General features: G+C 39.0%; 3 protein-coding genes and 1 long non-coding RNA gene across 8 annotated transcripts; all 4 read right to left on the bottom strand.

The window, feature by feature from the left end:
- Positions 1–26,216: 26,216 nt before the first annotated feature.
- LOC136699057 (uncharacterized) lies at positions 26,217–30,104 on the bottom strand. 2 transcript variants are annotated; one of them, XR_010803593.1, is made up of 4 exons: positions 29,717–30,104; positions 29,330–29,378; positions 27,340–27,463; positions 26,217–26,653 (listed from the first exon to the last, which is right to left on the bottom strand). It is a non-coding gene; the product is annotated as an uncharacterized lncRNA (long non-coding RNA). The 2 variants fall into 2 exon arrangements; XR_010803594.1 differs by lacking the exon at positions 29,330–29,378.
- An 8,739-nt stretch (positions 30,105–38,843) lies between these two features.
- Positions 38,844–46,331, bottom strand: snx10a (sorting nexin 10a). Of its 3 annotated transcripts, none has more exons than XM_066675389.1 (7): positions 45,867–45,933; positions 43,452–43,497; positions 42,071–42,157; positions 41,674–41,774; positions 40,971–41,069; positions 40,047–40,247; positions 38,844–39,422 (listed from the first exon to the last, which is right to left on the bottom strand). In XM_066675389.1, exons 2-7 carry the CDS (start codon positions 43,482–43,484, stop codon positions 39,257–39,259), a joined length of 687 nt encoding a protein of 228 aa, XP_066531486.1. In that variant the 5' UTR covers positions 43,485–43,497; positions 45,867–45,933; the 3' UTR covers positions 38,844–39,256. The 3 variants fall into 3 exon arrangements, with proteins under 3 accessions (XP_066531486.1, XP_066531485.1, XP_066531484.1); XM_066675388.1 differs by lacking the exon at positions 45,867–45,933 and adding an exon at positions 46,187–46,331 and having other exon boundaries at positions 38,846–39,422; XM_066675387.1 differs by lacking the exon at positions 45,867–45,933 and adding an exon at positions 45,976–46,328 and having other exon boundaries at positions 38,847–39,422.
- Positions 46,332–51,055: 4,724 nt separating this feature from the next.
- On the bottom strand, positions 51,056–54,937 carry cbx3a (chromobox homolog 3a (HP1 gamma homolog, Drosophila)). Of its 2 annotated transcripts, none has more exons than XM_066674422.1 (5): positions 54,933–54,937; positions 53,719–53,858; positions 52,236–52,404; positions 52,067–52,161; positions 51,056–51,651 (listed from the first exon to the last, which is right to left on the bottom strand). In XM_066674422.1, the coding sequence occupies exons 2-5, from the start codon at positions 53,850–53,852 to the stop codon at positions 51,525–51,527; spliced, it is 525 nt and encodes a 174-aa protein (XP_066530519.1). In that variant the 5' UTR covers positions 53,853–53,858; positions 54,933–54,937; the 3' UTR covers positions 51,056–51,524. The 2 variants fall into 2 exon arrangements, with proteins under 2 accessions (XP_066530519.1, XP_066530518.1); XM_066674421.1 differs by lacking the exon at positions 54,933–54,937 and adding an exon at positions 54,712–54,883.
- Positions 54,938–58,074: 3,137 nt separating this feature from the next.
- nfe2l3 (nfe2 like bZIP transcription factor 3) lies at positions 58,075–67,510 on the bottom strand. The gene is made up of 4 exons (XM_066675713.1): positions 66,656–67,510; positions 64,044–64,148; positions 63,826–63,912; positions 58,075–61,013 (listed from the first exon to the last, which is right to left on the bottom strand). The coding sequence occupies exons 1-4, from the start codon at positions 67,067–67,069 to the stop codon at positions 59,763–59,765; spliced, it is 1,857 nt and encodes a 618-aa protein (XP_066531810.1). The 5' UTR covers positions 67,070–67,510; the 3' UTR covers positions 58,075–59,762.
- Positions 67,511–72,089: the final 4,579 nt, after the last annotated feature.

Below are 72,089 nucleotides of genomic sequence, written 5' to 3'. Positions count from 1 at the left end.
AATAGCCTTCACCAATTCAGCCTTTAGTGACACCACTTTTTTGTTATCTTTTAGTGCTGCACTATACCATCTACCTAAACTCTTCACTGGTCTCTCCACTGCCATAGGGATCATTTCTTTTTCCAATGCAAAATTTCCTTGCACAATGATTCCTTTGACAATTCAGACTTCTAGACTTGTTTGGTTTAACTTTCAGCCTAGAGAACCTTGGACTATCATTTATAGCCACAAAAACAACAGGTTCCATTTGTTTTGGCAGAGTGGCTTTCAGTTTTCCAATACTTAGAAGTCATAGAAGTTGGTCTATTCTTCTGAAGTATTCTCTCACACATTCAGTGATATCATCTCTGGGGGCACCCAGGTGACAACTCTGGTGCTCAAACAAAGATAGGGGTTAAGAATGTCATTTTCCATTCATCTATTATTAACTTTCAAATATGGGATCTGGACTGATGTAATAGTCAAGAGTTGGGCCTATCACTGGGAGATTAATTCATTCGTTCATTGTCTGTAACTGCTAATCTAGTTCAGGGTTGTGGTGGGTCTGGAGCCTACCCAGAATCACTGGGTGCAAGGCAGGATTCACAACCTGGAGGGGGAGTTTTTGAACATTTTGAACATTTCTAAAACCAACCACCTTAACATTGTATCAAACAAGTAATCTATACTTGATAAAGGAACAGGGCATCGCTGGGAACTAGATATTTATTACTGATTTATATTTCTATAAGGGTCTGACGGATAAAAGAGTGCTGTAACAGATTCACAGCCTCATTTATTTTAAGGAACACCTCGCTCTGGTGTTCTGGCTTTAATAATCAGAGATTTTGTCATTTTTTTGTGTAAAGTTAAATAAAAAGCTGGGTCAAAGAAACATTCTCCAAACATAAAGAAGAGACTAAAATATCACCTCAACACCATTCAACATATTTCTGTTTGAGCTGCTAGTAAACCACTGAGCTGCTCACCACGGTGGACCTACAGCACTGAAGCAGCTCAGTGCTTTGACCCCTCTGACCCCTTTCAATAATGTCATCAAATGGCACTTTTCCACCATATGTGTCCGGCTCTACACGACTCGACTCGACACGACTCAAAATGCTTGAAGCTTGTTGCTTTTCCACTGGCAGGGCGTTACAAAACCCCGTCTGAATCGCTGGCTTTTTTTTGAAAACCACAACAAGGGCAGCAGTAAAGTTAGGCACTGTTTACTCATTGTGTATTCACATGTTGTTTTGTTTTTTGGACTGAACATGGCTCCGTGCTCAGTTCACAAAGATCAGTATTCCTTGTGACATGTTCGGCTTTCACTGGAAATTTCATCGGCCACCGACCCAAGGAGCTTTTAAACCTGTTCAAAACACCTCGAGGTAAAGTAACGAGCTGCTGTTGTGAGTCCGATAAAAATAAATGTGAAAGCTCCTGTAACATAAGATATTTTATAAGTGGCGAGTTTGTGCTGGATTTGAATAAGCTCTGCATTTCATGGTGAATGACATGGCTCTGGCCAATCAGTGCTCTGCAGGGTTTACACATCACCATTTAGTACTTACTTAGTACGGTTGGAAAAAACTCAAGTGAGCTGGGACTGGAACTTACCTGGTTACAGGGACCAGGTACCAGATTTGGCAAGTGGAAAAGCCAAAGAGCTGTGCCAAGTAGGGTGGTGTAGGTTCCATGCAGTGGAAAAGCACCAAAAGTGAAGACTTCGATAAATGATTTAGGACTTATGGCAAGGAATGGGACGGGGAACGCCTGCAGACAGCAAAATCTCAGACATTTTTGGCAATTTAGAAATCCCAGCCAGACTCCTATTTTAGGTTGCAAAAAGGGGGCTTGTCTGGAGAAAAGAGGACGTCTAGTCATGCTACTTAACAGGATGCTAACCAAGGTGGGCATCCTTTAACAGAGCTGGGGAATAAGTGTTCTCCCCTGAGTGTGTTGTGTTGTCCAGTAGGACTGTGTCAGCAACAGCTCATACATAAAACACTGGATGAATTCACATGTCTCAGAGGAAGGATGTTACATTTCAGCTTCACAGCTTGGTTTCATGGTGTAACTGGGGGAGTTCTAGCTAACAGGTAGACTTGGCAATGATTAAATATGGGGGGAAATTAGGTCAGAATAAATTGGGAACTCAAGTTTTGGAAACTCAAGTATGGAAGTAGAGAAATATCCCAGAAAAATATATTTCTGACTGAAAATATATGAATGAAGGGTAATCTCTGAGAGTACAGTTTATTTTGGACATCGGCATGAAAGGTCAAAACAAAATGGCTAGACATTAGAATATGAGTTAGGTCTGAATGTGCTTTCTGTATGTGTGCGTGTGTGTGTGTATCTCCAGTATCCGGTCTTCTAATTAGAGCCTGAGGCTCTGTCACTAATGAACACTGGAGTAATTAACGAGCCTCCTGACTGTGCTGCAATGTGGCCTCTGTGTGAGCCTGAGTGTATGTGTGTGTGTTCTATTGCCCTAATTAAACCCAGGGGCTCTAATTAGCTGATTAGCTAACAGCCGTCTTGTCCATTAGGAAATATTTCACAGGGAAAACATGCGCGAAGCGGACGCTCTTTGTTGTCATCGTAGCAGTATGTTTCAGTTCCTGAAGCGCTGATCCTTACAGTGCTCAGCACTTCCTCAGGTCGGTAAGAATATACAAACTGACAGATGAGGCCTGTGTGCAACAGGGCAGCACCAGCCAGTTTAATACTACAGATATTAATAAATGTACAGGCCTAGGTCATTAGAGGACCATTCCTGAAAATAAAACATATTTCTAGAGTAGTAATATAGTAAATCTGACTTAAAGCAGCAATCAGTCACTTTTTAAAGTGCACGTTGCCTCACAAAAGGATACGCAGTTGATCAGTCCTTGCAACACACAAATGCGTTCATTCATAGCAGCTGTTGGCAGAAATCTCATTTAAACAAAATACATACATCTTCAAAAAACACCATTAGAGACTTTGGCAATACTGACTTTGTTTTAAAGGCAGTCATCATAACGCTCTGCGTGCATGTAGTCCTGCATCGTGTAGCCATCTGCCAATGGCACTGGCACTAACAGGACAGTACGCGGAGGGCATCACTGCTCGCCAAATGTCCACAATCATAGCTAATGGACACTCCGCAGATGTCAGACAACCCAACAGCTCTCCCTCCGCATGGTTCATGTAGCTCTCATAGATCCAGGCATGTGCACAAATAGACCTTTAGTGGTGCTCAAGCAATTACCCTCTCTGTCATCAATTCTCCCCAAAAGTGTTTTGATATCTTATTTGAGTTATTGTGACAATTCTGCCCCGATCTGATCTGCTGCGTGCACAGGTTCCCGTCATGCCCCTCCCTCTGCCTCCTCCTCCCCCTCCTCCAGTTAGCACTCACGCAGTGCTGAACATCAGGCCAAATCACTGCTACACACTTCTCCTCTGACCTGCAGCATCAAACAGACAGGTAATGACAGGGTTTGTGCAATCCCTGATGTTGCTTGGTTCAAAATTAACTACAACACTTAACATTACAGTGCTGCTGAAAATATTACATGACTACTGGCCCAACGTTTCCTTTAAAATAAGTGGGGGCATCACACCCGCTGAAAGAGCATGAAAAGCATGCATGCATAATGCATATCCTACACATTTAGTACTCATACAGGATTTGAAAGCCGTGTCCAGCTGTTTGTTGACGTATAGAGTATACTGAATTCTTTATTTTTATTTTATTTATTCAGAGCAGAGTTTTGAAGTTAAACTATTTTTGGATGATTATTTAATATATTGTTTGTTTATTAAAAAGTGTGCACAATATGGCCTTGTTTTTGCCTTTTTTCATTTATTTATGGAATTTGACCGTTTTAGTTATTTTATTTGATGTGTATTTATTGTGTTAACAAAAATATGTATATATTTTTTTCTTTTTCATGAATAATTTTGGGTGTCCTATTTTTGGGCTTGAGCACCTGCCCCCAAAAATGTCTGTGCACGTGCCTACACAGATCCTTAATGTCAGAGACATTAAGACAGGAGACATAAGACCATCCCTCTTCCCGGGGCCCTTTGGTGTGACCTCTCTCAAAATCTTGCAGCTGCACACATTGCTTTTGAACTCTTCTCTGTAGACTACATCACATTTTAAGGATGCTACCAACACAACAGCACATGTCAGGAAGAAACGCGAAATGGGACGACCTTATACAGTCAGACAGACACAGAGATAAAGCCCGTCCTTGTTTACCTCATATATGCACATCTGAGCGTGAAACTTGAATCATTGACATATCTCAAGAAATCAAACTTACCCAACAAGTTTAATTTCTGTCTGTTGATTCCTGGTGATACTTTTGGTTTTTATGTTTTTTGTTTAAAATCTGCAGCACATTTTAAGTAAAGGAACTCACCCCTGATTCTCTACATTTTAAAGGTTCAATATTTTCAATTATAATCTATTTGGATTTAAGTTCATAGACAGAACAGCGGCTGAACAGAATGGATTTAATGTGCTTATTAAAAGCTGGTATTACCTATAATGCATGTTTCTACTCTATTTCATGAAGCTTATAAAGAATACACTGAAATGAGTACAAAAACACTGCATTTGGTAAACAGTATACGACTTTGTGTCAGTTCCTATTGGGTACAGTATCTGACAAGAGGATCCATAATTGACTTTCATTCAACGTACTGCTCCCAGTGTCAAATGAAGATGCAAGTCATGGTCCTTGGAATCTAATACAAACTTCAGAATGAGAATAATACAAAGGAATATCAGAAATCTCTTTTTATGGTAGTGAAATCATCAAATCATCAAAAATACTTGTTTGTGAAGCTGCAGTTTGTTACATTTTATCACAGGGTATTAAATCAGAAGTCTTAGTTATCACTGCTTATCCCACGCAGATGAGCCACAGTAACATCCCCCTCTTCTCTCTCTCTGCAGAGTATTTGATTAGTGGACATGAACAGATGTGGTCAGGGATGCAGAGACGAGGGCGTAGTTATTAAGTGATTAAATCCCATCTCTGACAGTCTTGTCAGCACAGAGATGAAATCACACACTGGGGTAATTTGAGCAGTTTCGCGTCTTGTCGCCTCTGATAGTCACTTGACAGGACATTGAATATGTAGAAGAGCAGAAGCCAATGGGAGCCAGCAGGTTGCCATGGCAACCATCAACGTACGCTACCTACATAATACACACTGTTCTGGGCTGAAGCTACCTTTGGCTTTTTTTCATTAAGGATCAAAAAGCATTACACCTATAATGGTCACCAGCACCTGTGTCCAGTTACTTTCACTGTATCTGCAGACACCAGCATGAATATGGGGGCAGTAGAATTACCTTAGCCTTTAATTTAAAACCTAAGGTAGCTAAAGTCATGAATATGTTACGCCATACATATCCCATTACAGACAGAAATGCATAGGCCAACTTACATGTTCAAGTTCTATTCATTCATTAATTATCTGTAACCGTTTATCCAGTTCAGGGTTGCCATGGGTCCAGAGCCTACCTGGAATCATTTGGCAGAAGGCGGGAATACACCCTAAAGGGGGCGCCAGTCCTTCACAGGGCAACACTAACACTCACACCTACGGACACTTTGAAGTCGCCAATCCACCTACCAATGTGTGTTTTTGGAGCGTGGGAGGAAACCGGAGCACCCGACGGAAACCCACGTGGACACGGGGAGAAATTAATAAAATTCAGAGAATGTTTCCTCACCATCGCTCCTCTGGTTGCACCCTGGAAAAATGTCCATTTTCTATATGCTTTAGTGGCCAGTGGCTCAGTAACTGGTATTAAAATGTATGCCACACTCAAGAAACTGCATCTGGAAGTGTTTGGACAGTGGAGAGCCCTCCAAACTGTGAAAAGCTGGAAAAGGGTTGGGGATGTTTCTCTGTTTCTGCGCCATAGGTGGGTAATATTGACTTTTTTTTTGCTGTTTCATATGTATTAATTTAGGTGGAACTGTCTCTGACCACAAACTTTCTATGAAAGTAAATGCATACAGAATGTAATACAATACTAAAGAGCTTGAGTCCCTCTGATAATTCAAACAGTGACTATAAACTTACAAATTAAAGTTCAACCAAGAACAAGGTACCATTAGCTTCTTACTCAAACATGTTGTTCCACCTTAAAAGATGTTATGAATGAAAACAAACAGGGGGGTTGTTTTACAGAGAGAACCAAAGTGCTCTAGAATCGTCAATGTTGCTTCTAATATGGAGCTGATTCCCATTTGCAGATATAACCACTGCCACTCTTTTGAGGGAGGCTTTTCGCACGATTTTGGAGTTTGTTTGTGGGACTTTTTTCCAATTCATCCAGAAGAGCATTTTTGAGCTCACTCACTGATGTTGTAAGAGAGAGCCTGGCTCGCAATCTCCATTTCAGTTCATCCGAAAAGTGTTTGTTAGGGTTGTGATTAGGGCTCTGTCTGGGCCTGTCAAGTTCTTACATTTTTGAAAAACTGTTGTCTGTAACCAGAGTTTGGCATTGCATCCACAAATGCAAATTAAAACTCTATCATGCAAAGATAATATAAACAGGATCCAGAAATACTGCCACCTTTTTTGGGCCAGGGCTCATTTAAGATAGACTGAGGCAAAGTGAAAAATTGTCGATTGTAGAAATCATTTATGCTCCAGCTTGATAAAGAACTGGACCGTCTTTCTTCTCTTTCATCTGAAGGACTATCCAGCTTTTTATCAGCACATATCTCAAAAGTTGACAGATCTTTGAAGGCACTGTTAATGCTGAACACTATCTGGGTTTGGAGCATCATGCAGACCTTGTGTTATTCAGGGAAGGCCTGGCTTATTTTAACAAGACAATGCCTATCCATGTGCTGCATGATTACAATGTATTGTCCTGTAGTAAATATTGCACAGCGTCCCAACATTTCTGGAATTTGTATTTTGGAGTTGTGCATTTTGGGTTTCTTTTGGTTTGATTCTTGAAGACAGCGGTGAGCTTTGTCTTATTAATTTCAGAAAGACCATATCCTTTATCCAACAAATTAACCTATTTCCTGTCCATAGTTGTGATGTTAACTCTGCAGGGTGTTCTTTTAGAGCAATTGGTTACATAAATCAAGGGATTGCTCTCAGCTGTAACTCTCTTTGCTGTGGTGTTCTCCACACATCCTCAAAATAATTTTTAAATGAACATCAGTCATGAGCCTAAATTTTTGTCAACTGAGACAGGTGATGACATTTTAAAACTTATTACAGTTTTGATGCTGCTACAATACACACTGGGAAAAGCTAAAGTGTGTTATAGCCCCCAAACAATGGACTTCTGGAGTATATTTGCCTCTGTCAGGGACACAGTTTTATTATTACTATATAACAATATACTATACTATATATTACTATATACTATATAAAATAAAATAAAAAGCAACCATGTCATTATGACCACCTCCATTTCTACAAAATGAAATTCATCTATGCTCTAATTTTTCACCTTGCTGTTCAATGATCAGGACTCTCACAGAACGCACACAGAGCAGAGCATTCTCGGCGCTGCAGTGAGATTAACATGGTGGTGGTGTGTTAGTGTGTGTTGCTCTGGTATACAAGTAGATTTTGGTCTGATATGGTAGGCTCTCTCTCTTTTGCTCTTTCTCTTGCTCACGACAGAGGAACATCATCTGGAGGTGCTTAAACAATTCAGAGGTCTCCAGAACTAAAGAACTTGAGATACAATTGAGCTTCTGTGGTAATTCAAAGCGGAAATAAAAACTACAGAGAAGCTTAACTTCAGGCATGTACAAACAACAGTTATTTACTTCCTTAAAGGAGCAATCTGTAGGATATTTACTGTACTTAGTCATAAAATATCCAGGGTGTGTGATCATAGATTAAGGAAACAGTCAAAGCTGAAACACTGCTGCTTCTCACGGCATTGCTAAAGCAGTATATTCTTTGTGAGAAGTGCCCAGTCCGGAGCGGAGCTCACAGATCTCACCCTCCGAGGTCCTGCCTGTGATAACGCGCTTTGTCCAATCATTTTACAGTGTACCATGTGGCCAGGTCTACAAACAGTGTCTCACAGCCATGAAATGACCAAGTGAACATAGTTAATGTTATATTTCACCAGACGCAAAAAGCCCCACTCGGGTGGCACGGCGGCGACCCACCGCCACCCTGAAGTGAATAAGCGGTTACAGATAATGAATGAATGAATGAAAAAGCCACACTGCCCTTCTAAAAATCTCCATGACCAGAGACGGAGTAAAATGAGAGGAAATATTGGGCTTGTGTTTGAAAAATTGGGGCAGTTTACAAGCAACAACAATACAGAACAGAGCCAGAGCTGACTAATTTCCTCCTGAACGGGTAACAATCATTTCTAAAAAATATATATATAGAAGTATAGACACCTATGAAAACATTTAATGAAGTAAATGTCATAGCTTGTGTGTTTTATTTAAAGAAAGTGAGGCATAGCGACGTTTGAAAGGTGACTGTGTTTTGTGTTTTATATGAAGAAGGTGAATAACAACATGATTGAAAAGTGTAAGTACCATTGTTTGTTTTAAAGAAATTGAGGCAGATTCGTGTGTGTTTCTCCGTGGTGTGTGTGTGTGTTAAACAAATTAAGTAGTAAGAATTGTGTTTGAAAAGCCTCACATATTCACCTATTTAAGATGGAATAGAGAAATCAAGCTTGGTCGTACACAGCAAATATAAGCATTTCACTAGTAGGTAGATGTTTTAGTGACATGATGTGCACTTGGTCGTGTGTTTTAAATGGATAAAGTGGGAAATAAGAAATGTTTCAACACGAGTTTTGTTTATAATTCCTAGCGCTAGCTTTAGCTTCACAAAGCTGTTTAAGGTGAAAATGAGTATTCAATACGAAATTAGAGAACAAAGCAAATAGGACTCTTAAACAGACCTATTTAATGTGGAACTAAATGCTTCAATATGAAAATTGTGAATAATTGTTTGAATAATACAATTTACAAAATTACAAAACAGTTTGTTTTATATGGATAAAGCGGAATAACAGCTGCTCCAAAAAGTTTCAAAAGCTATATCACCAGCCTCAGCTCTTAAGGTGGAACAGAGAATTCAAGAACCTGGTGAATAACGCCATTAGGACGCGTGAACTGACACATGGAAGGTGGAACAGAATGTTTGAGTATAAAAATTGTGGATAAGATCTTCCTCCTGAACGACATTTATAGTGGAAGGGAAAAAAGATAAGTAACACCAGCCTTGTCTCGTCTAAATATATCAGGTGGATTTTGGACAGTAAATGCTTGTAAATGCAGGGAAATGGCAGCCTCGTTCACTTTTTTGCGTATGTAGATGCTTTAGTGAAATGGGAACACTTTTCTGTGTAAATATGTTGATTAAGGCACATTCGTCTTAGCTGTTACGACTCAGGTTTTTAACCTCGTCTCTTGCTTGTTCAGTTTTCCTCAAACTGGCAACCTGCTCGAACTTCACATCTGAGGAGGACAGGGAGGAGGCAGACAGCACTGTTTTATGGTTCTGATTTTAAACGCTTGGTGTCAAAATTACAAGAGAACAAGAGAACAGCAGTGTCCCAGAATCATAGATGTTGCCTTTAAATGACAATGTGAAAGCCACTGAAATATATACGAAAGTCATATATTAAAAAATATTAATACAGACAGAGTTTATGGAGCAATGTTCTGGTCTCTAAATGTCACATTTTCACACCCACTGACTGACTGCTGAGACTGGGCTTTTAATCTAAATAGATAGTTGTCTGTAGATAGCATATCTAAATAGCCTCATCACCTGCCTCGCTATCATTTATTGACACACTCTTAACACACTCAGAACATGATGTGAAAGAATACTGTACACTCAGTATATATACATATTCAGTACGAATATAACACTCCAGGTAATTTTGAACAATGTATTTGCTTTAATATTTCACACAATGTAGATCGTATTTGCTATGTTCTAAAATATCTCAAAAGTTGACAAATATAGAGAATGAACGTTTTGTCCAGAAAGTAAAAAATGTTTCACCTGAGCTATTATGTGACACAGTTCTTATCATTCCTCTGTACTTTTTTGTTCTCTCCTCTCCACATGCTGTCCAGAAATCATGACCAAATATTGCAGTGTCACAAGTGAGCCTTTCTAAATCAGAGGTTTAATAACCCATCACTGTGCTGATAGAAGCAGGTCACAGGCTCAGTCCCGTCCTACCTGACAATTACAAAAAGCACACATCTGGAACCAATCACTGTGATCACTAACAACACAAACTACAGGGAGTCACTGCTGTCATGGCAGAGCACTGACCCTATTGAAACTTTGAAAAACACACCATATATTCATTCATTAGGTGAGTGATTTCAGCTCCTTTAAATGTGACCCACTGATAAGTTAACACAGCTCCTTTAATGAAATGGCTGTCACGTGCATTGGTCAAAATACCACAAGGACCATACTATACAGCACCATTTCCACCCAAACAGCCTTGATCAGAATGAATGGTTTCAGCACACGTCCTTTAAATAATAATGAGTTCCTATTTATCACAACACTAACACAACACAGTTAGAAAAAAACCGACAGAAGCTCACGTTTTTAGCCATTTTTACTAAGTTCTCTTTATTTGCCATACTTTTTTACTGTTGTTATGAATAACACTTATTTAGCTGCGATGGTGTTTGTTTTGCTCTGTTTATCCTCATCTTTTCACTCTCACACATTCTCAGAAATAAGGTACAGTAGAGGTACATTATATTGAGCACAAATCAATATCACGATTAATTGTACATTTTACCACGATTAGGATTAATGAATGATTATTTTGTTTTTGTATTTTTGACCCTCATAGTACATTGATGAGGCTTGTACTGTAAATATGCTCCAGTATTAAATATGGGATCTTTTTTCTAATGTTGCTGGGAGCATGTCCCTCTCATTTTTGAGCACTGTTTATATTTGGTGTGTGATTGTGCTTTGGTCGCTGAAACGCAGTTTTTTTCAGTGTTTACATTTTACAGTGTCATCTTAATTATAGTGAAAACACAGCATGTCCAAACCACAGAGGCAGTGATTTTCCTTGATATGAGCTGCTCGAGTCCCTTGGTCAGCCTCTGCATTTAGGTTGCTTCCATGTGGCAGCATGTATATATAAATATATATGCTACCACATGGAAGCAACCTAAATACATATATATATATATTTTTATTTTTTTTTTTTTTTTTACTGGGAATCATGTTTACTGCTATAAAGATTTGTTAGAAAAGTATAAAGAGTTGTAAATAATTTCCTTGGCTGCCTGAAACCCAGGTTTAAATATAGCACTGTGTCCATTGGTTAATGGCAGATGATGTTATGACCATGCATTTTCTAGACAATAATGGGTACTTTCATAGTTCCTTCTGTGTTACATCCACATTTACTGCATTGAGAGAAAAAAAGGAGAAGAAGAGAAATCACTGTGTTTATTCCCAGCAGAAACCGCAAAAGACCAGAAACGGACAATTTTACTCTACCAAGACTTACAGAAGCACCTAGATCATTACACCCAATCACAGCAGAAACCACAAGTGACTGAAAAAAGCAGTGACTGTTGTTTATTTCCTACTCAACACACTGCTTTTACACACATACATGTATCTGTGCAATATGGGGACATTATATAGACCTCCATTCATTTTTCCCTAAGTACTTGTAGCCTTGCTTAACCCTATCATTAACCCAACCTTAAAACATGTCTCCACCTTAATAACGTATGATTTACACAGCAGGGTACCAACTAGTTGTCCCCACAAGGAAGACAAGTCCTCGCAATATTCGTGTGTATACAGGTCCCCACAATGTGATACATCTCTGGTACACACATACACAAACACACACACAGAGAAAGAGACAGAGCGAGAGAGGGAAAGAGAGACAGAGAGAGACGGAGAGGGAGTTTCAGGTGCCCACTGGTTGTTATAGTGATTGCAGTGGAAGCATTAGCCATGCAGGAAACATCTTAATTAATCTTGGTGATGACAGTGTGGCTGTCCTTCCGGAAAAGTCCACATTGATTCATAAACAGGCCATTGAGCTGCATGACGAATGAGGCCACAGATCAGAAATTAGCCAGAGCATAGTTAACTGATTAATTATTCTGGTAATTTGCAAAATGAATTGAGAAGGTTGTAAATTCTCAGAAAGTTGCCTTGTGGGTTGGGTTGTTTTGACAGATAAGTGGTCCTTCAGGCTTACAGTATTACATTTCAGATTGTTGACATGCTTAGCTCTCTCTCTCTTTAATGACTCTCTCTACATTAAAAATGAGCACAGATCCATCAGTTTGATCAGTGACTGTTTCGTAAGCACCCTTCAGTGGGATCAAAGTCAATATAAACAAATATTAATGTCATAATTGCAAGTGTCACAGCAGTTCCCCTGCATCATTACAATCTGGGAAAGAGATGTGCACTCAGGCAATGACTACACATAAAACCGGTCTTAACCTTATCCCTAGTATACAAAACAAAGCCAGTTACATCATGCATCATTTTGTGTAAATAAGCATTTTCCCTTGTATTTCCTTACTGCTGTGGGGACATTCAGCCCACATAAAATGAGCAAAAACACATAACCACATATGTTCAGTTGACAGTCGCCTTCAGGTCAAGAACTGAGCAAAGATGAAGAGCGAGAGCATGGTCTCACAAACCGTAGGTAATGACAGCATCTGTGGAGAACCATGAAAAAAAATGGTTGAGCTAAAAGCAAGTGTGATCATAGACATTTTACTGTGGAAGGAAAACTGTCCAATCTATGTATGAAGGCAGAGTTTAAAGAAGGAGACAAAAGTCCACTCATCAATATTGTCCAATGGATATCAAGCCTATACTGATGTAACACAGATCATCCTAGCTAAGGAAATCCAATTAAGTATGTACAAAGAATTCATTCATTCAATCATTTTCTGCTTTATCCCATTCAGGGTCTCTGTGGGTCCAGAGAATAGCCAGAATTATGGAGCACAAGGCCAGAACACACCCTGGACAAGGTGTCAGTCCATTACAGGCACAAACTATTATTATTATTATTATTATTACATACATACAGTGACTCACACCTATAGGCAGTTTTGCACGGCCAATCACATAGAACATAGTACCATAAAAATGAACATTAGCTTTAGCCAAGAAAACCATTAGCCAATGGCAGCACATTACTAGCAAGATATTTTTGCTAGTGAACAAAATTGTTAATTACTTAAGACATGAAACGACCACATGCTAGACGACTTTGAAAGTGGGTTTAGAGAGAATGTACTTTTGTTGTGGTGGATTTTGTCCACAGATGTGTATTCTCACAAGATTAGACTCACACCAACTATACATTAAATAAGAGGATTATATATAAAGAACATCAACAGGGCAGTGCAATAAATTAGATGTGTCTGTTACAGTGACCAGTAAGTGTACAGTCTACAAAATCCCAGCAGCACCACTGTGACTGATACACTTGTACCATCACAGCATAATCTAGTTTCATTGCTGTTCTGAATGTAATCCATCATCCGTACAAGGACATGTGGTTTCATAGGTGTGAAGCACTGAATATCACCCCTTCTGGAGCATTTTGATAAAGGTGTGTGTGTGTGAGTGAGTGAGTGAATGAAGATGCATGTTAGTAATAAACTAGTCTCAGCCACAGACCCTCCATCCAGTTGACAGAGAGTCTGATACTTTCAGTGCACAAATCTGGCCTCACTGTCGGGATTCTTCCAGTTGTATCCTGATTGGCTCTCTGTACATCCAGATATACACACTTCTTACGGGATCTGGTATTGGTCCGACATGAATCGCCTCCTTCAATACGACATGCTATAATAGCAAACATGTGATTGGTCCTTTTGAGTGAGTCAAATTTATTTTCTTGCACTAGTAGGTGGTTCTTGGAGACTAGTGAAAATCCTACCCACTGTCTACTTATAACTATAAATTATACGTAAAATCAGTGGGGAAATAGAACAGGTGTTTCCAGTGTGATGTTTACTGTATTATGAAATGTACATAAATTATGAATGAACCCAGAACTAAATTTTGGATCAACACCTGAAAAGGAAAATATCTTTGATTTTTAAAAGTGGGCTCTGATCTGGGGAATGAAAGACAGGAGCTTTTGACTAGCATTTCAGTAAGAGCAGGGACCAACATAAATTCCATTTAAAGACATAAGTAGAATAAAAATTGTGATTAAACCAGTGACTGTTTGAACATTTACACTGTGACCCAATTGCCTTCCGTTCTGCTGTAATGAAATTAAATTGTCCGCCATGATGTCAGATTTAATACCAGGCAATGTGCAGTTGAAACTGAGTCTAGACAGACACGCCTCCTCATTTTGGATAAACCCGCCCCTCTGTTCCAGAAACGCCTCCTCATTTGGGTAGCGCAGGAAAATAGTAGCGTAAGAAAAGAACAGATTTTGACAGATTGCAAACAACTCTAACTTATTTTTAAATTATTGTTATTAATTAATTAATTTTTTAAATCGCATCCCCAGTCTGTGGGAATTTCTCAATTCCACATTAAACAGAGCCCCATTCAATGAGAATGGATCATTACAACTGGGCAACCCAATTATTTTGTATTCTCTCTGTATCCATATTAACAATGTAATGAAACTTGGGCGCACTACAACCTGATGGAGCTGCTGCTGTTACTGCATGTCCATATGACGCCGTTGGCTATCGGTCTGTATTGCTTTCTTGAGAGAATACCCACACGTAGTGTTGCCTACCATCCAATAAAATATGGAATCGTCTCGTATTCGGACACTAAATATGTGCTCCGTTTTGAACCGATACGGGACACGTTTTTTCCGTTTTTTTGAGGTCACACTGTTATGGCGATGGTTTGAGACGGAAACACGCAGCTCTCTCTCTCCATGGCTCCGAAACAAAGAACGCGCATTTCATTGGTCGTCACCTTTATTTAACCAATCAGCGGTATCTTGCCATTCATTACTGCAGCCAATGGAGTCACAGCCCCTCCGACACAGGTTTGTTTTGCAGCAGGTCAGAGCTGAAACACTGGGAACTGCAGCTCTGCTTTTAGATAGAACTAATGTTAACACCAGAGGCGATTGCTCTAAGACTGCAAGGGAAGCTCAGCTTCCCCTAAAATGTCAAAAAATAAGTGATCAAATATATACTGTTGTGTGTACATGTCGTTGAATAAATATGCACTACAACGCGATTAACTTTTGTTCAGTATCAGCTTCTTACCACTGGTAAAGACGCGGCTTTCCTCTCAATCATTCCCGCAGATTCACAGTGATTTAAACAGTGCGGACGCTGAGCGTCCACAGAGTTCAATGGAGAAGCAGCGAAGTGCAGGGAAATGAGACGAGCCATTGGATAAATGCTGGGCTTTGTCCCTCCCATCGGACGCTCAGCGTCTCTGGGGGTCTGTGGGGCAGTGGGCTGGCCTCGGCTGGCCCGGACGCTCAGCTTCTGCATGATGATTGGATGATCTGTTTGAGGCTGAATCCCTTTTTGATTGACAGCGAAATGAGCGAATCAGCGATCCTTTGGTGTAAAGCTCCGAGGGAGCATTACATTTTCATTCTGTTCTGCGCTGAACCAGACACTTTTTTAAACCTCGTAGCGGAATTTTCTTTGTTAAAAACGACTAGCGACAAAACGAGCTTCTATTTCTGGTGGGTTTTTTTGTAGCTGCTTGTGTTTGGAGACTGACTTCTATCACTCTTTCTGACTTCTATCGCAGTTTCTGTCCAGCGGGTGCTGCTGAGCCCCTCCACCGTCACAAAGCACTCACAGGCGGACACACTTCACATGGGCCAAGGCCGTTTAAGCAGCCTAGCCCTGCTGGCCATTGAGAGGACACTAGTCAAGTCCCTGGAAAAGACGGCTTGTTGGTACGACAGGGTCACAGATCATTTTCTTGAAAAGGAACGGAGGGTAGAATTTACGTATAAATAAACCGACACATTTTATGATGTAGGCCGAAATTTAGCTTCCCCTCCTTGAAAGACCAGCATCCGCCACTGGTTAGCACCGTGTCCTGGAGAAACTACATTTCATTCTCCCTCAACACAACAGACGAATTATATAAAAACCACATTAGATCATTTCCTATAGATTAACAATAACTTTAACAAACTATTACTAGAGTGTAAGACAAATCATCATCTTCTTTGCCGCTTAATCCATTTCAGGGTTGCGGTTGTTAGATAAATATGAGTCCTAAATAAGCAATTCATTCAATGACATTTTGACTGGACATCTGATAATGTAATGAGGACGAGATCTTTTACACTCTTAAACCAATAAGATTCTTTCACTTCAGATCTTATTGTAATTAATGAACAATTTTAAATAATACAGCTATTTTATTTTTAACTGGTAATACAGTATTTGCAAAATACATGGACAGATTCTGCTTTGCCATTGTTCAAAAAGGCTACTGACAGACATTGACAGTCCTGATGGCAGTTGTAACAAAAATGTTTTATCTGATTGACTACAGTCGGAAAGGATTTACACGTGCAGACTGGTCCCCAGGCCCCTATGTTACTTATTTTGAATTCAGAAAGTTGGCAACCCTACTCACATGGTGCATGCAGGGAGAAGGTGTAGTGAGTTCCATGACGTTAAAAGTCATTTCAAGTCAAAAATAAAGAAAAATCATCAATTAAATGCCTGTTACAATCTTTAATTAACCAAATTGAAAAGCCACTAATGCACTAGTTGAAGTAGGATTATGCAGCAGAGGAAACCTGATTATTGGTGAAGGTAAAGTAAACCTGCTGGAAAAGCCAGTTAAAATGTTCATGCCATAAACACTGCAGTATTTAGATGTTTAAGTTCTTTCCTGAAGTTTTGACTGTGTATTTTACAGATACCTGTAAATAATGAGCTGATATTCAATTTTTTTGTAAAGACAGCTGCTTCTTGTGGCTTTGACAATCTGTACCTTGTCAAAGATATTTGCTGCTATAAGGCAATTACCCCAGACCTTAAAGCTTAGCCCTCCCTAATGATTCATCTCTAGTAGCAGCCCAATTTAACAGTTATAAGAAATAAATAATTGTACAATTTAACACTATAGTTAGGTACCTTACAGCTCCACTACAGCGATGCTGTTCTGTGTAATTAACAGGTCTGTGAGAAGGGGGCGTGTCCTGCAGACAGAGAGTATCGATATATGGTGTGATCAGACTGGGTCAGCTAGAACTATCCATTCCCGAACTACACAGAGTGGTATATTACAGTAGGGCTGCGGGGCAACCCCATAATACAAAGACAAATGCACACTTCAAAAACCATAGGCACTGGTCTACAGAGATGTGGAAAAGAATGACAAGAGGTGAGTCATCCTTCAACATGTTCTCAAGTGCAGGTTTGCTGTACACCAAGAAAATGGTACAACGCCTGACACCTGTAGTGAATGGGTCTGTGAGTTTATACCACGAGTGATATTTGTCCTCTCAGAAGACAAAATCCTACCAACTAATCACCTTTATCCAATAATAAAACCTTTCTATCCTGAACAGAATGATGAAATGGTGACAGTTTCCATCCACAGGTCACAAGGTGTCACTAAATGATTTTGATGATCATGTTTTATTACTATCAAGTCACCTGACCTCAATCAAATCGAAAATGTATGGGATATTAAAGCCCTAACTGAGGATATGATAATAAGACGCATTAAAGCTGTGGCTTGTGTTTAGCCATCACTTAAGTCTATGCTGTTTCCTTCCTTTAAATTGTCATCTGTCTGCATATGTGCAGCTGATAAAATGAAATGGTAATAAAATGAACTGGTAGTTTAGAGCAGATCAAAGACAAACATGCAGAGAAGAGTGTTCATGTGGTGATCAGAGTAGGAGAAAAGAGTGGGCTCATAGAGATTATCCAGGGATAGCAAGTAGAAAGAAGGCCTAAGCCAAGAGATTTAAGCTATCCTGGCCTGAATTAGTGGGTAATGACTCAATTAGCTTTTATTTTTGCACCGAGGAGATTTGGCTGCATAAATTAGCTGCCGCTCATTGGCGAAGTGTCATGGGCAAAGGACAGCTTACAAATACAGCGTCCACTCTCTGTCAGCATGGCGACAGCACAATATAGACATCCAGCCAGACTTTGTGTTTGAGCGGAACGGACCGGTGTCGCTCAGGGAGTGACAGGGGAGCGGCCAGAAGCCCAGGGGACGGCCTGCTGCCGACGCCCTGAAAAGGTCAACTTGACACGGGCAGCGTCCCATCGACCTGGCCTCCGTCGGGCCATCGGAAAATCAGATAAAACTTAAGACCACTCATCGATCCCCAGACATGCAGCTCAAATGTTGGCCCAGCTCAAATCTCTCCACAGCACGCATACCATTAGCAAAGTACGCAAATGAAGGGGAAGGGAGAGAGAGAGAGGAGAGAGAGAGAGAGAGAGAGAGAGAGAGAGAGAGAGAGAGAGAGAGAGAGAGAGAGAGAGAGAGGGGAGGGTGAATGGGGAGAGTGGGGTACAACAAAGACAAACTTTGAGAAAGAAATGAACACAAACAATGAAAACACCAGCAAAAGAAACATTTATATTTCACCCTTTTATTTTCCATAGAGCTTAAAGAAAAGGGCAGGAGACAAGAGACAGACAGGGAAACAGGGAAGAGTTTCCTTGACAGCAAGAGAAAGATGTTGATATGACAGGAAGTGTGTAGTCCAGCGACGGGATGTTAACTGTCTGGCTAGCCATTGCTCTGTCCATGCGTTATCAGCACACACACCTTTGTTCCCAGATGCATGTGTATGTGTGTGCGCATGTTTTCTTTTGCATGGAGATAAACTGAGCTCATTTGTGATGTTCTAGGTTAGAGGTGTTCTTAGATAAGGTCCTATCGCATGAGTGCCATTGAAAACTAATTGCAGGGATCTATATTTGATTATCTATATTTCTCCAGATATGTTAGAATTGAACTGATGAAGCAATGTGTGTGTGTGTGTGTGTGTGTGTGTGTGTAGAGGGGTGGGTGTGTAGAGATAGTGAGTGGGGCAGGGGGGAGAGATAGTTAAAGATAGAGAGAGAGAGACATTTTCAATATAAGGGGCTTTTATATAAACATAATTTGGCAGAAAATGTTGACAGGCAAAATATAACTACAAAAATGATAAAATCACAATATTAGGTGAAGTTATTTAATACATAAACAAACAGGATTTATTTAAAAAAAAAAACACGAAAAAAAGGATTCCACTAAGCTTTTAACAGTTTCAGCGCATCCGTGTCTTGATGTCTTGTCTTTCAAACTACAACTTGGAGCGCTTTCATGTGATCAGGATTGCCTGTGCTACTTGACCAAGCAAAGACACATTAAGAGCCCTTGGTCTTCTGCTAAATACAACTAAAGATAAAAAAGTTATGACTGAATGAATAGAGAGGAACTAGAACAAAGGAAGCACTACAAACGTAAAAATAATGGCAAGAGATGTCAAATAAAAACAGAAAAAGGGGAGATGGAAAGAGGCAGACAGCAGAAAGAAAAAGAAATTTGTGTTCAGACATCTCCTGAGTGTCTACATAAGAGGAAGTGCAGTGTGGGTCAAACTGATGACATGGAGACTTGACCAACAAAGTGAGTGTTATCCACCTCCATTGTGCTTTGTTTTCACAGTTTGGTGTTTTTTTCATGATATGTTCTCAGTCATCTCTCTTTGAGACAGATGAACGGAAAAATAACTACACTCAGTGACAGGAGGTCAAAAAGGTCATGGTCACCTCCACTGTACTCTTGCTCTCTTTCCTCTCTGTTGGTCACCTGATAATCGCAACCTGTCACATGACTGTCCCCCAGCAGCTGGTAGCGCAGTAATTTAATCAGGCAGTCATCATTCTGAAATTACCGCAATTAAACTGGAGTTATGGACATTTGGCCACATCTCCAAGCTTCCAGCCTGCTGAATTTTCCAGGGGGAAGTGCAAAAACCTATTAACAATTCCTGTCACATGTATAGTCCATATGTGTTGGGCGGGAGGACTTGGGGGGTCTCTTGCTCCCAAACACACAAAAAAAGGCACACTGGTTGCTGATGAGCTTCACGACCTTCAGTAGATCAAGGGCTTTCTCTATTTCTTTAAATAAATGACAGCATAAAATACTTCATATAGGCCTATTTAATCTTTCAGGATAGGATTTGGGTCTCTTTACATATCTAATATTCGAGAGAGGGATTGTATTAAATGCATTTATTAATCATTCAGAGTCAAACGACTGTGAGAAATGCAAATGGAATTTATTTATTGTACATTTCAGAGCGGTAATATCTGCATTCACTATGAAACTCTGAAGTTAATGGGGGCAGATTTATTCCGTCCATAAGGTTAAGTGTTCGTAATGGTTACAAATGGCGTTGCGTACATTGCGTTTGTTTATTGGTGTGCCTTGATACAAAGGCCCTTTTTCAGATAGCTTTAGCCTAGTGGTAATATACCACGCATTTACTGCCTCTTGGCAAATTGAATTATAGTTTGACTCCATTCTCAAAGTGGTGATTTTTTCGCGCCCGTTTTCCGACAAGCCCCGACTCCTTCCGCTACGATTGGTCAGTTCACACACAATGGGCAATGTCACCACAGCAACGCTTCCCAGCTTTTCAGGTAAGGTCCGCCTAGGTGCGCTAGGACTGGCTGGTATTATTTCTCCCTACCAATAGCCCGCTGGCCTGAATACGGGTGTGTAAAAATAAGTAGGTTTCCTCAGATTAGGCCCAGTTGTTGTGGTGGTGTCCTTTCTGTGTTGTTGTACGACACCTAGCGGTGAGGGAGGAAAACAACCAAATACAGGTTACTAACTAAACCAAAGGGGTCTCCTACCGGGGAAGATCTGTAGTCCTAGCGACCAGGTTTACATTTATGAGCTGATTCACTTCACTAACTAAGTAAGACCCCCCCCCACCCCCCGAGGTCTGCAGAATAGGAAAAAAAAATAAAATGGAATCAGTTACTGGGGGCAACCGCTGGCCTTAAGGTTAGAGAAGCGAACTTGAGGCCGGAGGACCGACAAGGAAAATTTCATTCACGGCTGAAGTGCCCTTGAGCAAGGCACCCCCAAACTGAAGAATTTCTTACTAGTGTGTGTTCACTACCACGGATGGGTCAAATGCAGAGAAGTATTTTCACTAAGGGGATCAATAAAGGTGTTTCTTCTTCTTACATTTTATGTCAAGTAAGACACTGCAGTCCTCCACCATGTTACAGATGTAGGTTAAGGTATTAGGAGTCTTGCCCAAGCACTGCATAAATAGTGTGCATGCCCAAACAGGGAACTAAACCCATTTCTGTTTTATTGATAGCACTGGTGTTCTACACTGCACCAAGCAGGGCAGACTGAGGGTATTAAAACCATTAGCCCTGTCCAAATTTCTGTAGCGTGTCAGAAAATCTATATCTGCACTCCATCCACTGCTATGCCAGGCTTTGATTTAGTTCACTTTTAAAAATAAAAAAACACCACTCTACATCTGGCAAAGGGTCATATACTTAGTATTTGCTTGTTAACAGAAATCTCATATTTAAGTCTCACTCTCAGGCCTAATACAGGATCATCAGATATGTCTGATTGGCTGTTTATATCCTTCACATTTGTATGTATTTTCTTATATTCTTTCACTTCATGTCATGAGTTTCACAGTTCAAAATAACATAAGAAGGTGACCCATCCCAGTAAACAAGGAACGTCCCTGGACGTTCAAAATAGGTCCAAAAGTAGTCTGCCCGTCAAAGACATATTTTAAACGTCAATGGACGTCCAAAATCCATCTTAATAAGTTAGTTAAGTGGTGACCAATCGATAACGTCAGTGGACGTCCAAAACGCGTTTTATACAAGTAATGTATTTCGGGACCAATTAATAACGTCATTATACGTCTAAAATACGTCTAATATTCGTCTTTTCAATGTCTGTGTTTGGACGTCTATTCAACTTTCATTTTCAACCTTAAGAGAACGTTGATTAGACGGCCGTCATTACGGTATTTCAACGTTGAATCAACGGCTAATTGTTTACTGGCATGCTAGACTTATGTCATGTACAGAATAGATTAGCACATTTTAAATTGCCCTCTAGGTGGCACCAGAGACCATCACATCTGTGGATGGGTTTCTGTTATATTTTAACGGAGAACAGACGACGGAACGGACTATTGTCACAAGATGAACTGTGATTTAGATGTGTTGGGCCACTCACAAAACACTTACGTATAGATTACCTAAGCATAAAGCACCGAAAAGCTCCTAAACTCCCGTAGAGGCAAACAGAAGGATAATAAAGACGGCAGGCAAATAACACTTTACTAACACTAACACTACTTTGAACACCTTACTGACTACCTAGTTGAACCTGGGAGGATTTTTGCTGTAACTATCACATAAACTCTTACATTTTTAGTTGAGTGATATTACATGGTCCAGCTTTACATAACAGAACTATATAAGCAAGCTGATTTAAAATTTCTTAAATGAGAATTCCACTTAATTATCAAAAATAATCTGCAATATTAAATTCATTCATTCATTAACTGTAACCGCGTTTCCAGTTCAGGGTCGCGGTGGGTCCTGCAGTATTAAATTGTTAAACAGAAAACTTGTCACTCAGAATGGTTTTAATAGTAAATGCTCTGTTGTCTAGACACATCACAGAAGCAATGAAATGATGTGGTTACATATTGTTTTAGGCCTAAGGTCTAGGCTAACACTGTGACATCACTTCCCCTAGCAACGGCTCGTCACCCAGTTGTGGCCTGGTGGTTAGGGAACTGGGATTATTTCCCAGATATCAACAGAACGGCCGGCTCGATCCCCATAGCCGGCGGAACATCTAACCCCCAGCTGCTCCCAGGGCACCGTGGCTCATTTGTGCTCACTGCCCCCTACTGTTCACTAGTGTGTACATATATATATATATGTGTGTGTGTGTGTGTGTGTGTGTGTGTGTGTGTGTGTGTGTGTGTTTTACTGCACGGATAGGGTTAAATGCGAATTCATGTGTGTGCACAGTGGTCAATAAAGTGATTCTAATTCTAGTGTTAATGGGAGATCTAAGCCACAATAATTTTACTATCTAGGAAAGATTCACTTGTTGGTTGGAGAGTAGCCTAAATAAAATATCAATGCAAGCATTGTCATTGCAACTCCTTGTTCACATTCCCAATGTTCTAGGAGGATTTGAAAGTAAGTTTTAAGTAAGAGTAAGTTTTTCTAAAATGCCCCTTTTCACATCAGAATACGTTGTGTTTTTGTTTAGATATTAACAATAAAATTCCAGAGACTTTAAAAACAGTGAGAACTATTGAAGGGAAAATCTGTAAATAGAACTGTGAGCAGAAAAGTGCTACAATGTGACTAAAATGCTGTTCAACAGCCAGCAGTCTGCCTAGAAAATGCTATGCAAAATGCTAATGGACCTCCAGCTTTGCCCTCAGTGGACCAGCCGTGGTCAGCTCTCTTCTCTATCAGAGCCAAACCTTTTGTGCTTGGGGTGGGCCAAGGAAAGTAAGGTAGAGTAGTAAATAGAGAAAATTGACATTTTTACATTTATTTACTTTATAAAATAATACCTTATTATGTTACAAACATTGCACTGAAGACACCACCTTAAAAGAAAAACTAAATATCAAAATAAGAGTGAAAGTATAAAGGTTTATTATTAGAAATGAATTATCACAGTAGGTATTTGGGGTGTGTTCTAATGGGCAAATCAACTAATTTTGCAGGACAGTTTTTCCCCACGGTTTGGGCGGGCAGCAGCAAACAGTCACAGCAGTAGCAGCTGTCCACTGGAATTTTGGGGGTTTGAGTCTTAAGCCATGTGTTCTGTAACTAAGGAGTGAAACACAGTATGCAGGAATGAAATCAGCCCAAGGCACCAGATTTCATTCACTTGCTGTTCACATACTTTCTGCCACACACTCAATCACTCAAGCAGATGTCATTTTTCCACCTTCTGTACACACACAAGCATACCACATGCTACACTCACCACACACACACACAGACCTACACTCATACTTGTGTACTCCTTATATTACTGGAAATATCCAATGACAAGTGCATTGTTCCTGACAGCTCATTTAATTATTGAGAGAGAGAGAGAGAGAGAGAGAGAGCTCTAATAGAATAAGCTTGATGACTTTCTACACCCCTGTGTTGTCGAGGTAATTACAAAGTGCTCATCTGTAGCACATTATCATAATACATTTACAATGAGCAGGCAATGTCATCCAGAGGACAGCCATTAACACACACATACACACACACACACACACACACACACACACACACACACACAAAGAGGCAAAGCTTATTTAAAACTGCCTTGTCAGCACTGAAGTCTGCACTGCAATGTAGGGAGGCTTCTCCACTAAATGACTGATGTGGTGTAGCTTTGCTAAGGTAGCACCTCCTACTACGCTGACAATTGTCTTTTTGTGTGCAAATCAAACAAATTCCAGTCCATTGAAGGTCATGTTTCTCTTTTTTATATTACTGCGCGCGTGTGTGTGTGCACGCACCTCAATGATTATGCTTACAGCTGTACACTGTGTGAGTGTGTGTGTGTGTGTGTGTGTCTGTGTGATAGATAGACGACGTGCTACATGGCAGCTCATTTCCTCCTGACTGACAGAGAAAGATGTTACTGGGTTGCTACAGCAACTGCAGCCTGTCCATGTGACAGACAGATATTCTCTCTCTGATTCTCTCTCTCTCTCTCTCTCTCTCTCTCACACACACACACACACACACACACAGAAAAAAAACTCTCATTTTCCCTTTCACATTCTCTCACATTTTCTCCCCTCTCGTTTTCTCCTTTCTTATTCTTATTTCCTCACTTTCTCATTCTCCCTCACTTTCTTGTCTTTCCATTCCTCCATTTCTGTCCCTGAGCTTTGCCTCTCCTTCATCCTCTGTGCTTTTCAGTCTCTCACTCACTCTCGCCCTTTCCCCCTCTCTCCGTCTCTCACTCACTCTCTGATCTGTTGTAAATCAGAGAGTGACAGGCTGATGGGAGATTTAAAGGCCGCTGTAGAGCCTGAAATTCCTATTTAAACTGAGCCCTGAATAATTTACACACAGAGACACACTCACACCCCCTTTGACTCTTGAAGCGGTCATAATGTCTCAGTATCCTGATGCAGCCTCTCATGAGCGTTATTAAGCTATTTAAAGTGTAACATTCCGAACTGTATTATTAAGCCAGACTCAAAGAATATCTTATTGGCTTTTTCATTTCAAAGCCAATAAGAGCTCTCTACATATTTATGTGGAATTAGGTTTTAATATCAGAGGGTGGACGTGATTAACTCATTTGCTCTGAAAAGTCAATTGTGCCTAGAGAGGATTACGTATGGAGGAAAAATGGAAATCATTAAATGGCTTAGTTTCCAGCTTCATGTAGGATTTGTCCAAATTTACTTGCAGCCAACAGAACTCCTGTACTTTCAAAGAGATTTGTACATTTAATTGACAGAAAATATAAATGACTCATACAACAGTATGAGTTCTGTGGCCACTTTTGTAGGTACATATTCCTTGTATCTACACTTAATGTCAATTTTAACAGCTCCACCTACCATATAGGAGTGACGTTTCTACAATTACAGATTTGAAGCTCCAAGCTGCATCTGCATATATCTTTAGCTGGTTTTTCAGGTGTCAGGACCACCACAGGTCTGGAATGTTTTGGGGGGTGGATCATACTGAGCACTAATGACACCGATATGGTAGTGATTGTTGTTGTGTGATTGTGCATGCCATTATGAGTGGATGAAACAGCAGAAATCCTTTATTGTTTTGTCCATTATCACCCACTCTATTAAACACTCCTAGCTTTTTGCTTCACGCTTCATGCCAATGTAAAAATTATGGCTCAGCCGAACCTGCACAGTTTAGTCTTTTTCAGTATATGCTCACAGGACACTCTTATCTGGATATTTTTGGTTAGTGGACTAACGTCAGCAGGTACTTTGAGTTGTAATTGCCCACTGATAGCCATATTAAAGCTTTTAATATGTTCTTGTAAAGACTGAGATTAGAAACACATAGTTAATGACTACAATTCAAATTTATACTGAAATATTTTTCATGATGGTTTTCCATTAAAAACCTGTTCACGCCACTATGCCCATTTGTAGTGCGCCATCTACATGAAATTCTTGGTATCGCTGTTTGAACATACTACCTTTAGCTTATCTAGTATTTTGGTGTCCACCTTAGGATTTCTCTTGAATCCCTGTGTGAAATACATCAGCATAGCAGGTGTTCCTGATAAAATGGAACAAGGAGCGGTACAAGGACCATACCATTTTACATTTCCACCCCCAAGAGAAGTCAGTTTAAGAAAAAAAAAGGCATGCCAGGTCATAGAGGAGTGTAGTATTGCTGTTTACTGAACAGTGACTTTCTAGCCTTGTATCAAGTATTGGACAGCAATAAAGACCTTGAGGGACAATGCTCTTTTACTGGTTGGTATTAGGGGAGACCGGGTATGGCTGTAACATGTGGAGAGTTGTAACGCCACCAATAAGATAGGTGTCAAATGATCAATTCAGTGTTCACCCATTTCCTCCCCGATCCCACATGGTGGTTGTCAATCCAGGTGCATGCAGATTCTATAGAGAGAAAAGAAAGTAATTTTTCAAGACTCCATTTTGCTTAGTACTTATACTACCGCAGATAAAACCATATGACTTATATTAGATTAAATTGTAGTCTCTCAGGCACAATATGATGCATTTTTCCCCTGCTAATTTCAAACCTCTATGCTAACACAGCTAGCTAAACAATGGCTAACGGGTGGGGTGGATTGTAACACATCTTTAAAAAACAACTGGCAGGATCAGGAAGAAGAGGCAGTCTGAAATCCTCACAGATACCAGTGAAGCAAGCACTGAAGCAAAAGGAGAGAAAGCCTACCAAGAAACTGTTGAAAGCCAATGTTGAGGATTCAGAGACCTCAGACGATGAAAACTTTTGTGTATATCACATGGTGTAGCCTGTTTTTGCTTCTTTTGTCTAATTGCTACAACTAGAATGCCCTGTATTTGACATCAACTCACACGGTCTGTGATATTCCTGCAGTGGTTTGAATTGGTGCCATATGTAGTAAACAAATGAGGGTACTTTGTATAAACGTTTGAGAACTCTAGCTCAAAAATTCATTGAGTTACAGGTGCTGAAGCAAAAAGTGTTACAACCATACCCTGTCTCCACTATGTGTGTAACGCCACTGCCCTCCACACTGCAGACTACAGTTCAATCCCTACCTGGAATCACTGGGCAAAAGGCAAGAACTTACCGTAGACATGCGGCCAGTCCCTTGCAGGGCCACACACACTCACCCAATGTCTCACACCTGTGGAAAATTGTGTGGAGTCAGTCAGCAACATCTGTTCTTTGATTGTGGGAGTAAACCAGAGAACCTAATGGAAACACATGCAGAAATGGGGTTAACACACCCCACAGAGCTCAATGACAGCGACCCAGGGCTGGGATTGATCCCAGAATCCCAAGTCCCTGGAGCAGTGTGGAAGTGATATTCATCGCTTTACACATCAGCACTTTGAGACAAGCTATCTCTAACATTACTCAGGTAACTAGCCCATCAACCCGTACATATGATACTGAGAGGTAAATATGCCTGAAATGGCCCCAAAACCCCCCACCAAACTTTCACAACAGCTCTAAGTGTTGGATGAAATATGAAAGATTCTGTATTAATCCTATTTTAATTGTGAACACCCCCCGTGTGAGGGACCCACTCTATGGAGTATGATCCGGTAGAATTATAGACCACTACGCAGCTAGATTTTGCTTAAATACTGCACCTTATTACATATTACAAAACATTTTTTTCTTATGTTTAATGACTGGTCACTGTTAATTTCAGGATGCTAACAGTGAGGAAATAGCATAGTCTAAGATATTTAAAGCCTCCATATCTTGTGAGGTCCTGCAGGGTCCAGGGCAGGAGTGTGTGTAGGTAGGTCATGTTGCCATACTCTTAGAGCATAATGCACTATGATATTAAAAGCCATTTTAATTAGTCTCTTATACACATGTAGCAGTGCTCCGCCCGGCTCTCCCCTGTTGGTCGTAAAGGCGACGTCGATGAATTGATAAATTTCACATGAGCACACCGAGACAATTAAAGCTCATCTGCCGCTTCGCCCATCTCCGCCCCTGGCACACGGGCCTTCATTTAACACACATTTATCTCAGTGATGGATTCCCTATTTTTACCCACAGCACCCAGTCAAGGGACGCCTGAATTATAGATGCAGCCAAGCTGGCAGTGAAATACTGTCACTCTGAGAGGGGGGGGATAGAGAGAGAGAGAGAGAGAGAGAGAGAGAGAGAGAGAGAGAGAAAGTTAAAAGAAAGAATAAATGCACAGAGGGAAAGGAAAAACAGAATAGAGATAGAGAGGGATATATATATATAAAAAGATCAAGGGGAGGGATACTACAGAAAAGACAGGAAAAAAGAAGAGTGAGAGAAAGAGATAAGAGGAAGAGAGCAGGAAAGAAACAAGGAAGGAAAACATGAGCAAATATAGAACAATAAAAATTGTGTCTAAAGAGAAAGGGTAAGAAGGAAATGCAAAAACAGAAAAGTAAAGGGGGAAAACTGATAAGAGAAGAGATGTGAAGAGTTGTGAAGAACAAGAATGACAGAGAGAGGACAGAGACAGAGAGAAGGGAAAAGGCATGGGACAGAAGCAGTAAGATGAAGAGGGGAGGGATATAGAAAGAGGGAAGGACAAGATGTATAGATGAGAAAGAAGAGTGCAAATGAAAGAGGCAAGAAGGCAGAGAGAGAAAGCAGAGGGGAGAAGTAGAAAGGTGGAGAGGAGTGCGACAGAGACATGGAGAGGGAGAAAAATAGGAGAAAAAGAATTGTAGAGGTGGAGAGAGAGAGAGGTTTTTGCCAGCGGTTTTGGGTCATGCGTCTATGGAGACGGGCGGTTATGGCGGGCTGATGATGTATCGTCATGGTGACCAGAGGAAGAATAGCTCTGTAATTATGGCGTTCAAAGGGAGGCCGGCCACAAAGCGGAAGAGACGTAATTTAAATTGTTTTGTTTCCCTAGAGCTGGAACCTGGCCTTGAGTGACATGCCGAAATTGGAAGCAGTTATTTATGTCTTCCAGCTAATTGGAGAATTTAATAAGGTTTCTGAAGCAGGCAGTCTCAATTTCAGCTCTTCTGTAATAGATTGCATGTCCTGGTCTTTCTCATTCATTTTCTTCCTTTTTTCCCTTCATCATCGTCCTTCTTTTTTCTTGCCTGTACGCTTTTCTTATCCTCTCGTCTTTTACTGTCTTCTGGAGATCTCCTAGAAAGAGAGGAAGGCTTGTATAAAAGGCAACATTTTTCTTGCTGTGCTTTTTGAAGTACATTTCAAACATGGTTGTGGTGCAGTACGTAAGTGCTGTTCAAGCTTCAAATCTGATACAGGGAAAAAAGGGACAAAATAGACATGGTCCACATCTGAAAAACATTTTAAATGTGTTGTCATTAATAAAATAAGAATGGAGCTGGGATGCAGAATCCACTTTGATTTCTAAACTGAGTTCATGCAGATGTGGGCTAGTGAAAGAACTGACTGAAGGTCAGTGTAAACACAGGAAGGCGCAGACATACTCTAGGGACTTACTAGAACTAGGGATTTACCTTTTAAAGCAGGGCTTCTCGGCCACGTTAAGTGTGGATGCCTATAGCCCAGTTTATACTTCTCTGCAGGCACCTCTGCAGACGGGTCGGGTCGACGCAACAACCGTGGTTGATCAGAAGGCGGACGGACATTGTTTATGAATAACCGAAGAAGTACAGGACCATGAACTCCTCTCCTCCACACACAGAGGCGGAGATTCATATCGAGATATTTCTTCAGACATGGTGTGGGCTTCAAGGATTGATAAAAATATTGAACAAAGGAGAAATATGGAGGTCTCCTGGACAATTAACTCAAAGAGAAGCGATACCACGCGGAAAACCTGCCGGCTTTGTATTAGCTACTTTCCTGGTACCTCGTGTAAACTATGCTCTGTCCCAAACAACCACCTACTCCATAAATAGTGCACTTTTTAAATTTATAAAAGCAGTCCTACTACCACACTACATTGTGTACTACGTAGTGCAGAGGAAGATGTTTGAGATTCAGACCTAGTGGTGTGGCGGTGTAATTGCAGTGACGCCAACACCAACGCAAAAGTAGAGCTTTTGCGTAGCCTACGGCGTAGGCTCTGCGTCGAGTCACCGCAGAAGTATGGAAGGCCGCAGGTGTATAACCCCCTCAATGCAAAGATGACCACAGAACTTATGTAGGGTTTGTGTTGACACTGTGTTGTTTGGGCAGCATGCCATTAAAACAATTCACATAATTTATCAATGTGAATGAATTATGCCTCAAGGTGTGTCATACACATAGTGAGAGAGAATAGTGATGCTTGTTTGAGTTTTTATTGTGAAAAATGAACTTCCAGTTGCCATGGGTATACTTGCTAGTGTTGCTGTCCTCTCACTGCTCACATAGGACTTGACGTAGCCATAGGTCAGTGCTTAGCTAAATATGTTATGAATAATTAAGTTATAATTTATGTTCTGTAGTCTGCTACGATGTGTGATGTAATTCCTATTATGCATATGTAAATATGGCTGGATATGAGGCCTACCATTGGCGAAAACCTTAAGCGTCATTTTTGGCCACATTATTACAATTACCTTTTATGTGTTAACATGTTTGTGTGTACATGTTTTGAACCCAACGGCCTTCCATACATAAGTAAAACTCCTTTAACTCCTTGGCTTGTGAGGTCCTTTTTCAGTCTAGTCTCTTCTAGTATTTTGGGCGGTTGCTTTGCAGAAACCAAATATTTCTTCACAAACCATTCATTTTTTTTTTTCGCTGCAGCATTTACTCATTAAACACAGGGCCTACCACTAGTTGACAGCAACCCACAGCGCCAACTAGTGAATATATTAGTCTATGAGTTATCCATTGTGTGTGGGTTCTGGCTGCTTATGATTCAGAGCTGTAGGAAGGGTGAAAAAAACAACAGATGGGCTCTTCATTCCCAGTCAAGCAATCTTTCCTTTTCTACTCCTTCCTCCCCATGAACTGCCCTCTCTTTTCTTCTGTCTTCCTGTGTTTTGAACCAATTTAAATATGTGTCACTGCTGTGGAGTTACGGACCGCAGACTGTCTGCTTCACAAACTACTTCCCGTCCTGTTTACTGTAATCACTATGAGGTATCCACCAGACTGAGGTTGCCTTCAAGTATGGGACACGTAGCCAGACAAGCGCAACGTTCATCATGCTTGGTGACAGGACATATGAATAAACAATCACACACTATCTTTGTGGGGTGCCTTTGTGCTCATTCTTTTGGAAAAACAAAAGAGACAGACAAAAATTAGGGCTAGCTAATTGGAACTGGCTCAAGTCTCAGACTGTTTTAAAAAGACTTGGCCTTAAAGGCTTAGCATTTAAGATTTAAAGGAACAGTCCAGCTGTCAGAACTATTGTGACTGTGGTGGTCCCCTCAAGGGTATATATTCTGTACATTTAATTAGGGAACACAATCATACAATATTCTATTAAAATTGTAGATTTTAAAATTGTGTTGATTTCACACATCCCATTTCAACTCCAGGACGCATATTATGGTCTTTTATTTTACACAGTTCTATAAAGAAACATCACAAATATTCACCTCTCCTTCTGAACCACTGAATACTGGCTTGGGGACTGGTTCTATTCACCAATGGAGGGCCAATAGGTAGTTTGTTGCAGTAAAAAATTGTACATATTTGAAAAGGTTTTAGATTTGACTTTGGAAACTTTTATTTGTTTTGAGAATACGAGCCATGAGAGCATTAGTGAGGCCAGGTACACTGATAGTGGATGATTTTTATAAACCACAACCACTCTTTCTTATGTTTCTTTGCCAGTATAAACACATTAGCAAAAATGGTTCTTCTATGGCATTGCTCAAAGAACATTTTTAAGAGTGTACCTGCAAGAAAAAGGCTGCATTCCATTCCATATGGTCCCTAAAAAGTGCCGTTGTTCTTTTCGTGCACACTACTTATGTGATATTGGTCTCAATGTGATATTCGTGTGATCTCAACATTCAAAAATGGTGTTATGAAATGACTCAGCAGGCCACTGTAACAATGGCCTCTATTGTAGGAGGTGTTCAAGTCAACAAATATTTAGAAATGAAAATTATTGTCCACAGCAATGAACTGTACAGACATGGCAGAAAAATACTTGACTGTTCCTTTAAGACCCTCGTGCTTTTCACCAGACTAGATGGCTGCATATATCAAATAATGATTCATTTCAATGCTTGACATCTCTCTGTCCATCTCTCGCTCTCTTTCTCTCCGTCACTTCATTGGTGATTCCATCCATGCTGCAGTGTGGTATATCGTACCTGCCAGCACGTCCCCATTCCCCCCATTTTGCAATGGTTGTCATAGCAACCAAACCCCCCACCAGCTCGTAGCTGTCAGCCCAAGGTTAAGAGCCAATAAAGCAGAGAAACACAGCAATTACTACACAATATAACACACACACCCACACACACACACACACACACACACACACACACACTCAAATCCATCTGTACTCTGTCTCTCTCCTACAGCTTGTCAATTTCTGCATTCGGATTGGGTAAACCCGTCAGCGTCCATTATGGAGAGTTCAGCTGCACCACTTATGGGAGCTCAAACAATAAACTGAGGGTCTTTAAGCTTAGGCCCCTCCACTAATGCCATATAAAAAATTCCCCTGCCGGGGAGTAAATGATATAAACTCACTCATCAGACCCTCTCCTCACTCTTGAGTTACAAAAGCTTCTAACGGATGGGCACACTCCAGAGTTGACGCTAATGTCTAGTTACACTGTGTCATAAGGTAAACGGATAATGGAAAGTGGTCTAGTGGGATAAAGGACCCCACGTCAAGCGACAGCCAATGACAGATTCCTTCTTTCACTGCACGATACAGGAGTGTACCATCGATGAAATCCTGTCCTTTTATCTCAGAGAGAATCATCTAAGCATAATGTAATAATGCCAAGCATTTCCATTCAATCAGTGTCAGCATATACTGACTTTGTTACCTCGACGTAAAAAGCCATTACAATTAATGTCATCATATTTTCAGTTTGAAAACCTCCATTGGTTCATGAGTAGACTTTCAAGATCTCTAATACAGTGCCATGGCAGGTGTGTGACCCAAAGCAGGGCTTGAACCCACAAACCTGAGACCCATGTGAGAGCGACACCGCCTGTGCCACCAACAGATATTCAAATGTTTACAAATTTTCCATGTATTTGTCTCACAATAATTTTTAGAAGTGATGACCTCATGGAGGTAGTATGTAACTCCCCCACATACTCACTCACTCATGGTTAGAAACTGCACCAAATGGAGTGTTATTTTTCATATATTCACAAGGGATCGCTATTGTGCTTTGCATCAGCAATACATCATGTCTTTGTTTTGGCTACATGGTTGGCTGCTTAAAGTGAACATCTACAATTGTGGGGAAACACAGTTCTAAGCTCTGCATTTTCTAAGGTGCTATGGTTTGTTTGAGAGGGGAAAAAATGACTGTTACACTGTTTGAATTACCACAGAAACTCATTTGTGACTCGAGTTGTTTAGTTTTGTTGCACTTTTGTTAATGCAGTTAACTGTCTCCCAAGTTTGGAGACATTTTCACCTTAAGTGATTAGAAACAGCAAAAACAAGTCAATATTATCCACCTGTAGCAGGAATAGAGCAATATCCTCATCTCAGTTTTTGCTTTTCAACGTTTGGAGTTCTCTCCATTGTCTAAAAACTCCAGATGACTCTGCCATAAGCAGAGAGAGTTTTATTGGATTGAATCAAAAGTGTTTTGTGTTTACAATCATGAACTTCGCCTTAAATATAAACTGTATTAAATACCAATACAGCACTGCATGCATGAGGAAAAAAAAAAACATGTTAATGCAGCATGAACCCTGCACACTGAGCAAGTACAGTAAGAGATAGCAAGTTACATATAACTTTGTGGATTAATTCAGGCTAGAACAGTGCAGAATTATGACATAAGCATAAAGAAATAAACAGAATTACCAACTCACAAACAGATTTAACCACTTCCAAAGAGCTCTGCATCTTTTAAGGTGGAACAAGAGGGGCGAATAAGAATGTTGTTTGTACGTGGCTGAAGTTTTACTTGTCTGTAAGTTGTTATTCACTCTTTGAAGTACCACATAATCTCATTTGTTGAGTTGTTTCATTTTGTATCACATTGGCCTGTTTACTTACATGGATTTAGCACACTCCAGAATTTCGAGACAGTTCTACAGCAAAAATAAGTCAATATTACCCACCTATGGAACAGAAATAGAGCAATATCCTCCTCTCAGTTCATGCTTTTCAACATTCAGAGTTCTCTAATGAGCAGGAGAGAAAGCCTAGCATATCAGACAGAAACGTTTCTTGTTTTCTGTACTAAATATTGAACTATTTATTAAAGATTAGATATTTATACTGATGTTTTATTAATAATGAGGATAATAATAATAATATTAATAAGTTTAAAAAGATTATTAGTATAATATTAGTAGTATATATATACATATAAATATATTAGTGGCTGTGATGACAGATAATTCCTGAAAGCACAACTAAGTTGCATTTAAACATGGGCATAACTCCTTAAGTTATAATTACTTTTTTTCATTGCATACTGCTCCCCCCTTGGATAAAGACCAACTGGCTAGTGGTGGCAAGGTAATTTAAGTTTCAAACACTTTCTCTAAAATCTGCATTGAATTCACTGGCAATGAAGCAGCATCAGTGTTTACCTGCCTTCAACTTGTACAGTATAAAACTGTTGGATGTGAGGGATTGTTGCAAACTGTGTATTTTACATTGGACGTCCTTTTTGTTTATGGCTTACTTGTAAAAAAAAAATCAATGAGAATAGCTGATCCCTGACACCTCTGAAATCCAAATAGGATCAAACAGTGATTGGTGAGTTGAATGCGCAGAACCAGCGGGAGGTTCTGCTGGAGTAGCAGTGTATGGAGAGCAGTGCTGTATGAGGAATGATTAGACTGCGTTATTGGGTACAAACAGTCAGGCCTGTTCTGCTGCTTAATCCATCAGCAAGAGCTGAGCTCCGATCAAATTATTGATTGACTGCAACGGACTGACGGGTGAAGGGGAGTGTTTTGCTGTTTAGGCTGCATTCCCATCTCTGTTACTTCAGGTTTCAGACATTAACAAAACAAACCTCCAGTTTTCTACTAATTAATTCCATTAGTTTTTTTTTTTAAGTTATACTGAAGTGGAGAAAGCTTGGGGGTTTGTAATATATGCATGAATACTCAGAAAGATTTAAAAAGTTTTGTTTAAAGTTTACTCTCACAGGTTTGATGGAGTACAACTCTGGATCACTACCTGTGACTGATAGTTTGTGACAGCTTTAACCACTGATATTAGTTGTACAACAGAAGTTAGGAGACACACTGAGGTTTATGTAAACCTAACTAATAGAATCTACATTTTTTCATACATAATATATTCAGATTTTTCATATATCATCGCTGTCCAAAGAAAAACATGTATCTTCAAGATAATAACTTTACAGGAGAAGGAAAAACATTCTAAACTTTCAGTGGAAGTAAGTGTAAAATTATTCACTCTTTATCTGTAACCGCTTATCCAGTTCAGGGTTGCGGTGGGTCCAGAGCCTACCTGGAATCATTGGGCGCAAGGCCTTCACAGGGCAACACAGACACACTCACACAGTCACTCACACCTACGGACACTTTTGAGTCGACAATCCACCTACCAACGTGTGTTTTTGGACTGTGGGAGGAAACCGGAGCACCCGGAGGAAACCCACACGGACACGGGGAGAACACACCAACTCCTCACAGACAGTCACCCGGAGCGGGAATCGAACCCACAACCTCCAGGTCCCTGGAGCTGTGTGACCGCGACACTACCTGCTGCACCAGCATGCCGCCCAGTGTAAAATTATTTTATTTCAAATAATTTTGGAGCATTTCTATTGGTCTGTTCATCATGAACTTTTTACGCAAGCTGCTGTGTTCAAATAATGTAGCAAACTAAAAGTTAACAAAAATGTATTACTTTTCTATAGAGATGATATATGCGTGGTAAGAGAGTTTACTCAACTCCAGTTAGGCTGTATTAATTTGTGCTTGAATAGAAAATCATTTAATCGATCTATTTGTGAGGTTTTTTTTTTATTCATTTTAATGTCCTGATCAAATCCTTACGATAGATGAATAATTAGTTCCACTGTCAATGAGTGTCCTACATGAAGCATGATGGAGCAAGCACACTGCCATAGATGAACTACATTTGGTTCCACAACATGAACCTTTGAAAGTTTGGTTCTTTAAATAACTATTCCTGAAAAGGAGACACATTTGAAGCTCCTTTCTCAAGTTTAAGAAAAGGTCCTATACCATAACATTCTTCCCATTGATATCTACACACAAGCAACAAAGTATTATGGGACTTTTGTTAATAATAATAAACACTCCCTAAAAGAGTAGAGCTTTTCCCGGAACAAGATAAGTATAATTTGATTTACAAACATTAAAATAAAACGTTGACTTTGAAATACTGTGATTGCATGGCATTCTATGGAGAAACGAAGGTAAAAATATTATTAATGTACTATTTCTATAGTATATCTGATTAATGTTTGATACGTATAGGCCTAAATGTAGCTCTTTGTATTTCAGTGAGGTCTATTTTTTTTTTCTTTCTGGCCTGTCTGTGGCCCACTCAGAGCTCTTGTGTTCTCTTTCTCCCGCTCATTGGCTGTGGTCAGGCAGGTAATCGGGGCTGATTAATTCTCTTTATTGTTGGTCGTTTGTCTGCGGGGCAGGGCCTGTCTCTCTCTCTCAGCCTCACTCTGAAGCAGCCAGTGATAAATGACCTGCTCTCCGCCAGCTCCACTGTCACCACGGCAACCTCTGCCCTGTCTAAGTGCTACTGATTGGTGACCCTTGGCTTAAAGTTAAAAGTAGCTTTTTGTTGGATTTCTCAAAAGTGACAAGGCTCCCCGTCTCGCTAACCATATGGAATGGCAACCGAGACCATGTACTGTTAACTCTTGATCTACTGCGCTTTTACCATGAACAACACATTATGAAAGTGTCTCTGGTAGGAAAGGCAAAGAAAATGGCAAACTATAATCACAGTACACGTGCAGTAAAATATCATTTCTAACTTTAACATTGTTGGACTGCTTCATTCAGAGCTGCAAAAATGAGATTAGCACCAGAACTTTATTGCATCTGGTGCTCACCAGTTGTTTCTTTACAAAGCTGTTTAAATTAATTTTCTTACTAGTACTGTCTGGAAAATTAAAAATATATATTTTACAAATGGCATCCGCAAACCTTTGTTGTTGTAGTTTGCCTGCTTGGCCATTGGAGGTCACCTTAATTAAAGCAGAGGTGTATATGTCAGGTTTACGGGTGCACAAGCTCTGGTGGCTAGATTAGTGAAGTAAAATAACATAGAGGCACACCACTGAAACTGAATAATGTACATTTAAAAAAAGAAAAAACCTGCAAATAAACACATGCTGATAAAACCAGCCTGAAATCAATAGGCAAACTGTTCTTGTAGTGTCTGTCCATAACAAATCGTTTGAATTATTTCCCACATTGTCTTGCAGTCCCACTTAGTTTGGGGTTCTTTTAAGAATGGCAGCTCTAGACAGCATGTTTCTGTTTGTGTATTTGTACTCTATGAAGGTATGTGTGGATAATCCAGCTGACAGAGCAGTTCAGCTGCAGGTTAGTGCTCCCTATGCAGAAGGTGATTTGAGGTGGCAGAGATTGGCGAGGGTTTATGGGTGTAGTGATGGGTGCGACACTTCTGAAAACGCTTATCGGCTACTGCTGGACACTGATGAATCGACACCTGCACAGATCGAACTCTATCCCAATCAGACCACCAAGGCCAACGACAACATTTTTCAGTTTTGTCTTAACCAATACCCCTCTGTACGTCCACTGATGCCATCCCTCATTCGGTGGGAACTTTATCTTTTCTGTTTTGTTGTTTTCCTGCAGATTTTAGGTTAACAGCACTACTTCAAACTTCTATGCATCATATTATTTGTGGATCCAGTTTAAGGTAACCAAACATACTAATTCAGTGTTCATTCTCCATTCTTCCAATATAGACTCAGGCAGTCATTAAGATCTTTTCTAAAGTTTTTTTCAGAACATTCACAGGTGTAATTTGTCAAAACACATTTGTTGTCTGGAAAAAAAAAAAAACAACAACAGGTAATTAACCCTAAGCCTCAACTAAATAAAAGCCTTGTCTCTTAAGTCTCAATATTGTGTTCATTTGAATTGTATTTGTTTATTGTATTTGTAATTGTATTCCATTCTTTTTAGACTCTTTTTGTGACTTTTTTGAGGTTGCAGCATCAGTCTGATTAAAGTAATCCCAAATATATTCAATGATGCCGAGGTCTGAAATTTTAATATCAGATGCTGTAATTTTTCTGCATTTTTGTGCAAAAAGATTTTTGGAAAATAACCAAATGAAGGGTGGTCTCTGATTTCTTCACATGACTATGCAAGACAAACTTTTAAAAATGTGCAGCGTTTTTATGTCAAACAGAATCTTACAGAACTACAGATTCTTCCATAACTAACATTTATTCATTTTTTATTTACATAGCTAAATCACATTAAAATTGTTTTGTGAACAAAATTAAATTAGCTTTTTTGTTTAAAAAAAACAGCAATTATTTTTCATTTCTGATAAACAGTTAAACACTTCAAATAAAACATGACAGTACTAACATTCCTAGAACTATTGCACTTTTTGAGGTGTATATGTATTTATAAATTTGACTAAAGCAATGATTCTAAAACCAATTGAAAACCTACCAATGCCTAGACTTCTGTCTTCACCTCTGACAATTGCAGCCAGGTTTTAGAAGACAATTAACTGTCCTTTTAAAAAGACAAAATACTAAATTACCTGAAAAGACAGATCACATAAAAAACATGTAGGGACATCTTCCCTCTTATCATAATCATTATGGAAGATGTAAGCAGCAGACATCGTTGTGTGTGTGTGTGTGTGTGTGTGAAAATGAATGACTTTAGTGTGCAGAACTGAGTACATGTCATGAGTGTGGGTCCTGATGACTGTTGGGAGATGAAGACAAACAGCTGAAGAGTTCTGGCTGTGTGGGCGTGGCCAGGAACTGCTGGGAGGGGCTATCGTTGTGTGAGGACATTTCAATAGGTGTGGCTGGACCAACACTACTGCCAAGACCAGAGGAGGTTGTGCTGTAGAAAACAAACACATATATACATTCACTCACTCATTTCTGTAATGGCTTCATCCTGTGGAGGGTTGTGTTGGGTCTAGTGCCTATCCAGATTTTTCAGAAGTACAGCAGAAACACACACTGGACAGGTTTCCCATTCATGACAAAGCATCATACACTTAATCACACATCAAAACGTTTGCATAGTCAACTGACCTACTAACAGGTTTTTGGACTGTAGTAGGAAATCAGAGCACCTATCAAACTGCTCACAGCCAGTGACCCGAGGCAGAGATTGAACCCATAGCCCCAGAACTCTGGAACTGTGTGGCCGTGACACTACCTACAGCACCACTATGCCACCACCTATTTAAAATATTTGACTCAATATGTGTGGTGTCACATTTAGAAATGTTAATTTTAGTAAAAACTGGGGGTTCCCAAATGTATATCTTTAGTTTACTAGAGCATTCAAGATCTGCTGATGATAACACATGCTGATTTAGACATGAGTGTCAAAGTTTATCAATTACAAACTAAGTAGTCATAGGTAATTATTGTTCCAGTAACTCTGATTACTGGACTTATTTTCAGACAAACTGGTGTAGTACATAAATACTAATATCGATAGTGGAGAACACACCTTTCACAATCAGAGTCGCAGTAGCTCTTGCTCTCCTCTTCAAGAGGGAAGCGAGTCTTGTAAACACAGCGCTGGATGGCCTGGGCCACAGTGTAGCGCGTCTGGCCCTGAACACATGCCTCCATTTTTGTAATGTTAAGATGTGACTGCAGGAACAGGTGCAGTCGACTGTCAGACAGCAGCAGTGGGTTCTGCAACACACTATACACACACAACAAAACAAATTTAGAAATCATAAATTACTTATATTACTTATGAATCACAGGATACAGGATTTCTGTACATTAGAAACTTGAGGCACTATAACAGGTACACATTTATCTTTTTATTCTTGCAAATAGTAGCATAGACATTGTAAATAGCCAATTACATTGCAAAGTACTGTATTTAAATGAAACCCACATATTTAATTAAGTTCATGTGAGGCTGGTTATTTTCAAAAGGCATAATCTAGTAACATGCATGTTATTTATAACCACACATTTATTTATAAAATGTTAGCTCAGAATAAATGTATAGTTTCTATGGAGCCCTTACAACCATATGTGCCATTTGAGCACATTTTATCTTCAGTTTATCTTCAAGCAGTTTTTTGTAATTTAAACAAAAACTTATGCCGAAAACCCTTCACTGCTAGGACTGGACAAACAAGCAGTAATACTAACAATTGTATGGCTTTTATTTGGAAGGGCTCAATTAGTATGACAGTGGATGACAGTGTTTCTCCAAACCAGCCACTAGATGGCAAAGCACCACATTCTCTGTAGATTGATGAGCCTAAATTATCTGTTTTCCCATCATTACAAAAGCCCTGACTGTGAGGGGAAACTACAGAGAACTGATGGTGTCATAAGAGAAAGATGGGACTTGAGACATGAAATGGGAAGAAAAGAGAAGGTGAGAAAGTGAAGGTGGCCAACATACATTTCCAAAAATTTCTGCAGTCCCTGCATCCGCTGGGTCACCTGGTAGGTGTTGTGGAAGCTGAAGAAAGGGCTGGCAGGGGGCAGTTTAGGCAACTGCCTGAGGAGACATAAAGAAACAGCAATATTCCCATTTATTTGTGATGTAGTCTTGTATTTGCATTTTTAATTGGACACACACAAAAAGATGGCATTCAATTATGAGTGCATAGAATTTTTTTTATATGAATTATGTTAATCCTTGTCGACAAAGTTGAAAAGTTCCAATCCTACTCCTGTGGAGATATTGTTATACACTTATTTTTCACTGCCCCTAACAAACCTGATCCAAAATATTATCTCCTTAGCCAGTCCTTACTAAGGCCTCTGAACCTAACTAACTATGAATTGTAATGTACATAAATATGTGGCCTGTATTTATTTGTTAAAGTTATAGCTCAAACTATTACCCTTGTTTGTACCATTTTTTGTTGAGTTAAACAAACTTGTTAACTCAACAAATTAAAAACCTATAGGCAATAAAACCTGCACAAGGTAGTTCCCTGTATATAATATGTGAACATTTTTCACAAAATGTAGCATCATTATCTCAGTGTTGGCCAAATATTTGTATACAACTATAGGCTCAGACTGAATTACGTCATAAAAAAAGCGTAACAAAGCACAATGTTGGCAAACAGCTCAGTGTATTCCTGTTTACTCACATGAGCAGGGCATTGTCCTGTAATCTCTGCCGGAGCCACACAAACTCACTGTAACGTCTTCTCACACAAGAAGTCTTCTTCTGGAAGCACATGCTATTTGTCTGTATGTGAATAGGACAAAAATCACAGGTTAACTCAGAAAACCGTTGAAATAAGCTTAACGGAATACACAAGCAATTTCAACATTTTTTCTGCTGCATTTGTATCCCATTCACCTTCAGCCACAAATTCAGTCAATGAACATTCTATTATAACTGACAAATTATAGTGATAGGCATCTATGTGCTATAGATACTGCACATGAAACTAATGCTACAGAAGCACCGAATATTGTTTTAACATCATGGGAAACATGGAGAGTGTATTTGTATACAAATACAGACGTTTGTAGACTCACATGAAGACAGATCTCGTAGTCGATGTACGTGTGCCAGAAATCCTCCTTATGAACCAGAGGATCCCGTACCCAAACACTTACAAACTCCTAAAACACCAGAAAACAAACATAGTCTTTGGGAGCACGTCTGTTTTTAGAGAAAGTTAGTACATTTGTTCTGGAGCCATGCATGTTCTCACAGTCTGCCAAAACACCAGAGCTGGTTTTATTACAAAATGGTTGTAACTTGTTCTCATAACCTCAAAAATGTTAACTTAACTGCTGTATTATGAGCTGTTTAAGAGTTAAACAGTGACCTGAGAGAGAGTTTAAGCTCATTGATAAGTGGTGAGAGTTGATCATCAATAGCCTGCTGATTTAATCACTGGTGATTTAGTCAAGCACGTCCATTTCAATCACCATAATCAGGCAAACAAACTTACACTGGTGATAAATGTTTTTGCATATGAAAGCACTAGAACTGTTCTAGAATTAAACCTGTAACATGTGAGTAATTACAAATAAATAACTGCTGAGTCACTGAGGAGCATGAAAATCAGAGAATGAGTGGGCAGATAAAGCAACAGTTCAACTGCTGCATAATTTAGAACATTTGTTTTAAAGCTGATGGCATTAGACAGATTATGAGGACAAAACTGGACTTAGTACAACAACTTTACTCATTTTTAAGGGGATTTAAAAGAAAAGCACCATATCTAAAAATCACCAATCCAGGACAATCCTTAATCCCAGCAAAGCTGCACTTACTTGCAGCAGCAGTTATTAAAAGGAACTATTTGTATTAGAGTCCATTTCCCTCTCAAAAAACTTTTTTTTAACATTTTAGTTTATTTTATACCCCAAAATTCTCCTACGAAACCCATTTACTTGAACAATTAATTTCAACATAACTGCTGGTAAACAGCATTTCGATGTATTTACAATTAAATGAAGCAAAAGATCATCCCTGAAATTTCCTTAAACATCTAAAATCTGTAATTTATTTGTATGCTGGTCAGGGCAATATTTCTTGAAGTATATTACATATCTCAGCAATTTTTCAACATTTTAATGCTAAGAGCAAATATAATTTTCAAATGCTGGACATTTAGTATTACTACAGTAGTGTTTTATTCAGCAATTTGTCTTTTTCTTCCATCCATTAAGTCATTAGCCATCATTCTAGAGCAAAGATATACCTGATGCAGTTTGACAAATGCATTTGTAAAAAATTGGTACATTCTTTAGCTACTCTCAGCACAGGATGTATAAGAAGAAACATGGTTTAGACCCAACTAATTCAATGTCTAACAGAGGCTACAGCATAACTTCAAAATTAAAACTTCATGATTGTGTTTTAAAAAATATGTTTATCTTGAATGAAAACTAAATGAATTCATACCGTCATTGTAAGACTGTCTATCGTGTCCTCCATTTCAGTGGCTTGGCTGAAAAAGAAAGAAAGAGGGAGAGAGAGTGTATTTGTCAGGAGAGAAGTATAATGGATCATCTACTGCTAATCATCCAGCATGCTCAATAAGTACTTTTAATGAGAACAGGAAAAAAAAATTAAAGCCGATTGGAAATTAAGCTTGTTATACATCTAAGCAGACCCAAAAGCCCGATGTTGATGCAATATCAGATTTGAGAAAGGCTCTGGGCCTGCAGTTGCAGTCATCATTCACGTGTAGAAAGAATATTTAAAGAGCATTTCCACATTTTGTTGCTGAGAGTAATGTGAAGATCCTGTTCACTGAGGAAATCATGGCCAAAAAAAATATGCACTGACAGGACTACCATCTTAAGTTCCTGTTCTGTGATATGGACAATAATAATACTGACACTATGACTAAGGACACGCTGCATTTGGAACTTAAACTGATATATTTTGTCAGACGTGAGGAATCTAATACTGATTGTTTCTTAAGGAAGTGCACAATAACTACCAAACCTCACAAATCAACACAAGATGCCAGACGGGAAAAGTGTAAATACAAAGCGTCCCTTGACTATTCTAGAAATACATTTAAAAAAAGTGAGAGAAATCAGAAATGGTCTCCAAGGACTTCATACTTTTATATTATAGACGCACTAACACTGCTTTCAGGTTTTAGTCATATTTGTGATAGATTATGAGCTCGATATTCATGTTAATTCCCATATGTTTTCAGTTTTTCTGTTGTTCCATTTGATTTCAGCTTTTTCCTTTTACTGTTAAAAATGACAACTTTTTTGTTAATTGTATGCTTTCATTAAATTCAGGTACTGTCCCGTTATTGTTTACTATACTGTGCAGGGTTCACTCGAGAACAATTTTAATATAAGCAGAACAAAAACCATTTCTGTAGCATAAGAGTCAGTAGACCTAGAACATTTGCTAAAATAGTTTAAGTTCCAAAAATGATTCATTGTTAAAGTATCACATGAAAGACACATAACCATTAAGATAAACACACATGACACATACAATGAAAAAACTAAGAAGCCATTTTCCACAGATCCATATTTAGCAACAGTCAACAATACACAATAAATGCACAAATAATCTTGCATAACAGATTTTCTCAAAACATGAGACTCAATGTTTAGACGCCAGGCAAATGCTACTTTGGCACCCTTCTACATCACATGACTAGTGGGCTATCTACCATCTATTGTTAATTCACTGCAGTGGATTATATGGACGCCTGAGCAATTTAGCAAAGTCATTCTTTTCAAGATGAGTAAAAGCAAATGATAATGTTTAAAAGAACAAATCTAATTTGGATAATGGAAGGGCACAACAGACTCACCCAAAGCTGATTAAATTCATTATTCAAGCTCCAAGCCAATGAAAACCATGATCAAATGTTTTTACGAGCACAAAATACAAACGTTAATGCAGAGGGATCACCCACATCCTCCTTCAAAACAATAAAGCTCAGACTTTTTTGTCTGACACTTTACTTTGTGAATCCATTCAATCAATCATAATTTTTTGTTCACTCACCTATAAACGAGTCAAACAGATGTTCACATTTGCCCTCAGCAATCTAGAACTGTTTAAACTGCTCGCATTTATAGATCATGCATAGTCAAAACAAATGGCTTGTGGAAACTGTCAATTATCAATGACCCCATTCTGGTTATTTTATAACTTGGCTGCAAACAGAAGTCGCAATCTCAAACAATAAAAAAAAGTTTTATTAGCTAACATTTCCAATTGTTAATTTGGGAGCATTTCTTAGGGAGTGACTCAACAGCAGGGGTGTAATGGTACACTTAGCCCATGACTTGATTCATAGTACATTTGACTAAACACATAATTATAATAACGTGTTTGGAGGAACAGTGATGCACGACTCGGCTGAATTAAATGGCCCAATTAATTAATTAAGTGTTGTCAGCAGCATTGTGCTCTTATTATATCAGGCTCCTAGGTACATTTATGAAAACTTAACTGGACTAATATCATAATACATTTCAATAAGAAAACAAACCCTTAAGAAATATAAAGACAGGGCTTGTGCTCCTAGACCTGCTCGAAATTCAAAGCTGAGTGTTTTTGAGATGGGAACTGAGTTCAGTTTGGTCAACTTTGTATACAACACCTTTATACATACTTATTCACCACTGGCTTCGTTCTGTAAACTACCTGTAGCACACGTCCAATGTTAACAGAGTCGCACAAACATTACGCGGAATAACAGAGCCTATTTTAGTGTGTTTTAAAAAAAGATCTCCAACACATGCGACACACGCAGTGAATCGAGTAACACAAAAAGACAACAACAAAGTACATTAATGTAACGTTACCGGCCGAAGTACAAGTATGTACCTGTTCACCTTAAAACATCTAAAACAGCCTCCGAGACGAACACAGGAACCACTTCGATTAGAGTTTGTTTGGGCTCAAAACCTTGATATAAAACGCGTTATTTTCCCACCTTTAGTAGTTCTTCTCCTCGACGGTCTCCTGGACGGTGCCACGCGCACTCCTGAGAGGAAATGAGCTCGAGTACCCAAGTGCCTTCTGTCCCTATTCACTCCCTACCATTCACACTTTCATTAACATTTCACTTTCACTGATTAATAGCACAGACACACAGGCGCCACCGTCAGAGAGTAGAAACTCAAACTCGAATACCCCTCAAGTACCTCAAATAACAGTGTTTCTGCCAGCTCCAGCCTCTCCTGTTATTGAAGTTCTGTTTCTTGAAGTTTTGCTTTCTTCAGTCCAGTGTTTGCCCTATGACCGTTTGCTAGTGTTTACTTTGTTTCACTCGGGGGTTTGACCTTTCAACTGGGCTGTGTTCCATCTTAATCACCACCTCTCTTCGTTTCAAAATAAGCAATACAGGAAATGTAATGGGTTAAAATTTTGGATTAAATCAGGCAGTTCTGATAGAATCTAGCCCTCTTGCACACCACGTTATCCAGCTATAAAAGCACAACAAGCTTGGAATATGGTCATTTTCAAGCATTTAAAATACATTATTTCAACCAGTGTTATAAATTTGATCAATTTTGGCTTACTCTGTGTAGGGTACTTGGACTAAATGCAGCAAAAACTGTTTCACCCCAGACTATTAATTCAAATATCTAGCATGTTGCATGGTTAGTATTAGCTTGCCCCAATCCTGTTCTCACGTATAACACAAATATTATATTACAGAATACTCAATAATTAGAGTGGTGGGTCTACAGACTACAATTTAGTTCCAAAACAGAGGGACTCTCCAGACATTTCTGAATTTGTTCCATTGTAATTTAGAGATAAAGAGTCTGGTGTCTGAAGAGCTTCCAGGGCCAGTTTGAGAACTCACTGTAATTTGGGTTAAACATCTGTTTGATAGATTTAAGATGGCAATGAGATTGCTTCATGGTCATTAAGAAAAATAGTAAATAAACAGTATTTATCGATCTTTTAAGGTTAAATCAGTTAAAATAACTTAAACAACAATTGCACTTGGCGTCTCCCTGCCAACTTGAATAAAATTATTCAAGAAAATGTTGCATTTCATTGTCACACTGAGTAATTGATTAAAGATACATATGGTTTCTTTACAATCTGGGCAAAACAAGATCTATTATTAGGTAGAGTACAGAACCGAGGAAGGAAAAGGCATGACATTTTTCCCAAAGTCAGCAAATGGAGTACATTCAGCATCTGAGTCTTACTGTATTTTAACATTTGCAATGGAGGTTTGGGCAGAGTTGTCCATATTAAATATAAATAGAATAATTGTGATATTTTTCTGGAAATTCCTTGACTGTATCATGAAAAAACAAATGAGTTGTTCTGCAACTCAGCAGCCACATTTGTAAGGTTCTTACACAAACCTCATGATCTTTATAACTGTGTGAAATGATAACCACAGACCTCAAAGTGGAAGTGAAATGCAGTGAAACGTAAGGCTGTAAATTCTACATTTTTAATAACCCAGACAATATACATGATTATTTAACAGACATTTAGTGGTTCTACAAGAAGTTCCAGCATATAAATCCATAAAAACTTTTGAGGGAAACCTAAGGTTAACATACTACATACTTTCTGTCCATGTGTTTCAAAGGGTCAAAGTGATCAACTATTTCCAACTGTGGACTTCTTACACGTGACCTCTTACAACACACTGAGTAGGCAAATTCTATTCTCACATCATTATCAAGGACAATAACTCACAACACTGTGAATATATTTGTTTAACTGGGATTATGTTGTTCTTGGTCCAACTCTGAAATCCTGCTTATGTTTTTTATTTGCTGAAGAAGTCTTTGCTGCTTCGTTAACACTCCTCTCTGATTATGCTTTATTGTTTCATCCAAGGAGGTCTATGTGGTAGACACTGTGCTTCTCTTGACCTGTTTCCTGCATACTTGTTTGATTAAACAGAAAAAGGAAAACATCCATATTCTCATTGATTATTTTGTATTATGCTGTAATCATGTTCATAAAGAAGCTTTTCCACACTTTATGAGAAATAATATTGTCCAGGTCATGTATGCCCCTTAAGTTTTGTTTTGCACCTTGAATGAGCTTACATGCATGATACCTTTACTTCAAATAAGCAAGATACATGTTTGGACATTTACTTATCTTAAGATGCAACTTTAATATAACTGCAAAATATATGAAAAATTCTGTCCCATAAATACAAATTTAGAAGTGTTTTCCCCTGAAAGGTAGTTTTTATGAGAATGTATAAAAGGTATATGCAATGTTACACAAAACAAACCAACATCATGTGAAGAACACAGCAGGCAACAACTTTAATTATTAAACATCTAAATTAATTTAACATATTGTATCTGTTGTACTTAGATTAAATACTATACAATAACATATAGCAATGAACACTGTACATTGTTCTTGATATATTTGTGAATATATGTGTCTTATATATTCTCTGGCCTGAACAGAGAAACAGTTAGTTATTGAAAACAATGCCACATTGGTTTTTCCTAACTAACAGAAACACTACTAGCATTTATTCATTCATTATCTGTAAGCGCTTATCCATTTCAGGGTCAAGGTGTGTCCAGGGCCTACCTGGAAAAATTGGGCGCAAGGCAGGAACACACCCTGGAGGGGGCGCCAGTCCTTCACAGGGCAACACACACACACCTACGGACACTTCTTTGAATCACCAATCCACCTACCAACGTGTGTTTTTGGATTGTGGGAGGAAACCAGAGCTCCCGGAGGAAACCCACGCAGACACAGGGAGAACACACCAACTCCTCACAGACAGTCACCCGGAGCGGGATTTCGTGATGGATTAAATACTTCTTAAATTAATGCAGCACTACATGGCCCAAGGAAGTCAACCATGTTTCTCTAAGATTTCAACAAAAAGTTGGGAAAATGATCATCACCCTAACAGAAGGATATCACTGTTTATCTGGTATGATTATATATGATACTTTCTATTGTCAACTACTTGGTGTGCAAATATCCTATGCATCACAACAAAAGTACTGAAAAAACAAAATTATTCACAAAATGTTTTGTATGAATTATCAGAAAAAATGTTGGGTTTGCATGTAAACATGCTAATGTAGACTGTCTGTATTCATCTAAATGCATTTATAGACTCATAAAATAAAGAGAAAACAAAAACAGGAGAAACAAGTTCAAAGTCCATCTCCTCAGTTCTAATCTCAGTCATGAGACTTAACTGCTTGGCAAGCTGAAATTAATTTAACCTCTTCTTCCAATCATAATCCTAAAAACATAATCCCATTTTGCTGTATGCTGGAGACCTGATTTTCTTCCTCTTGGACTATACTGCAGTCCGTATTTAAATGTGCTGAAAGTGTTCATTGTTATCTTGGCCTTTTGTTTAGATGTCAACATAATGTTCTTAATGAACCTTAACGTCATTGTCACCTTAGCATGTCTATGAATTACTAATATAGTTTTATAATAAAGTAGACTTGAAAAACACCAGTCAGATCTGTGCAAATAGAGGTTTTTCACATCCCTTCTGAACATTTTGTGGGGAAAAATTTAATTATGTCAAAAAAGGACATTTTTGTATTAAACAATCTACATTTTCGTACCGGAGTTGCTCAGAGTCTGAATATCTTGAGTGGAATTTCTCAAAAATGTCCTCACAGTGAAGCACGACAGGCCTTCCATTAACAAAGTCGCAATGTTTACTATAATTCATTGCAAGAGAAAGATAACAGTTTATGATTATGAATCTGACATACAGACCCTGAATTAAAACACATTTATTCTCTACAAGTTACTTCAGATTCATCCCATTCCAAAAGCAACACACTTGATTCCCTGTTTGACACAGGTATGCAGAACCAGTGTACAGTTTAAAGGAAGCGAAATCAAAATCTTATTTCTTCATGTCACCAGAATAATGTACTTTCTAAAACCCATTATTCTGATGAATACAGTGTTGTGTATTCTACACAACACAACTGTGAAACCTACTCAGATTAGCATATTAAATATCTTCAGGAAATTCTGGGTGTAATGTACTAGGAACAGCTTAGCATAGAGCTAAGTTTCAGGGGGCCACATGTTTGTCTTGGGCTAAGCTTCCATTCTTTTTTGAAGACAAATAAAATTTTGTTTTCTAATTAATTTGGTTCAACACGTAAAGACTAATCATAATGAAGCTTCTAGTTAGAACTACAAAAAATACAACCATGCTAAAAAAAGGTTTACAGAACACAACAGTAGTCTTTCTCTACTTTTAACACATGACCTAGCTCAAAAGCCTGTTGAATAAGGTGTGGAAAAGCACAAAAATCGTGTGGGTATTGGGCACCCCACTGCTAACACTGCTTACCCATGTTAGTTGCAGGCCATCAGTAATCATTTCACTGTCAACAGTGCCTGTCCCAGGTAAACCGTTTCAGGATTTCTCAGCATTCATCTTCTGAACACTCGCCAAATTGCCCAACAAGATGAAGCCCCACAATTTTTATTTTCAAATTTAGTCTCAGGGCTGCAAAGCTTGTATTAATACCCCCCTCCCCCAATATTCATGTTCATTAAATGTAAATTTGCAATTAATTTTTATTACAAAGTGCCACTGGGATCACACTTCAAACCAACTGACTACCCCTAAATCCAAGTAATTATCTCAGAAAACTATACAAGACCAAGTTAAAAAAATGATTTTAATACAGAAATGTTGGCCTACTGAAAAGTATGTACAGTATTCACTCAATACTTTGACGGGACTTGTATTGCATGAATTACTGCATCAATTCGAGGCGGCATGGAGACGATCAGCCTGTGGCACTGCTGAGGTGTTATGGAAGCCCAGGTTGCTTTGATAGCGACCTTCAGCTCGTCTGCATTGCTGCGCTTAACTTTGAAAAGAACAAAAACAGCTTGCTGGGGATCCCAAGATGGATTAGGAACACAAATTCTTTCAAGGAACTAAAAATACAAACACTAGCTCTCAGTTTATATTCTGTAGTTGTAAACATAAGCACGGGTTAATTGATTAAAAAGATCAATAAACGTTATTGAACAACCTTTTCAGTTTATTGAAAAATATTTACAGGAAAAACAATATACATAATGGCTATTCAAAGACAAATATAAACCAAGAGGGGAAAAGGATATTAGAATCTAAGAGTAGGAGTTCTTTACATTAAAAGCTTAACATCACAAGAGAATGATGCACAAAGGCAAAGGCCAACTGGAAAACTACAACTAAAAACATACTTTAACAGAAAAACCAGTGCATCACCGATGGCAACCAGCACTGTCATATTCGGAAACAAGTTTGTAAAGTTTAATTTTCTTTCCCGTTTAAAAACAATAACCCATCTCTCACCAGTCATTTGACCCAATCCAGACATTAAAACTCATGCGCCAATGATTGGGCTGTCCATGGTGCAGCACAAAGCCAAAGTAGGGAAGCATTCAACATGGGTGAGGCCCTGAGAAACAGGGTGGGTCAGCCAGAGAGCTTAAAACATGTTGCAGCTAGGGTGTGAATTGCATAGATGAAAGTTATTGCTGCTCATCTTCTGGGCAGGAGTGCCAGGTCAGTCTCTCCTCATAGAAGGCAATAACTATCTGTGGGCAGCGGGTGTTGGCTTCTCTGGCTGGCACCAGGTCTGCCTCGTCCGAATCTTTCCTACAAAGCAGAAGAGAGACAGGATTTTCTCCATATGTTGTACACACAGCAATGATATATAAAATGTGACTAAAATTCTCTCTCCTTTCTACACATCAAACTGTGCTAGTGCATGCTGCCCCCTACTGTCTATGTTTATTTACAGCAGAAGCATTTAACTCTGGTCCTGGAATTAAGAGGATAGACTGGTGATATTAATTCACAAACACACACTTAAGTCAGTTATTAGTTGAGATGAATAAACCAAAGCAAAAAATCAAAAAATTAATTAAAAGTAGTTAAATTATGGACAGCTATAGTATTACAGAGAACCCCTAAATTATAGTATATTACCACTAATATCACAAAGAGAAAATATAAAAGGGTAAAGGATGAGGTGTTGAAGACTCGCCTACAGAACTACAGATTATCTCACCATTTCATCAAGAACATGAGTTCCCCACTACTATCTGTTGCTCCTATGATGCGCTCTGGCTCCAGATTTCTGGCAAATCCTCTTGGCTTTTCACTCTATAAAAACAGACTGTTATTTCTCAAGACCAAAATGAATAAATGGTACAACAATCAATACGTACTGTACTCACCATTTCCTTCTTCCTTTTGGCACTGCTCTCATCAGTCTCTGGTTCATCTGTGGATGACTTCCTCTTGTTGGAATCTGTTTTTTCTACCACACCTTTCTGTGATGTCAGGAATGCAGAGATCAATTCGGGGCAATCAAGATTTTCTTCAGGCTCCCATGTGTTATCAGTACTGGGGAGGGGAAAAAAGTTTTTAAAACATTGACAAAAATAACATACTCTATTGGGACAGGTGTCCAGAACCAAGCAGGTAATTTTGGTTTGATCATTTATGTTTGTAGTTTTCCCTTTGTTTCTTGGATTAAACAGCTAAAAGTGATTAGTGTAGTGAAAGAATGGTACTCAAGCATTATTTTTTTAAGAAAACTGCATACCACCAGATTAAAAATTCACAAAAATTACTAATGGACTAAAGGTTTAAAAAACACCACAGTCTGCATATCAGCATTTTGGCCCTCTGGGCCCAACTGCCCTGATGTACAATGTGGGCCTGTCTTTCTAAAATTAAACAAAAGCTTAATATACACAAATCCAATGAGAGGGTTTAATGTTGCTACAAATCAGATAGAAAGTGAACGAGAGTGGGGAAAAACAATTTATACTGAATGCAAAACATCAGTCGTCAGGAGACAAGCACACTACCTGCCTACAAAGCCAAGGTCATTCTAGCATGTTCAAAATAAAGTGTAGCACTGCTTCCTGAAATAACTATGGACTTCACAGGAAACGTTTGTTAGTAAATTTTGTTCAATAATTATTATTATTATTTTTTAAATAAGCTGAAAGACTCCTCTGACCACAGCACAATTCCACTGTAATTCAGACCACAAGAGAGAAGCCTGGGTCTATCACTGAGCAATATTCCTGCACAGAAGATATTTTTCATTCTCCTTGCGCAAATGAATTTCAGGTTTCATTCTTTGATTCAGAAACAGGCCCAGTTAAGTTAGTCAAGACCTTGTGGTATATTTAAAAAACACCCAAAATTGCATAGGAAACTTTGTGGTTTGTTATAAACTTTGACAATTCGGTCAATGTTAAGTTTGAACCTAGTTGTTCAAGCTAGGATAAACTTAACAGTTCAGTCAAAATGTTTGGCAAATTGTAGAAACAAGATCCTTCATTACCAGCAAAGGTAGACTTTTGGACCATCATTTTATACCATTTATAGTCACATTTCAAAACCATAAAAGCTGAACACTAACCAATCATATTTGGTATGCTCAAAGTTCATTACAATCAAATTTAAAAATGTGCTTTTATTTAAAACAATCATGTTGTTATTGAAAACATTAATATTTGTCAGTTAATAAACGTTTGGTAAAAATAAAAACCACATTTTTGCGTTTTACACATTTTGTGATTTGTACATCCAATATTAATATATAGGGCCATTCATACAAGTAGAACTGATATGATTTGATAGCAATGAAAATACTTTAAATGCACAAGGCGGCATTTATACACTTTGGAGAGAAATACTTACTCTGGGAAGCCTTTCCACTTGAGGAAAAACTCAACTTTGCCGTTCACGACTCGCTGATCAATCACCTTCTCCACCACAAATTCTTCGATTTCCTCCACTTCTTTTTTGGATTTGCTCACCTGTTTCTTACCCATATCAACCTGCAAAAAGCATATTCACATATGTTTAAATATTGCATGCATTTGTGTGGGATGTCTATTTGTCTTCATTAAGTGGGTCAGAGTGTCCTCATACACGAGGGCAGCGCCATTACGTGAAACACCGCGAAAACCTCGTGAACCGGTAACGTTAGATAACTTTACAGGAGAAAATGCTCCTGCCTGAGAGTGAGAGTTACTCTCGTTACTCTGCTTCACCAGTATCGGTCCAGCTATGAAGACATTTAATACGTCGTCACACGAGTTTATTTCCTAGTGCAGTTTATTACCCCCATCATACTGAAACCCGAGGTTCTGTTCAGAAGCCGCCGCTAACGATGGGCTGGAGAGACCAAACACGATTAGCGGATAATAGTCGCAAGCAGACAGTCTCACTTATGCATTGCAGCATAATATTAATGTATATTACCGTGTTTAGCCACAGACGAACCGTGCAGTAAAGTTAACGCGTTATCAACAGCGGCCAGTGTGGTTGTATTGCTAAGAGCTAATGCTAAGTGTTGCTAACGCTAGCGTTGCATCCCTCTGCGAGGCCTGGATTTAAATCGCGAATTGAGACATTAAACAGCTAGAGTTTTACATCAGTTCTTGGAGAGTTTTCTGTGTAGTACAGATCGCATGGCCAAAAAGCCTCTCGATATTAAACACATCACGTTAAAGTCAACGTCAGGATTAACAGGACTAACTGCTGCAGAGCTGGAGCCGGGGCACGACCCGCTGTTTTTCCACAAGCTAGACATAACACTACAACAAATATCAGGTCTAAAACATGGGATTTAATTCAAAATGCCGCTGTAATATCGACCGAAATGGTCACATTTGCGTCGACACCCACCACAAAAACTCGTTAAGAAGAAACCCGCACCACGACCGCGTCCTGCCGGCGGTGAGCCGCGTGTGCCGCATGCGCGCCAAAACAAGCGAACAAAAGCGGAGCGCAGGAACAGCCGGGCGGGACTCGCCGCGCCGCAGTAAACGCTCAGAGACCGGGACAGGCTCAGATAGAGCGCGGCCTGCCTAGCTCCGCGGCGCAGTTAACGGGAGAATCTCACTTACTTTGGCTTTCGATATAAAGGTCTACAAAGAAGAAACGCTGCAAGCTGGTTGTCTTCTTCTTCGAGGCTTTTCCTGGCCACGCGCCAACGAACAGCGTCTTCGGGCCTCGGCTAAACAGGGAGCAGAAACGTGCTCCAAGGCTCGGCCCTGGCTCGCTCTTAACCAATCACAGCACGAGGATAGCAAGGGGGCGGGGTCCCACACCGTGAAGAGTTCTGTAAAACACCCTGAAAACAATAGACTCATCAAGGGTTCTCCAGAGAACCGCGAACACTAACTGGGAAACACAAAAATATCTTCAAGTTCTGATGTGAATGGGTGTTTGAGGAACTTATAAAACACAGCAGAACCAAAAGGGTTATGCCTTAGTGGCAAGTCAAAGTATCCCATTGGTAAGACTGTACACTACTAACTCCACACTCTTAAAACAACATAGGTATTTTTTTATTTTAAAATTACAGCTAATGAGTTATTGTGATGCTCCATTGACCTGTAATATGGAAAAAAAAGCCTCTGTAGTTGCTAATTTGGACTCAGCCCTGCATGAACTGCACCATGTAACCCCCCCCCCCCCCCCCAATCTTAACTACTGTTCCTTTAAAATGTTTTTATTTAATTAAATGTATATATATATATATATATTAGTCCTGCACCCAGCGATCCTGGGTAGCCTCCGGACCCACGGCTACCCTGAACTGGATAAGTAGTTACAGATAATGAATGAATTATATATATATATATATATATATATATATATATATAAGGTGAACACTAAAACAGCCATTTGATTGCATAGATTGTGAACTGTTAAGCATTAAACACTTGTTATCTTTGATATAACATTTTTAAAATCTATTTTAAAATAGTTATTCACAAACAAAAAGAAAAAAAAACTGGTTTCATTATTGTTACAACTAAGAGCCCTTCAACAATACATTGCTCTGGTACAATTATAATCAGGTCCCTTGTATAGTATTCATTCATTCATTATCGGTAACCACTTATCCAGTTTAGGGTCACGGTGGGTCCAGAGCCTACCCGGAATCACTGGGCACAAGGTGGGAACAAACCAAGGAGGGGGGCGCCAGTTCTACGCAGGACGACACACATTCACACATTCCCCTTGTACAGTATATACTGACAAAATGGTACACCCATGTAAAACATCAGTCAACATTACACAGACAGCCCCAATGTTTCTTCATCTCCTAAAGGCCTCTTTCACAAACTGCCAAAAGATGTAGTAATAGATAATTTTAAAATATGATAAGCAAGCAGTAGTGTATATTTACACAAACCATGTACTTGAGTAGTACAAATTATAGATACTCAAGGTAAAATATTACTCCAATAAAAGTAAAATTCCTCATTGTAGATCTCCACTTGAGTAAAAATACAAGTCTTTACTGTGCTTAAGTATCAAAAATAAAAGTACCATGACATATGGCTCTAATGTCCTATTCTAAGCTTTGTAACAAGACTCATGCTTAACATATTGTAGGTGAAAAGACTCTATTGTCACTCGTTTCTCCAGTCTGTTTGAAATTCAGTGGTTTGGCAGTGTAATTGCAGTGACACAGATGCCAACGCACAAGTATAAACTTTCACAATGGCATAGGACTCTTATGCATTATATAGTTATTTTCTCATTTAGGAACATCACTCAAGATTTTTTTAGTGCAATTAACTTTTACAGCACTCTACTGAAATAGTAGAGAGGTAGAGAGGGGAAGGGAAGGGGTGGTTTCGTAGCCTCCCCTAAAAATTACATAGTGCAGTTTCTGCAGTGCTGAGCTAAGAGTAGCAACCACAGAGGCTCTATTCTCTCTAATATAGGTCAGTGAAGCATCACACTAATTTGAAGCTGTAATTTTAAAGTAAACATTTAATATAGTGTTCCTTTAAGCTGTTTTGTCTACATAGTTGAAGAGTATAGTTTGAGTGATTTCTGCAATTCTGAGACACCTGTTATTCTGACTTTTATGTCCTCATTTATACCTCTGTACTGATTTTTGGGGTTTGGAATATTTCTTCTGGATCACATATTGTGTTTAATAAATCTCTCTAACTGACTCTCACCCCTGGTGAGTGATTTGTAACAACTACAAATCCTTAAATCGCGTATATGAATGAATAGTATTTACTGATGACTCAAATACAGCCAAACATTAAATGGCACAAATCATTTGATTAATTCATAATGGTTGTAAGAACTCAAAGTGATTACTTACAGTCTCAAATTCACACAACAGTTGCTAAAAACAAAGTCTGGCTTTGGCATTATTGGGTTTAGACTGAGAGAAATATTTTGACTTGTTTTAGTGTGATGACTGTGTTTGTTCGTTTCCTAGCAATGGTGCCGCTGTGTGGCAAGGCGAGCTGTGTGGAGCAGGGAGATTTGTTCAAATATGTTACGGTTTTGGTATGTTCACACATAAACCAAAAGGAATGGCAGATTGTCATAACGTAGTTGAGTAAAAAGTAAGATATTTGACTTTGAAATGTAGTGGAGATAAAGTAAATGTTGTCCAAAATGAAGACACTTCAGTAAAGTACAGATGTTTAACCAAGTACAGTAATAAATTGCATTTACTTCATTACTATCCACCACTTGAAGCTAGTGATGTACAGGCATATTCTATTTGAGAAATAATAGCAACTAAATGAGAAAATACTGTCATTTTCAATAACTACTTAATTTATAATTTGAAGGCAATTCATGTTTTGCACCAAGCTCTAGAAAAATCAGTGTTTATGACCTTTATACATCGCAAGTTAGCGTTATGCAATCTGCATGCTTAAAATTACTCATTTCAAACTGGCATGTTATTTCATACTTCCTTGTATTTTTCAAAACTTCAAAATATATGCTATCAGTTTTAAGTGTAATGTACATTTGCACATTTTTGTAGGCATTTGTATATTCTAACCTTTCAGAAGTCACAAAAGCAAATTTAGCACATTATTAGCAAATTTAGTTAGCACAACGCTAACTAGCATCTGAGGATACAGCAGGAAAAAAAAAAGTTAAACATAAGTTTCCAATGCAGAAGTGCAAGTGCTTGCTAGACTGTCAAGGGGAAAATGTGAACATGATTTGTATATTTCGTTTAAAGAATGAAAAATGCTAATTTCAGGGGGCCTGCTAAAGCATGTGCATAACTGAGGTAAAAGCAGATTTGTAGATGAATAACTTGACCATTTTATATCCAAACTGCATGACAGACTGGGCAGTCAGACTATTCAAATTGATTTTCTGGTTATTAACCCATAATGCTTTTCTGCCTGTACATGTGCATTATGTTGCTAACTTTTAGATATGAATCACAGCAATGTTACACTGAAAGGTTCTGAACCAATTCCGTCATTATGGAGCAAATCATATTATACAGTGAAAGGTTGCACAATTTAATTCACACCCAAATAATTCTCTCACGATCAGGCCAAAGTGTACAAGAAAACCCTGAATGCAAATCACAAATTTCTTTTCCTCCTTTATTTATCTTTTAAAAAAATCTTATGTAAAACAAAGCAAGATTTGCACTGCTTTTTTCAGAAGCTTCGTTTGTATGGGGTGAAATCAATTCCTCCCCTTTACAACACAGAACAGAAAAGCAGAGGGGACAGAGATGGGTTTAGGCTAATTCTCTCGCTTTCATTCATCTTTTCTCTTTAACTTTGGTGACCTATTGGCCATGTGAGGTAGAAAAAAATCACCTAAAAAAGAAATCACCACTCCAAGCTACAAAAGGTTTAAATGGCCATCTGTAATTTTTTGTGCTCGTCAGGGACAAGGCATATGTCAAGTTTGAAGCTGAAGTGAATTTTCATTCAAAACATGGGTAACTGGCAATAAAAATTAAAGACAATCATCAAAACATACACATCCTCCCATAAAAACCAATAAAAACAGTAAAAGGCCAACCAAAGACTTCTAACTGTTCGTGTACTAGTAAATTGAACAGGTAAAAATGGAGTTATCCAAGGAATAAGTCCAGAGAGTAACAGTCTTAAGGTTGTAAATACTTGGAGAACAAAAGCATTGCATAACGAGATGAATAGAAAGTGTAATCACTGTTGTAAATACATGTCATTGTGTAAGCCCCATTAGCAGGCAGACTCAGACCCGGACACTCCTTTGCCCACAATCTCAAGGCTGAGACAGCAACTAGCCAGCAGGAGACAACAGAGTTGTGTGTTTGTGCCAACCATAGCAGTGCAAAATTATATAATGCAACTATGCTTATGGAGATGTGATTCACTCTGTTCTCAAGGGCAGCAAATGGCAAAGTTTAATTTACACAAACTAAATTAAAGTCATAGTTAATGGGAACTCATCTTGTCAAAGAAGCAACAGCAATGAAAGAGAGATTTGTTTTTTTTTGGCAGTCATCCTGTGACTACGTTGCCCCTTACTTCTACTTTTATATCAGTTGCAAAGAAAGTTACTTAGTAATGTTAATTTCCGTTTGCAACCAAACTAAAAAAAAAGAAAAAGAAAAAAAAATTCTTCAGAAAGTCATTTTTTAAACAAATGCTCTTAGGAGACACTCCAGTGTTTTGCTATGTTCTTTCCAGCAGAGAACTGTAGTTTCTGGAACTATAATGTAAAATCATCAACAGTTTTTCTGTCCTCATGTGAAGTCAAGAATAGCTTGCGTGAATCCAAGAATAATACGAATGATCCGGAAATATCCCACGACAGCTAACTGCAGGAAAGAAATTTCAGTAGACCTAGTCCAAATAGCCCTTCAGGAAGCACACATATACATACTGTACAAGCACACACACACACACACACATATATATATTGTAAATATAACTAGTCTCTTAGGGTTTTTTGTCCTTCTTCCTCTTTACAGTCTTGCCACCTGTAGTGGTCGATCTTGCTGTGTGGGTTCGAGGTCGCACCACTATCCGTCCATTTGCACCAAAGTGAATTGTATATTGCTGTGGGCTCAGAGGCTGTCCATACTCATCCCGCAGCTGACTCAACACGTCCTGTGAAAGAGCTTCAAAACTCTCAGCTGCAGCCGAAAGAGCCTTTGTGGTCTGAGACCTCTCCCGCAGCAGGGCATTCCTCCGAGCTGTGAGAGCATCCACCTCCCCCTGGAGACCCAAGATTGCATCCAACTTCCTTTTTCGGCAGTTCTGGGCAGCTAACTTGTTCTTTCCTCGTCTGCGCACATCCCGCAATAGCGTGACCTCGGACATAGACAGGCCTCGTCCTTCTAGCAGCTCCAGGAAGTCCTCCACTGGCATGTTCACTATTTGGGAAGCAGAAAATGGAAGACCCAAAGCCTGCAAACGCCGCCCATCCCGACTCAGCTCTTCTGGTTCGCATTCATCCTCACTTAGCATTTCTTGTTTAATACCTTTCAAAGGTGGGGACCAGCTCTGAGGGGTGTGGTCTTCAGGCATCTGTAGGGAGTAAGTGTGGTCATGCCAGATGTTCTCATTGAGGTTCACTGGTGTCCAATCATAGCATGCTGATGCACAAGCTCCTCCCTTAGTAAAGACTGACTCTACTTCACTGCTGTAACCTGTGGCTCCACCTTCATCTTCACAAAATGAATCAGATGATGATGAAGAAGTTGATGAAGTAGAGGCTGGGCTTCTAGAACTGCTCTCCAGGGACAGACCAGAGTCTGAGTCAAAGTCTTCCAGCCAAAGAGACTCTATGCTGTCCTCTATTCTATTAAGCATCTGTGGGTCCATGCTGCCCAGTCCATCTAGACCCAGCAGATTTATCTGTTCAAAAACAGCCTCGTCCAGATAACCACCCACCGCTGAGTGGGAGGTTTCATTGTGAGAGCTGTTCGCTGATAAGGAGAACAGAGGCATTGGCAGGGCGCTAGCTGCTTCTGGTGGAGAGTCTGAGTGAGAAGAGTTAGTTGACTCGAGACGGAAGAGTGATGTGCTTTGGTGAGACGTGGCCTGTGATTCACCTCTAGGTGGGTCAGGCCTATAATCACCACCACCAGTTACCATTGCATCTTGAAGGCTGGCATTGTAGCTGATAGGATTTTGGAGATCCACATCCAGATCAGGCATGTGCTGTGGGACCAAGGAGTCAAAATCCTGGAGAGAGAGGGGAAAAATAAATAAATAAATAAATGTATAAACACATTTTGTATATACATACACATACATACATAAAATCAAGGCATCAGAGTAATTATTAACTTATTGATTTTGCAGCAAGGAACATTTGCAGAATGTGTGACAAAAGAAACCTTTATTTATTGAGAAGTAACTGGCACCCGGTTTACTGGGTCAAAGTTAAGCCAACGTTAGCTCTTTCTTCATTCAACACAACAAACTCAGCTCAGAAAATGAGCTGTTTAAAAAATCTGTTTTTAAGCACAGGATTATTAAAATAAAAACATGCAGGGAATGATTACTCCAGGACAAGGATTTAGAATGAAGATATAGTCAGAATTAATATAAATATGCATAGGCTTCATGTATGGCAACACTGTTTCACATACAAGCTGTTACTCAACTAAGTGCCATCATGCTTTCAGCAAAATATTTCCATGTTTATTTGAGGATCTAGTCCTATGAGTCAAAGTATAGAGCTATGGAAAAACACTAGTGGAATAATGAAAATTTCCTGCATATTAGAGGTCTCACTATAATATTCTGCTGGCAGTACATTTTGAGACAGGGGGAACAAGGGTGAAGTCCAAAAGGTGTAGGTCAAGGGTGCCTGTTCAACCCTATTACAGGATATGTTATTATATCCTTTACTTCCATCACTCCTGGCTATCAATTAAAGCATGGGTCTTCAAACTATAGCACAAATGCCATATATGGCATGCTGCTTTCTTTTGGTTGGCCCTTAAAATACAGCAGCAAAGCATGTTGTCTGGCCAAGGGCATTGAGTTGTGTAGATACGGTATAGCCATGTCACAACTAGGGCCCACTCAATTGTCCCTAGTATACGGTCCGTCAGTGTCTACTAATGTATTTGGTACAAACAATTAAAAGGGAACATCTACAATTTTGGGGAAACACAGTTCTGTTTTGTTACATTCAGATGCCCTGCATCATTTAATGTGGCATTTAATGTGTGTTTGAGAGGAAATAAATGTTGTTGTACGTGGCTGAAGATTTGTTTGTCTGTAAGGTTTTATTCACTGTTTGAATTACCACAGAAACTCGTTTGTAACTCGAATTTAGTTTTGTAGCACTTTTGGTAAGGCAGTTAGCCATCTCCCAATTTTGGGGACTTACCTTAAGTGATCCAAAACAGCAAAAATAAGTAAATATTACCCAACTATGGAGCATGAATAGTTAGTTTGTATTTAACACCATATCTGCCCATAGGATCATATTCATGGAAAGAAAAGTAGTAAGATGTAATTGATTTACTAATACATTTTATTTTAGATATGTTGAGGCTGCCATCAATTTAAGTTTGTCATGCATTAAGTTTTGTTACTGACAGGATTTTTAGGAGTGCTGACGCTTCTGTATTATTGAATAATACAAAATCAGTACAACATTAAAGGTTTAATTGAGAGCATGAATAAAGCAATATTCTCATTTCAGTTTGTGTGTTTTAATGTTTGGAGTGGTCTCCTTTGTCTAAAAAAAAAGCAAATGGTGAGGAAACACCTGATTTTTTATTTATTTTTTAAAGGGTTATTTAATTACAATTATGAATGTCACTTAAGATCTCTTTTTCTACTCCGAATCCCCACTCCCAAACTCACACAACTAACAGGATTGGTTTTGCTGTTTCTCCCTAACATGCGACAGACTGAGGCAGTAAGGTCACAAAAAGCTGTAAGCACACGGCTGCGTGAGAGATGCTGTCCACATTGGCTAAGATACTGTTTTAGGGCCACTTCAATCCAGCTATTCTGGAAATTCAATATCTGTGCTTTTCAGAAAGAAGTTTTCCCGATGTGCTCATACATGGGTACCATAAATCTCAATGTAGATGTGCAAGTGTAATGACCTGCCATACCGTACTCCACAATGTCTTAACGTTTTCAAAATATTAGGACTTTAATCAAAATAAAAATGCCTTTATGACATGGTATATAGTTTTATTTGCCTATACATTTTTTTTCTCCGGCTCCCAGATAAACTGAAAAAAATGTGAGCTGGCTCTTTGATTAAAAAGTCTGAGGACCTGCGATTTGAAGTCTCCATTAGGCTACGTTCACACCACAGGTAAAAGTGGCCAATTTCAATATCAAATCTATCAACTCTATGTAATGTCTCAACAGATCACGCTCCTAAACTGAACAAAAGGACAATGCTTCAGGCTCTGACCAGAAGGAAATGTCCATCTGCTTCAAACTGGTGTTTTACTACTGTACTATATTGCAAAAATGAGCATTTTCTTTATTCTAAATAAGCTCTATGCTAAAAACAGTATTAATAAAAGCCTTTAAAAAGATATTAAACAATTTCCATATCCTAAACACCTCAAATTAAAATTAAAATGCTTTGGACCAGAGTCCATGTATAATTTTCAATGACCAGAGTGACATAGAATATGCATGAATTCTGATCTGGCTGTTTAGACAGAGCCGTGTTGCTGCAAAATGAATATGGATCAGATTTTAATTCCAAATACGAAAGCGCCACAATTCTTCTGTTCACACAGCCACTCACATCGGTGTTACATATAAAGTACAAATTGGATTTGGTCCACTTTTACCTGCAGAGTGAATGTATCCTTAGATAAAAACTGGATGGTACAAGACCTCTAGGAACAGGACAGTGTGGCCTTTGTAAATTTGCTATTCATTTGTTTTGTTTCATTGTCCTTTGTGAAACCATATTTGAGTAATCCTCCTTTTTGTATTATTTATGTGACAGTTAGCTTCAGTGTTACATGACATCAAGACATTCAGAGATAATGCTACTCACATCAAAATCTGACAGGAGATCCTGCCAGCCAGAATGGAGCTCAAGTCCAGATAAAGGAGGCGGCAGTGCACTGCTGCTAAACAAACCCTGAAAAATCAAATTTGAACACACATTCTTTTAAAACAGTTCTTAAACTGTCCACATGCAATAATTATTTAAATACATATCAAATAACATATCATATAATAAAAGCAAAGAAATAAACCTGTGTAGCCTACCCCTTGCTCCAAATTTGAGCTGTGAGTGAGCTGGTTCAGTGGGTTAAGACTGATCTCTTCCTCCTCATCTTTTATAGCTTCTTCTGTTTGGCTTAAACATGCTTCCTAAAATGAGAGTTACAAAAAAAGTTACAAAAACTTTTAAAACAAACAAACAAAAAAATAAATACAAATCAGCAATAGAAGAAAAATGTGTAAGTTCACTCACTGAACTTTGAATGCTATTGCCAAAAAACAATCTGTGCGCAGAACACAATGTAAAAGAACAATAAGGGACATTTCCTACTACAGTAATTGCACCGTACCTGCTCAGAAATGTCTGCAGACAATTAAGAAAAAGATACAAAAAAGAAAATCTCTCATACACAAATATACATACATACATATACATATATATATATATATGTATATATATATATATATATATATATATATATATATATATATATATATATATATATATATATACACACACACACGCGCGATTTTACAAAGCTTATTTACGTTTTCCACGGCCCGAGCTGGTGAATGACTATCAAGTCATTAGACCCTTAATAAGTTTTGTAACACAGGTTTTAAAGCAATATTTCAAAAAACGCAATTAATACAATTTTTTTTACCCCAGATATATCTGATCACCAGAGATAGGTTTGGCTTTATCTTTATTTCAGGACTGGAAATCTATTATAAGAGGCTGGGGTTGTTAACAAGTAATGGTGGCATAAGTTCAGCCATCATTACAAACATAATGAGACATAAGAATGCAGTTTGTAAAATATGTCAAACATATTATGTGGTACCTCTATGGTGAAGTGAATGTCATTTATTGATGTTTTTATTAATTTTGTTCATTTGATAACCCTACAGAGTGATTATCCATTAGATTACTTGATCCTCATAACTCCAGAGCAAAACGAAAGTAAACCAACAGAAGAAATACTTTTGGTTGCTATGAAAATTAGATGTTTGTGGGACACCTTCATATAATACAGAGGTTCCAGACCAATTTAAGAGTTCTTTCTAGAGCCTTAAACACAATAGTTTGCTACTAAAAAAAATGTTTATTGTGTCTACATGAGTAATAATTTCATTAATTTAAGAATACTCAAAAATGCTGCAGAAGCCACATAGGCCACATTTACACATTTGTTTAGATCTTCTCATAACACTAAGATACAGCATCTGTGCATGTGTTCTCTTTCTAAAACCCCCCCAAGGTCAAGATGACAGAAAAATGTGATCTACTAATGACATGTGTGTGTGTGTGTCTGTCTGTCTTGGGATGCCTGACAAATGCAACAGAGCCTGTGGGAGCTTTCATACTTGCCACCAATGCAAAAACAAAGACTTAAAATGCATAAACCTGTGGAACTATTTTTCCTCTCTTAAGACCAATTGTTACAGCAACTGACAAGCCAAGTTTTGGTAGCTCTAAAACAGGAATCTACAAAGTGTTCCATCTTCCTGTAGTGCTAGCTTTGGGGTGAATCTTGCTCTAATTCAGCAATTTCTGTTTGGAGGTTCATGATTTCTGAAGTGAAAAAGAGAGGTTTGCAGAGGGTTTTCAGCCCAAGGGAGTTACACAAAGTGACTGAAATAAAGTGACTAGACCTAGCTCTGCCTGGACTTGATTTAACCACTAAAACAAGACCCACCTAGCTACCACTCCTACGTTAGAAAAAAATAGGTTCTTATGAAACTGCCTGTGGCAAAGTTAGCATGTTCAGCATGCAACTTAATAATGATTGTATTTAGCACTCAACCTGTATAGCTGGTTGGTAAAAGCAGTTTTATTTAGGTTCAACACTATCTTTAGTGTGTAGGTTAATATAAAACTAAACTCCGCCCTATGTTTTAAATGCTAGGCAATTTCAAAACTAATTTCTTTCTTTTCTTACCCATTCGGTAGCCAGACTGCCACCCTAAGCCTGACTTTGTTGTTATGGTGACCGTTAAAATAACAGGTGGGCTGCTCAGTTAGTGTTAGCTTTAGTGCGTAGCGCACAGTGTCAGGCATTGTTCTCAAAGGGAGGACAAAAAAAATTCAGAAAATAACAAGGCGAAGTTCTTAGGCTAGCTTACTAACTTGGCTAAAAGAATAAAAAAATAAATAAAATCTTTAGATATCGTTTCACCTCCGTATCTAACGCAGACATTACTACTGACACGTGTATTTAACAAACTTAATTAGCTTGTGAACGTTAGTTGTTAGCAAGTTCATCCGCCAACTGTCGTTTCACTTTCGGGTTTGGTTCTCGTGTACACACGTTTGCTATTTAAGGATCTATTAATGAACTGGATGTATTCGGTAAACAGTCCAATAAACGTTTCTTTAGGATTTGTGAATCCTACGGTTACTTAATTTAACTTATGGCATGAGGTAAACCGGCTAACAAAGACAGCGGATCAAACCGCAGAATCCCGTGCTATAGGCCGCCGTTAAAAGTAACGTTACAGTTCGTTAGTAACGTTACAGTCGGTGTATTCCAGTATTACAGTCTAATGTTATGTGGTCTGAACTTCATTCTTCAACTGAATATACATTATTTGACGTTAGCCGGCTTTGCTAACTTAAGAAAGTTTTAGTCTCACGGAGCTAGTGACTAACTCACTGAATTATTGTGGTCAGCCTCATGTAAAACGTTGTCGGCGAGCTGGTCCGGTTCCCCGTGGTCGCTGCTAGGTTGGTCCCCGGGCTCCAGCTGCACCAGCCACGCACTGAGGTGCGTGTGGAAACGGGCCGGAGAGCCCAGAGAGCGGACCTCCTCCAGCAACCGTCGGCTCCACACATGGTGACTGTCAAACTCGGGGCATTTAGGGTGGACCAGATACCCGTCCGCCGTGTCCCGGTACTGGTGGAGCGGAGTCTGAATGAACGCCGAGCTCGGGCCTCCGTCAGCCTCGATTACCAGTGGAGAGAAGTAGCCGTTCAGGTACGAGTCCACATCCACGCGAACTCCGATCAAACTCAGCAGGATCGTGAACTGAATCAGACCCTCCGTAAAATATTTCTTCATGTGGTGCATATTTCGGGTTCAGGTTAATCTCAGGCCGGCCTCGCCAGAAAAGAGCGCTCGGTCCTCGTTTTTGCCGTTAAACAAAGAGCCCAAACAAAAGGGAGCACGCCGTTGGCTCCTCTCCTGTCAGACAAAGGGAACAGCCCAGACCGGCTCTAAAAGATCAACACACACTGCACCGGCTTCTGGCAACTTCCTCACATCACACCACAGCCCCCCGCCGCTGCTGCATGACCCTTACTCTGAGACCACCAAAACAGACACACGCGCATCACTTCTGAGAACCTCTGGGGTTAGTGTTCGCCTCAAAAACAGATTTTTCGGTCAAAGTGTTCTATTAATGTTCCTGAAAGTCTCGAGGTCTAGGTCCCTTCGTCGGACCGCGAGGAGGAGACAAATACTAATTTGCATAATCGTAGGACTCCCATCGCAACAAAGTCTGATTGGACCATCCTCTGTCGCTGTCACTTCCACAGCCAATCACGAAAGCCCGTGTTGACAGCTCATATTTAGACTATTAAGGGCTCTGTATGTTAAGAGTCCTGGGGACAGGGCAAGAGTCAGCAGAGTTGGAGTATGAAAATAAGAATGTAAATCAGGTAATGTTCATGAAGCAGCTGCTGGAATTCAGTATTCAGACACAAGAGGAGAAAATACATGGTTCAAGCAGTTGTGATGCAACATCCGGACCCTCCCTCAGAGATTTGACCTACTAACCCGGTTCACTTCTTTCTCCAGACAACAGAGGGGGCACTACGAGGGTCTGGAGAGTAACGGGAAATCTACACATAAATAAAAAGTAAATCAATGGTGTGATGTGAAACTCTATTCTTGAAAAACTGACTGCTTCAGATTTATTTATTTACAGTGGTGGCGATAGGTGTTGTGACTTGTATAGCACAATTTATTAATAAATGGCAATTTATTTTTAATAGTTTGAAATACTGTTTAAAAAATAATTGAAACCACTAGTGAATCTATGTGTCCTCTACTTTTTTTTGTATTTAGCTTAATAATAATAATGTTAAAATAGTGAGATATATATTGTAAACACTTTTCCTTTAAAAAAAAAACCTAAATGTTAACATAAAACCATATCTCACTGTAAAAAATATAACACTCATAGTATATTTTTATAATTTTACAATTTTAATGTAATAACAATAGCTGAAGAAGCTTCTGAAGTCTGGTTTTTATAACTAAGAACATTTGTCAGTCTGGGCATTTCATAATAAATCACATTCAATTGCTTTGGCTTTGCAGAATTTTTTAAAGAAAGCTACAAGTTCCTGTATTCTAGTTCTGAGATCAGAATGTACCAGAGGCTATGAGTAGCCTAAAATATTGCTTAATAAAATGTTGCAATAAATTAATGGCTTGAGTATTTAAGTGAGTAGCACTTACATAATCACATAATTACATAAGATCCCGTGTGATCCATCAAAATGCAAAAAAAAAAGTACATCTGACACTTTAATATAGACAGAAGGTTGTGGACCTGCAAATATGAGGAAAGGGTAATAAAATAAAAACATTTATATTAATCAGTTGAGATTCCCATTAACCACAAATGAGGTAACAATGTTAAAATAATAATAAAAATAATATTAAATAGAAATTAATTAAATAAGAAATAAGAAAGAAAACCACATTGGGAAAGCTGAAAAATTGCCAAAACATGCATCATAAATAAATAAAGTAAAATATAAAGGTGGATCCCTGAGTATTTGTTTTCAATATCAGTGGCAAAGTTACTTTCTATAAGTACCAGGAGGTTTTAGCTTGGAGGATTGTCAGAAGGTCACTGGTGGAACTTTCAACAAGATAATGACCCCAAAACACACAAAACGGTAAACAAACCGAACCAAAATGAAAAGAATGAAAGAGAGTCCACACGCTATAGCTAAGATTCAAGAAAATCTCAAACTGGAAATATGTGTTCATCACATATTTTTCTTCAATCTCATTGTGCATTACAGAAAGGAGCTCAGTGTTTTTGATCAAACACTGATCAGTGTTGGAAAATAATGTTTTAAAAATTACAAAAAAATTAAAAAGCTAACTTTAAACTAAATGTGCAAATGATCTTAAACCACGAATTAGCTTTCTTTATTTAAATCCTGAATAAAACTAAATAAAAAAGTTGCTCTCTAAACTCTTTTCTAAAAATTGCTTCAGTAAATACAGATGCCATTACTGCCCTCACCACTATGAGTGTTAGCAATCTTTCTTGATTTAAAAAATACCCTCTTTTTTGAACCACATATACTCCCATTTGAGAGCTTTTAATTGACTACACAGTTTCTCAAACTGAACCTTAAGTTATTCTGTGAATTTTCTCGTAAATTCATTGACAACTTCAATTCCTTTCTGGTTGGCTTATTTCAATTTCAGTTGGCAGGGTCCTTACTAATTCCAAGAGCTAAAAAGTACAACCGGACTGGTATCAGAGGGGAACAGGTTTTTCAGTGCTATGGTTCCCAGACTTTGGAAAACCACCCCAAGTCCCCAGTGTCAATGAGAACCAACACTGTCTGTTACAATAGTTGTAACATCCAAAGGTACTGAACGGTTCCACTGCTCCATAGTCCAGTGCTGGGAGGCTTTATACTCCACTAGTCGACCATTGTCATTGGACGTAGTCTTAGAAAGTCACTCATGTTCTGTTTCATGTACACTGTTAGAAAACTGTCCCTTTTGTGGTACCTTTTGCTGCCACTGTGGTGGTAGCCTCAAAGGTACATATTCTGTCAATGAAAGTAGGGAACAGGGCGGCACGGTGGCGCAGCAGGTAGTGTCACTGTCACACAGCTTCAGAGTCCTGGGGTTGGGGGTTTGATCCCCTATCCAGGTGACTGTCTGTGATTTCTCACCATGTCCGTGTGAGTTTTCTCCAGGTGCTCCGGTTTCCTCCCACAGTCCAACAACACATGTTGGTAGGTGGATTGGCGACTCAAAAAAAGTGTCCATAGCTGTGAGTGAATGTGTGAATATGTGTCACCCTTCAAAGGATTGCTGCCCTCCCCAGGGCATGTTCCTGCCTTGCGCCCAGTGATTCCGTGTAGGCCCCAGACCCACCGTGACCCTGAACTGGATAAGCAGTTACAGACAATGAATGCATGAATGAAATTAGGGAATATAATTGTACCTTATTCTATTATAATTGTGGATTACCTCCCATTTTATCTCCAGTACTTACATTATGTTCTTTTATTTTACAAAGTTATATAATGGAAGATTACAAATACTCTACTCTCCTTCTGGAGAAGAGAATGTGGTGTAACTTTCTGGAACGCAATTGGACACGCCACTGTTGGACCTTTAGTGATAAGAGGTCACCTTTTTTCTGAGAGTGTACCATCCTACCTACTTGTTTTTGTTGCATATTCATCAGCAAGCTTTTCTAAATCTAGTTTGTCCGCTCAAAAGTACACTCCATTTTGAGCTCTAATCCTCCTGAAGAACATACTAGCTTGCTAGACTATTTAAAAGGAATGCTCATTCCTTTTTTTCTGTAACATATTTATTTTGTTCAGGGTCACAGAGGCTCCATAACCCACCAGAATCACTGTGCACAATAAAGGAACATACGCTAGACAGCATGCCAGGGCATCACACATTCACCCAGCCACTCACCTAAGGGCTCTTTTTGCACACCCAATCCACGTATAAAATTGTGGGGGTTTTTTATATTGTGGGAGATTACCCAGAGGAAACCCACTTGAACACAGGGAGAACACCCCAAACTCTTCACAGACAGCGACCCCAAGCAAGGATTGAACCCACAATCACAGGATCCTGGAGCTTTACCATTGTACCACCTCCTTGTCTGAGTATCTCCAATCACAGTGCTGGCCATGTGCTTATTTGAGAGAGCAATGACTGTGTTAAACAGAAATAAATGTGGCCAAACAAAAACACAGAAGAAGTAAAATAAAGTGAAAATGAATTGTGTCTCATTCTAATTTAATTGTTTTATGATTGAAATGGTTTTATCAGAGTCTTAGGGTCACAAAATAGGGGATTATATGAATTAAATACTGTATAAATGTGTAATAAACATCCAAAATTAAATTTAGTAAAATCATTTATTTAGTAAAATTACCATCTCTCACTCTACAGGAAAAAATGTTCATTCAACTTTGACAAAATGAAACATTAATAACACTTACGTTACTGTTTAAAATGTTATTGTCTGTCCATAAGTATATGCTTCACTGTGTAAAAGCTATAACCAGCTATAACTTTGTTTTCCCCTTCGTCGTGTTCATAAAACCCCTCGGTCTCTGAAGCTCCGTTCTCCTCGTTGCTGTTTTTCCAATGTGCCGCACCAACTTCAGCATATGTAAACTTTTTCAAGTCGATTGAATAAAACATGGAGGGGAACTGAAGGGATGGATAAGTCCTTAGTGATTTCTTGATAGTCCATTGCTCAGTTTCAAACAAAACCACTGATGGATGCACGAAATCACCACTTACAAGAGAGATGCAGAAGACGGACAAGTGAATCCACCATTTAGACACAGCCAAAGGCAGAGGAGGTCCGCCTCAAGCTTTTTCACAGGCTCGCAGCTCGGGATGTAAGTCCCGTAGAGTCTCGCGATCAGATGCCATTGAAAGAGCAGTTTCTATACATTCAGAGAGTGTTTGAACTGCGCTGTGTTATCGCTAAGATATTAATAGGAACATCACAAAATATTTTGATGCACTGATGCGTTCTTCAACCCCAGAGAGTTAATGATAATGAAGACTGACCACACACCTGACCACTGCAGACACAAGCATTTCACAACACTTTCATTGCACTGGTGTTGTTCTACTGCTACAACAATCAGCAACTTCACACAATGACTTCACACACTTTACAAAGACTTCATTTCTGAAGCAGTGCAGACAACGACCAGAGGTGTGTGTAGAGTGTCCCCAACACAACTGTAGACACCAGTGAAGATAAATGTAGTTCTGAAATCATCATTACATTATGGATATTGATCAGAGAGTGTTTACCTTTAACAGTGAGTCTGATGTC

Source organism: Hoplias malabaricus, chromosome 6, assembly GCF_029633855.1.
Source record: "Hoplias malabaricus isolate fHopMal1 chromosome 6, fHopMal1.hap1, whole genome shotgun sequence".
NCBI classification, from domain to species: Eukaryota; Metazoa; Chordata; class Actinopteri; order Characiformes; family Erythrinidae; genus Hoplias; species Hoplias malabaricus.
This window is presented reverse-complemented; position numbering and strand designations above follow the sequence as displayed.

Excerpts from the sequence above, each read along its gene's own strand:
- cbx3a (XM_066674422.1), bottom strand. The coding sequence starts at position 53,852 with ATGGGTAAGAAACAGGTGAGCAAATCCAAAAAAGAAGTGGAGGAAATC. Across the intron at positions 52,405-53,718 it reads AAGTGGAAAGGCTTCCCAGA|TACTGATAACACATGGGAGC; the intron begins GTAAGTATTTCT and ends TCCCCTCCCCAG. Across the intron at positions 52,162-52,235 it reads CCAAAAGGAAGAAGGAAATG|AGTGAAAAGCCAAGAGGATT; the intron begins GTGAGTACAGTA and ends CTGTTTTTATAG.
- nfe2l3 (XM_066675713.1), bottom strand. The coding sequence starts at position 67,069 with ATGCACCACATGAAGAAATATTTTACGGAGGGTCTGATTCAGTTCACG. Across the intron at positions 64,149-66,655 it reads AGGCTGACCACAATAATTCA|GAAGCATGTTTAAGCCAAAC; the intron begins GTGAGTTAGTCA and ends CTCTCATTTTAG. Across the intron at positions 63,913-64,043 it reads GCTCAAATTTGGAGCAAGGG|GGTTTGTTTAGCAGCAGTGC; the intron begins GTAGGCTACACA and ends TTGATTTTTCAG.
- snx10a (XM_066675388.1), bottom strand. The coding sequence starts at position 43,484 with ATGGAGGACACGATAGACAGTCTTACAATGACG. Across the intron at positions 42,158-43,451 it reads TAGACAGTCTTACAATGACG|GAGTTTGTAAGTGTTTGGGT; the intron begins GTATGAATTCAT and ends CTGGTGTTTTAG. Across the intron at positions 40,248-40,970 it reads CTGCAGAAATTTTTGGAAAT|TGTGTTGCAGAACCCACTGC; the intron begins GTATGTTGGCCA and ends GTGTGTGTATAG.